The 72089-nt window shown below is 40.7% G+C and overlaps 1 protein-coding gene and 1 pseudogene across 1 annotated transcript; one reads left to right on the top strand and one right to left on the bottom strand.

Moving 5' to 3' along the window:
- Positions 1-24434: 24434 nt before the first annotated feature.
- Positions 24435-52913, bottom strand: LOC127204259 (uncharacterized; annotated as a pseudogene).
- Positions 52914-53068: 155 nt separating this feature from the next.
- Lox (lysyl oxidase) lies at positions 53069-60351 on the top strand. The gene is made up of 6 exons (XM_051163166.1): positions 53069-54049; positions 54353-54461; positions 55605-55742; positions 57310-57466; positions 59770-59865; positions 60232-60351. Exons 1-6 carry the CDS (start codon positions 53437-53439, stop codon positions 60349-60351), a joined length of 1233 nt encoding a protein of 410 aa, XP_051019123.1. The 5' UTR covers positions 53069-53436.
- Positions 60352-72089: the final 11738 nt, after the last annotated feature.

Genomic DNA, 72089 nt, shown 5'->3' with positions numbered 1-72089 from the left:
AGTTCTCACACTTCCCAACGTGTGTATGTTGGCCCTATTAGGGGATAAAGGCTATCTCTAAAAGAACTACATGGCAAATAAGCACACACACTTCCAAATAAACACAAACACTCAGTACCACGGTTGTTTGCCCCAGATGACTAAATGACAAGCAACGTGAGGTTTAGGACATTAGGACACCAACCCACAGCTAAAATGGGGCAAATTCTGTGTCTGGACTGGACAGAATGGATACTCTTAGGGAAACAGGAAGGTCAGGCTGGAGCAGATGTTAGCTGGGAGCTAAAGTTTGTAGGCCTACTCTTTCCATCTCTACAGGGTATGGCCATCAAGTTGCCAGCTCTCTCTCTCTCTCTCTCTCTCTCTCTCTCTCTCTGTGTGTGTGTGTGTGTGTGTGTGTGTGTGTGTGTGTGTGTGTGTATGTTGTGGGAAAGATTAAGCTTTGTCACAAGTGGAAGCAGTCTTGGCGGGCTTTACCCTTGGGGCACCCCATGAATACCTTGTGACAGACTGAGTGGAGCCATCCTGGGCCTGGAATTCAGGAAGCAGACCTGGGAACCCCACCTGGGCTATTGTTTGTCTAAGGGGCCCTCAATGGGAGAAGGAGACCACCCTTCCCATGTGACTCAGGCGGGTGGGGAGGAGAGAACAACAGGTTCAGCCCAGGCTTGAGCACGCGTGGAGCAGCGAACAGGCTGGACCAGCACGCGGGCCAGAGAGACACCTAAGTACCTGTCCGGTGGAACAGATACGGGAAGGTTCACTCTTTTGTCCCTTTTACCTTTTTTCCTTGTTGTATAAGCTAGTTGGGTTGTATAATAAAGTTTAATTATTAAGAAACAGAACCAACAGTATGTGAATGTGTATGTGTATGAATGTATGTGTGGATTTGTAAATGTGTGTGTATGTGTGAGTGTGTGTGTGTGAATATGTGTGTGTGAATGTGTATGTGTTTGTGAGTGTGTGTGTAAATGTGTGTGTATGTGTGAATGTGTGTGTGTGTGCGTGCGTGCTTTTGAACATGATTGGAGAAGCACCTTTGTTTTCACTCATGTTCTGTTCATTTGAAATTCTTGGGTTTGCCATTTCTGCCTAAATTGAACTTTGTGGTACTTAAGATTATTTCATCTTGGCAAAACAGGCCTTGCTAGGTTATTCCCTCTTTCCTCCTCTCTCTTTCTCTTTGTTTTTTTTTTTTTAAAGGGACCAAACTACTTGTGTTTCTGGGAGTAGGGGAGGGTTAGCACGCTCAGAGACAGCTTGAACAGCAAGCAGCTCTTACGACATACAACCTTTTGATTATTTAAGTGTAAACGAGGCAGGAACATATGGATTCTATTTCACATAAATTACAGACAGTTCTTTTTTTAAGAAAAAAAGTGAGGGAGAATGTGCTTGAATGATGTGTTCTGTTTGGGTGAGCCCAAGACATCTGAAGAATATTTGGAGGCTGATGAGTCCAAAATATTTACGCATCCCTATTTATAACACTGAGAGAACGGCTGTGATTTACAGCAATGGCTAAACTACTCACACGTGTTGAGTGGGCAACCAGCTAGAGCTTCAATATAAACCTGCTGCTTCTACCCAGCCCCAAACAGTCAACCCAAGGTGCTCAACACCAGTGGAGAGAGCTGGGCACCCTTGCTGTTGCTTGGCATAATCTCACCCAAAAGCCTAGCTAGTTACCACAGCCTGTGTGATGCCTGAGCATGCTCTGTCAATGTGGGTGATGCCAGCCTCCACCCAGATCTGACCCCTTGTGGCAATGACCCTGCCACAAGGAATTCTGGCTCATTTTCCCCTCATAAACCACAGCTGGTGTGGCGTCCTAAGCTTTTTTTTATTAAAAGAATAAATCACAGTGATTCTTATAGAGCAGGAGAGACGCTTTCTTCTCCTTGCTGGTAGTTTTGACAATCATCATGTCTCCTCACTGATGAAAGCCTGGATTTTACCCTCAAAGCTGCTGATAATTCTTTTACATTTATTTAAAGTTGGCAGGAGCTTTATTCTGTGTGCACAGATCAGCCCCACACCATGCTTGCAGCAAAATGTAAATAAGATGTTTCTGAGGTCCGTTGAAATAAGTTCTGCCTAGAACCTTTCTCTACACCACTCTGCTATGGTCTTTCTATCCCCCACCCCTTCCTTCTCCCATCTCGTTCTCCCCCTCCTCCTTTCCTGCCTCTTTCTCTTCTCTTCCGCCTCCCCCTCTCCCTTTTCCTCCTTTCCCTTCTTTCTCTTCTTCTGAGCTATGGTCTTGATGTGCAGCCCAGGCTGGCCTTGAGTTCAGTTTGTAGCCTGGGCTGGCCTCCAACTCATGGCAAGCCTCCAGTTTACTCTAATATTTGCTTCATCTTTATTATCGAGCTCATAAACAGTGAGTGCCAGCCACTTTCCATCAATTACTTCAAATTCTGTAACCACTCCCAAGGTCTGGCTGTAGTATAATTCTTTGGTAGATAAAGACACTGGGCCTCGGGGTAATTAAGGGCAAGATTAAGTCAAAGGAAATCTCAAGGGAATGCTTTTCTCTCACCTAATGACTTAACTTTCACTCGGCAGCCTTCTCCTTTCTCCATCTGTTTCCTCGAAGCCTCTTTTCCCTCTCTGGGAGCTGACAGTTTTACTCTCCCAGAGTCCTCAGAATTCCGCTAACTCCAGCTGTCATAGACCATGCCCCACAGAAGGCAATCATCAGCTATGGACAAACTATGGCAGTCCCATATCCCACACTTGAGATGAAAACAAAAACATGGATAAATAGCATGACGGAGTTTGTAAAGAAACCAAAGCTTCTACTACATTACCCATTTTACCCCTTCCTATACCACTGAACTGATTCTTTCCAACAAGTTCCCTTTCTACTTTCATGTTTCTGAGTGTGTGCCCAACTACATTTAATTAGAATTGTTCACATGAACATGGTGGGTTACTTAAGCAAGGGAAATTAGCCACTCACCACTAGCTACACCACTCAGGAATGATTGCTTTTTTCTGAACAATCATTAACTGCCTATACTTCCTTGTGGAAGGGTGTGGTCTCATGAGCCCCTCCCATCTGTGATTGAATATTGATGAGCTCAGTCTTGTGCATATAACTGCTGTGGGTTCACAGGTGCAATAGCTGTGTCCTGTCAGAGAGGAAACATGTCATGTCATTCCACTCCATCCAGTCCTTACATATAAGATGCTCCCTGATCTTTGGGAAGGGTGCTATACTTGCTGTGTTTAGTGCTGAACACTCAGCAGTCACTCGTTCTCGGCACTGTTGACCAGTTATGAGTTGTAAGACATAGACAAATCAAGCTGAAACTGAGCTGTAAGCTTCCTTTCTGCTGGCTGGGTTTCACAGCACCTGAAGATATATTGCAGGCTATTTAACTCCCAGTGATAGCAGGCAGAAGCTTCTCAGACCAACGTTGAGAATAGCAGTAGTCTGTGAGTATAATCATAAACTTTGAGCTGTAGTCAGAGGGTGGAGGAGGTGGGTCCCCCTGTCAGAGGTCTAGGGGAGGGGAATAAGGTGGAAGAGGGGGGGGAGGGTGAAAACAAGACGTTACTAGTGCGGGGATAACAACCGGGATGTAATATGAATAAATTACAATAAATTTAAAAAATGAAATAAAAAGCAATTTGACACCATGTATATTTAGCAAAGCAACAGTAGTAAATTCCCCTCTAGGACCTAGGAACTACCTAGCTATGGGCTTTTAACCATTTTTCCCATGCCCAACATGAATTCCCTCATCGGAAAAGGACCTGAAGTCCAGTAAGAATTCATGTGGTTATCCATTAACAGTCATGTCACTATTGCACCAGGGCACGCACATCTTGCTTATTGGTTGGTGTTGTAGCTTGAAGATTTCACAGCTAATAGATTTTTTATTAATTCTTTGAGAATTTCATACATTATATTTGATCATATTACCCTGATGTTTTCCAAAATCCATGCCCCTGTCCCCTACCCGCCTGACCTTGTATCCATACTTTACCGTTAACATGTTTTAAAATCACTTACACAGTAGTAGATTTTCATACAGCTTTTTTATACCTCCTTAGTTTTGGCTAACCTTCTTACCCCGTCTTTCCTCCCTTAGCCAGCACATTCCCACACCCACTTAAGCCTTTCTCTCACCTTATATAGAAGGATTGGCTCTTTCTTTCCATTGCCAGTTGGCTATTTCTTCAGTATTATGCTTAGTGTATGGTGATAATTATGTGCTTTGTATACATCGTGTTATAAAACCTAGTGTTTCAAGGAACAGCTATTCTAGGTTTTCAATGTTTGCTTTGAGTCTAAGCAATTCTGGCTTTCCTTTCATCCTGGCAATTATCGACTTAGCTCCCCCAGCCCTTTTCCAGCTCCCTTAAATCACAACCAAATACAACACTTGTACAAAATGAATACATGTATTTGTCCCTTAGCCAAATGTGCACGTTCTGGTACCAGTTTTTAAAGGTAATAATGACCAGTTGAAGATGACATAAAATATAAAATGTTAAGTCTTGGTCAGTACTTAATATAATATGGACTTTTTCAAATATTTTGCCTCTCTTCTGACATCTGGCATGTCTGAAGCATTATGGCATATAAACAGTGAAGGTTCAATATATACATATCTGTAAGTTTATTACCCAAAGATTTCAAAGCTGGTTTAAATTAGTATTCATGGTCGGTGACAATGTAATATCCTGACTTTTCAGTGGTATATTATGGACATTTCAGTTTTTTTCTTCTTTCCTTTCTAGCTAAGTGCAGTAGTGAGGAGGGAGAAAGCGTAGAACAGGGTCAATCTGTAACTGACTATGGACAATCAGTTGAGATCACTACCTACGGACCAGCCAGCTATATCAATTTCTTGTTGAAGACAGTGGGTTGTTAGACAATTCCATCTTGTGTCCATTTTCCAACTATTCTCAGAGAAAGAGATGTCTCATATCTCTGGTATTTATCCTCTGGAGCACTTTTAATTCTTCTTATTCTGCAACTCCTTCCTCTTTACCAGATTTGGGTGTCTCCTCTTGAAAAGTAAAATCCACACTGGGGCTGCATCTCTGCTTTCACTGACCTTGCTAGTTTTAAAGCACTGACTTTTAAGTAATTTTGTTCGTTATTTATTAACATTAATGGCCTTAGGCTGTTTCTGGAATTATGGCGTATGTAACATTATACTTTATATGTAATTTCAGAGATATTTCCTTTGGTGTATTTCTTACAAAACTTTTTATTATCAAAGAACAACAAAGACCTCTGCAATGAATACACGCTCCCATTGTCTTCCAAAGAAAGATTGGTCTAAGCTACTGTGTCCCACACCTCTGCTATTCCCTTCATTTTTATCCATCTCTCTACCATCATACGGTTTTTATTCCTTTCTCACACTGACACATTCTCTTATAACTTCATCAGTGGCCTCTTGAGTCAGTCAGTCCACTCCTGAGTTTACCCTATTCCTGCCCTGCAACAGGTTTCAGAATCTTCATATTGTCACCCCTTTACCCACTAAAAATCATTCTCTTCCATTCCAGCACATGGGGCTGGGGTGAGTCAAAATTCCTCAGATTTAACTCAGGGTGGGATCAGTGTGTTCCATCTGAGAAGTAAGATAGCCAACCCCTAGCTTGCAGTCACAGATCCTGGTGTCATCATTTCGGAGAGTAGAGGAGAGAGTGGCAGTAGGTTAGTGGTGGCAGTCACACACCAGGCAGTGTGTGACTAAGACCTCCATTTGCCAGGGGTTTTCGTTCTCTCTCTCTCTCCACTTCCTGGTTTCTCAAATTTCTATGATAAGATGCCAAATAGGTTCCAAGAATCACATAGGAAAGCTTTAAGAGGCAGAGTGTTTGTATTAGCAAGAATAAGCTTGGTTCCAATATATATATAGATGCCATGTTGGACTCCTCTAACACCGTAAGTTAACTTATGTGGAGACCTGTACTGTGTGCTCCTGGCTCAAGCCAGCTGCTTAATGCAGCCAGATGGGGAATCTTGTCACTTACAGGGACGAGGATGCCAGAAAAAGCTAATGTTGCCCAAACACCCACAAAGCTTTATGTGAGCCTAAGTGAAATTTTATAGGAAAATCATTCTTCATCAGTTTTGACCTAGTGGCGATGATTCCTCTACCTCTGGGGACGCTTGGTAATGTCTAGCCCTAGAGATATTTTGTATTGTTACATTTAGCATGGGGAGTGTTTCTCATGGCTAGAAACCAGAGGTACTGCCAAATATCTTAAAAAGTTCACTTCAGTCCTGAGCAAAAAGATTTATCTAGTCTAAAAGTGGTAATAGTGCCAGTATTGAGCATTGTGCTCTGGACTACCCGTGAAGTGGGCTGTAAGCAAGAATGATTTGTTTCTAAAATATGATGAGCCAACGGGCTCTTTCCAAACACAGAGCAAGAGGCTAAGGGCTTTCGCTGCATATGAAACAGCAGGCACAGAGAGTTTGCACAGTTCACGCTTATTTCTACCTCTGAGGACACCTTGACATATGAATGATGTCCCAGGAGGCTCGGTTTTTGCCCCATATTCTTTTTAACATCATCTGCCTCAAGCATATGAGCTACAGGCATAGAAGTGTAGGTGACTAAGAGTGTGACTACCAGGAAAATCACTTTTGAAACACACTGGACAGTTTGAGAAAGTATAGGCCACAAAACAGAAGCCACTCGTTCCCACGGCAGCTGCAATGGAATCATTAGAGCAGGTATCAGCAAGAGGCAGGGGTTGGCTGCAACTTAAGACTGTGAGATGCAAGACCAGAGCTAAAGTTCAGAAAAGAGGGATGATAAGGTCAGCTGGGTTCATTGAGGCAACCTCACCCAAGTCAGTTAGCATCCAGTTAAAGCAGAACATAACAGGGGCTTCTTACAAGGTGATGATCCCAGCCAGACGAACCTCATCTTCACTGATTCTGCTCTAGCATATGCCCTATTTATTACACTCTCCTGGCCTGAACAACCCATCTCTCCCATCTTCTACAGCTTCTACGCACTTCTACAGACTTCTCTTCCTCTTTTCTTTCAATGTGAGATTTTTAACTTTTTTTTTTTTTTTTTTTTTTTGGCTAGAGAGGTATGGCTGATATTTTACATTACCATTGGTATATTCTCTCTCTCCAGCCTTCACTAAAAAGATGTCTTTCTACAATTATGGAGTTACTATTTTAAGAAATATTAGATGTTTTGCACTTTCTTTGCCTTATTTTAGAAAAAAGACAACTAAAATCTAGAGGGAGAAAATTATACACCTAGTTGAAAACAGACGAACAAAAATGTGGGTTTTGTTCTCTGTCTTGATATTATTTCTTCTGGGGTGTATTATTTATCCATATCTGCATATTCATCCACCCAGCAAGGCATCCATACATTCATGTTGCAAACTTTAAAATAAAAACAGTAAGTTTCCTTTCACTTTTATTCACTAGCTCCTGCCTCCATTTCAATAGTCAGTTCTTCTGTGGCTTTCCAGACAAATTTATGAAGTTATGGGTAAATCTCTATGTATAATTATTGTCCCATATCCTGAGGAACAGCTCCTGCCCACCTCCACCCCCCAGTGGTGGATACCACAGCTTCTGTTGCTCAAGACCAGACATGACAAAACACATGACACATTTGTGCTGTTGAAGGAACATTCGGTGACTCAGAGAGACAGAAATTGTTCCATGTACCTTGCATCCTCATTACCAGGTACCTGTGCCAGAATTGAGTGGTGACATCCTGATTTAGGACTAGACTGAACCAACACAATGAGACTCTTAAATGCAAACACCAAAAAGAAAAAAAAAAAAGGGAACCATATTGAGTTAAGGTTTATAGTCCAATCTGCTTCCTGCTTTTCTGTAAATATTATTTTTTGTTAGTCCAATAAGCATTATCTAAAATATACAAATGGGACTCCTTCCAAATCACCAATTAATGACCGGGTCTTTACATTTACGATCAGCTTTCTCCAAATCTATGAAATCTCAAGGTAGGATCTCAAAAAAAAGGGCCAAGGACTCTCCCTGTTTCTACTGGCCAGATCAAGCTGAGCTCAATCCAGGTTGTAGGTATGAATCGCAAATTGGCTCATTGTGGCTTTGCCATTTACAAGAACCAGTACCCAAATAAACCAGGGGTACATTTCACTTGGCTTTTAAAAAGGCCTTTAAATAGTGACTCTAGCCCTCCTAAGGTTTTGTCCGGGTTGCCTGAAAGTGGGCAATTTTCACAAATTTGCTTTGGCTCGCATGGCATGAGCTTTTATTGAAAGCCACAGTTGTTTTAGTGGGCACTACAGTCTGCCAGCAGATCTCAGCAGGGGCCTCCTAGTCAATTCCATGGGAACTATGTGCACCCAAAACATGACGAGCAGTGTAAAGGGTGTCTTGTCCCCTGCTGTGTGGTTCTCCTGCAAACTGCCACTCTATCTACATGTTCGACTTAGGAACACACGTCGTGTATGTTAGCAGTGTTTCTGAAGATAAGTATATTTTGATATTGAAGGCTTTTCTGATCCTGCCACTGCCCCCCCCCCGTAAATATGACAGTGTCTTTTGGCCTCCCACCCACTCGGTAAGGCAACAATTGGTTTCATGTCACATTGGTATGGCTATAATGAGGTAGGTATATTGAGAAGACATATTTTCCAGAGGCGAAAGAAAATGGAGGCCAAATTTGATCTTCAAAGTACCTTTGACTAGCTGGTAGAACTGACCATGTCCTAGGAGTACACTAAGTACATTTACGGATGTAACTGCGAGTCAGTCATCAGGTCAACTAAACAGACTCAAACTGGAGCTTAAAATCTCATTGGCCCAAGATCAGGTACTACGCATTTTTCCCTCTTCATTATTTTTCATCCCATTTACCATTATGTTTTATTGCTCTATATAATTGGAAAGCTTGTCACAATTTTACTTTATGAAACCCTCAAGACTTAGTTTATTAATGGCCGCACTGTGAATCAGTGCAATTCTCACTTTAAAAGTCAGTCTAAACTCCTCTGCCGCAGTTATTTCATATGTCTTACTAAGCTTTTCCCATCAATCCCTAGAACTAATGCATAACAAAAGGGAAAAAATGTACATGAGAATAAATTGTATTAGCTATTCCAGTGTAGGAAAAAAAAAATCATACCAACCGGAACTAAAAAGAGACCTGCTATTTTACAAGCTTCACCTTCTCTTCAATTCCTGCCAGCTTTAATGTTTTTCCTTTGAATTCCCCTGAGTCAGACAGCACTCTTAAACCTCAAGATTATAAAATTGAGAAACCTTTCCAAAACCACAAGACTAAAGTCTCAAACTTCTCTTGAAAATATTGCTCCTAAGACCAGGCTTCATTCTCCGGGTAGCATGAAAGGCACAGAGTCACAGCAGGCAAGATCCAAGTGCAGGGAGCGTGCTGTGTGATACAACTCTGTCCATGGAAAAATACCGCGTCAGACTCTGTAAACAACTTACCCAAGAGCCACTCCATCTTGTGTGCTCTTTCCGGTTTCCATTGAAGAGGCCAAGAAAGATTACTTTCCCATCTTCTCTTCCATTTCAGGGTAGTCCCGTCTCCAGTGCCTAACTAAAGTACCTAGAAAAAATATAAATATAGTGAGTATTTCCAAACTTTACTTAGTTTTGTTAAGATGCAAAATATGACTGGTCAATTGGGCTCAGGCCTAGAACGTTGCATTGTCATAAGATTACAGGTGATAGTGGGTTCTGAGATCTTCGAGGTCACAGCTTGAGTAATGGCATATTAAGACTCCAGCAAACACGCTGTATAGAAACATGGGGGATAAATCTGCTTTTCATCCTCCTCTCCAGCTTCTGTCTTTGGAACAGGGTTGAAGAAGGACTTGAGCAGGGGTCTGTATCAGTGTGAGTCATAGTGGAAGCAGGAACAGTGATGTCATCGGAGAACAGCAAGTCCCTCGGTCTTTGCTGATGCTATCCTGTCGTTGAAGTCATAATCTTGTAACTGTTTCTAGACCTCTTGTTTCATTTTTTAAGGGAATCGTTTTATTCTAATTTTTGTTTTAATTGCATAATAGAATAGAATATTTAATAGTATATAATTTAACAGAATGTTGTTTAGTAGAATAGAATAAATTTAATATACTTTAAATCACCAGTTGCCACATTACCAGCAGTTCTTATTTATTACAAGAACTAAGTAGATCAGATCAAAACTAAGTTTGTAATCAGCTGATCAGGTAGCAAATGTTATGGACACCTCTTACTGGGCCTGAGGAATAGCAATTCTGTGTCTTGGGGCCTAACAGGATCAGAAAACATTCATGTGTTTCTGGAGAAAGATTTCTTGAGAACATAGCAATCTAGTGAAAGTTATTGACACCCAAAGGATATCTTTTGATATTTAATATTGAAGACATGGGCTACAGAATTGCAAATTCTGTGAGACAACAAGTTAGCTAATATGCATTTTAAGTACAGCATTTGTTTCTTCCAATACTGAGCAAACACTAGGGGATGTAACTTTGTCAAAAATACACTTAAAATCTTTCTACATTGTCTTGAATGTATTTTACCCACAAAGAATGAATATACACTTCTGTCCAAATTTTGGGTAGTTTTAGGTCTACTTTCTCAATTTTCTCAGTTTCATGAGTTAGGCTACAACTTTATCATCTGCAAAAATAAATATCAGTAGCTTAAATTAGAAGCATATCTAAACTTCAATAGATGGAGTGCAAACAGTTCAGGATGGAGATGTAGTTACATAGGATTAGACTCTTAAGCTTTATATCTTTCATCTTGTTGCTCCGCCATCACATGGCTTCTTCCTAGGGTCACCATAGGCACTCAAGCTCCCACCATTCTATTATGAGCATCCAAACGGATAAAAGAATAGATGACGATAAAGACAAATGAAAAATGCACTGGGGACACAGGAGCTCCATCATATTCACTAGTCAGTCAGCTGCGTCTGGAAGATTGCATAATCATGATTTTTTAAAAACTGATTATGTTTTAGCAACAGCTTCAGGTGTTTAGTTTCCACTAGGATATAATTCTCCCACTTTATAATGATGCTAATTCCCCCAATAGAATATAGCATTGTACAGAAACTCTATACTGACTCCACAGCAGAAGTCTTTTCTCTTCTTCCCACTCAGTCTGGCTCTGTTCTATTTAGTTCAGCACCTTCTTTCATTCTGGTCAACAGATTCTGGTTAGTCAAATTCTACTAGGAATAACCTAATAGTAGTAATAGCAAAGCCTTCTAGAACTCTTCAAAAGTATTTTGTAGAGGAGCACCCAACAATGGCTTGAGTAACGATCATCCCAAGAAGATGCATCTAGTGAAATGTTATTCTGAGTCCATTCATTTGTGCACAAGAAGCCTAAGAAAACACTTCATAGGTGAGCGATCTGAAGGGAAGAAAGACTCTTCTGGTTGTGTGGGTTTATTGGGCACACTGGAGATCAAGACAAAGGAAAGATTATTGACCATAGGCCCATTTCTGCAGGCACTCTGACCTAGCTGCCATGACATTATACTTGAGCTCAGTGGAGAGAGGGGAAGACAATGAACATAATAATTAAAATAAAGTGAAGGAGGTCTGTGAAATTACACAGCACTGCTATATTCATGCTAAATTCTTCCATGGCGATATAAATGGATATTTTTATTAAAAGTGTCAGAATAACTTTTTGTCTAGATACCATTGCCCTTGGTATATGGTATTGCTATTTTGTCTTAGGAGTAGCAAGTGTGATGGCGTGGACAACTCCGGGCTATATTACTGAAAGAGCATCTGCTTTGTTCATTATCATGGCAACAGTGATTTTTGAGGGGAAAAATTGGCTGCAAAAGACAGCGAGCGATTCCTGGGAACTCTAGGGACTACTTTGGCAGATGTTGAAGATTTCTGGCTTATCTACAAAGCAGATGGAATGCACCCAGATGAGCGCTTATTTGTGATTGTCTGTTTTCCTCTGGCTGTGACTACTCGAAGATGTTATTTTTATTTAGTCAGTAGTCCAGATGGTTCTGTATTTCCCAATGGTTGCTGAATGGGTTCAGGTCAAAGTGAGTCCATCTCATTGCAGTTCCTGGTACCTGGTGCTTCACACTTTCCTTCTGGTTTTGTCCAAATCAAGCCACAGGTTAAGGAAGGAGTGGAAGTAGAGTGCGTATGATATATTCGGCAGAAGGAGAAGCAGAGTATTTCTCCAGAGACAAGCAGCAGCTACAGAACTGAATTAACCAGCCGTAAATGTCACATGATCAGCCTGCAAATACTGGTTAACATGATTTCTAGAGTCAAATAGAAGTTAAAATGTCCACCTCGTTTTGGTGCTGGCAACCACATTAATTGCTTTCTTTCCTATCCGGAGCAGCTCTTCATGACCTCCTCAAGAACTGAGTGAGTCTGTTAATGCTAATAGCCAAAGAGCATACGGGGAAGCACAGCCATGTTGGCTTACCCAACAGCAATAGAAAACATTTGATGTTCGGCAAGAATATCTTCTCATAGGTGTTTTCTGTTTTCCTCTAGAACAACTATTTATTGGCAGAAAAACACATACACATAATATTCCAAGCCACTCATCAGCTTTTTTTGAGGCTATACATTCTATAAGAATACATATTTAATTTCCATCTGCTCTGATTTCTTTTTGTATGCTTTTTAAGTTAAAAATTTTCAGAGAGATTTTTAATAATATTATTTCGCTTCCCCAAACTCCTTCCAGACCTTTCCCACATCCCTGCCCACCCAGCTTCATGTTCTTTCTCTCTCTCAAAAACAAAGCAAAAATGTAAATCAAAACAAAAAAGACAAAAATACCACAAATGAGCTCCATTCTCCAACTTTTGTAAGCAATACCTCTTTTCTATGGTACCTTTCCATTTTTCCATTCTTCATCGGCCTAGCACCATGCTTTGCTTTCTAAGTAGAAACTTTAGTAGGGACCATATCCGCGTCAGACTTTATCATCCAGGAAACTCCAGTGAGATCCATCCTCTAAGGAACAGCTTTCACATGTGTTCATGAATGAGACGTGTTTAGCACATTACCCTTTTCAATGTCAAATTCACAGACTGTCAAGGGTTTTCTATACCCTAAGCCAAAGAAGCAACCATGGCAATTTTAGCCTTCAAAAAAGAATTCTGAGAGATCTCTTGAGTATTTTTCTAAAATCATTGCATATGGCCTAAAAAGTAGTTACAAACATAAATGCCTTCTTCTTAAATCCCTGGCTATTAAAATAGCCTAAGTTGTATCATTTTGTATTGGGAATATATACTTAAACCTGTCACTAATGCACTGCTGTGTATTGAAGTGAGCTGACTTTTGGTGGAAAGGAAACTTATTCAATAAACTTAACCATCCATCAGCCGACCAAGGATGACTAACAAATGATGGTTACTGATGAATGTTAAAGCACAAGAAAGCGTCACATTTCCTATACACAGTCTCCTCCCTAGCACACTCTTCCTCTAAACCCTTGTACATAGATTTGCTTCCTTTTCTTCCTAACCCACCTTTCTCTCCCATGCCCTATGGTTCTGCTAACTCCTCCTTTGTGAGGACATTGATTAGATGCTGTCAAGGCAGAGGCAGTGCCTCTTCTGGTGATGTCTGTACCCTCACCCACTTCAGGCGGTGAAGTCTTAACCCAAGGAACAGAGGGGTGGGGCACCTTGGGCAAGCAGAGTTCTCACTCAGTGGACTCAGTGCCATTATGAATAGGCCTAGGGCTGGGAAAGGCAGCCCAACAACTATGAACACTTCCTACTTTTCTAGAATACCTAAGTTTTGATCCAAACACCCAAGTGCAGCAGTTCACAATTGACGGCAACTCCACTTCCAGGGCGCTCTGACCTTGTCTTCTGGGCTCTGTGAGTACCTGAATACACAGGCACCATACTAACATGCAGGCACATGCACACATAAACACACATAATTAAAAAAAAAAAAAAGAAGAAGAAGCCTAAAGGCATTTACTTCTGCTTTCCACCACTCGAAGTGGCAAGACAGTACTTCAGAAAGGCCTTATCAGAAACAAACCATGAATGCTGAAAATAGGAGATAGAAACTGCTTAGGCAGTTTGGAGCGAGGGACCTTGATTTTTGTCCTTGGCCAAAAGCCAGAGGCAAGAAACGCCAGAAGTCGGTTCTGGTTTCTGCTCTGGGTTCTTATCTTTATTTTTCTTTTCTACTGGGTGGATGAGCACAGCTGCCTGCAAAGTTATATGGGAAAATATAATCAAAACTAAGAAGCTTCTGGACACCTCGTGGGTGGGCTGAATGCATAGCTTGTGGCATGACCAGCCCAACACCCTCATCTCAACCCACAAATGCCTCAGTAACTCCAAGAAGGGGGTACATCTATGAGTTCATGTAGTTTATCTACAATAAAAAAACAGCTCCTGGTATATCCGGGCTCTGCTTGCTTGCTTTGTCTTAAACTCTCATCTAAAACCCTATAAACTCCTCCCTAAAACCACCCCTTCCCCATGGTGCATGAAAATCCTTTTTCGAATTCTTGAAATGAGGACCTCTGACTTAGTGGAAGTTTTGTGTGAGTGTAAGTTTCTGGAGCCTAACTCCTTAATAAGTCCCCCTGAGATGAAGCAGCCCCTGTCTTCCTCAAGAGGCCTACTGTAATAGTTACTTTTTTCTGTTGATGTGATAAAAGGCAACATAAGAGGAGAAAGTGTATTTGTGCTTCTGGTCCCAGAGGGATAAGAATGAGCTTCTGGGTTCCAGGGGATAAGCGTCTGTCACAGTGGAAAAGCATGACAGCAAGAGGCAGGCATGCCAGCTGGAGCGGGACACCAGAGCTCATGTGCTTTGCCCCAAGCACAAAGCAGAGAGAAGGTGAAAATAGCACAAAACTTTGCAACCTCAAAGGCTACCCTCAATGAAGTACTTCCCTCAACAGGGCATGGCCTCTTAGACTAGTCCAACTGGGGACCAAGTGTTCAAAACATGAGCCCAGGGAGGACACTCTCATGCAGACCACCATATTTGCTCTTCCCAATTTCAGAATTATTCCCTAACTGGGAAAATGGTAGTTACAAGAAAGGAAAGTTGTGAAAACTCTGGCACACTGTATGAAAAAAAAAATCTTGTAATAAAAAGTTGATTCTAAAGAAAGACCCTAAAATGTGTGGCTATCATTACTATAACACTGGGCTAACATGCCCATAAAAAGAAAGTATGACTTCATTAGAGTCATGGATTTTTTTTGTATTTTTATTCATTTGATTGTGCCACTTTCAAATTTTAAGTCTGTAATAAATATATTTGTGACTTCAGGAGCTAAGTATGACACATCATGGATGAACAAATTGGAACTTTCTGCAGCATTGTAATTGAGAGTTTTCAAGATAGAGGTGCTAAGGACAGAAACCAGCATAGACTGAGACTCTACTGAGAATGAAGGACTAAAATGAAGTTAATTGCTAGCCAGTCGGATAAAGAATGCTTTTTTTTTTCAGAATTCTTTTTGCCTAATAGAATTCAGAGTGCAGCATGGCCTCACAAGTGGAAGAAGACACACATACAGCAGAACTGCTGTGCCCAGCAATGAATGCATACACATATCAACATGTGAATCCAAGAACTACATTTTCATGTAGAAAACCAAGAGGACTGGAGCCAAACATGGGAGAAATGTAAATGGAAAACAAGCAAACAGCTATACAAAGGAGTGTTTGAGAGAGGAAATATTGTGTCAGGCCTTGGCTCAAAGAAACAGACTTTTGGTTAAGGGGAGTGTTCCTAGAATCGATTAAATGCCCTCGCCACAAAAATAAAGTCCAGCTGTTGAAGATTAGCATTTGTAATAAACATTTGAGAGGAAGTGAGAGGAAGGAATGTAGAAGGTAAATATACATTGTGAAACAAAGCCTATGCTCTGAGGATGAGAAAAGTCGTCCTGAGAGAATGGGAGCAAGGGTTGGGGGTTGCTCTTTGTACCACAGGGGACAGTGAGAACCATGAGACCCCAATGACATAAGCATAATCTACTTGAGAAAAGAAACCCTGCCATCTCACAGATAAAACATTCAGCTGAATAAAACTGACTGATGAAATTATATACCTATGGTGGAGTACCCTAAAATTTAGTAATCAAAATTATTTCAAAAGCATGACTTAGGTCAGTGGTTCCCCACCTGTGGGTTCTACCCCTTTAGGGGGGCATATATCAGATATCTTATTTACAAGATAATTACATTATGATTCATATCAGTAGCAAAATTACAGTTATGAACCAGCAACGAAATAATTTTATGGTTGGGGGGTCACCACAACATGAGGAATTGTATTAAAGGGTGGCAGCATTAGGAAGACTGAGAACCAGTGCTTTAGATAAACTGAATTTTTTGACTACTTTACAAGGTCATCAATGCTTCAACATGAGATTCGCTAATTTATAGTCAATGTTGGCATTTAATGAATGCATATGCTTAAATAAATGTAAAAGAAAATGGTTGAGAAATAGCCTGGCAGGCTTAGTTTATATGATAAGACTCATGCATGTGGACACATAGTATATTAGACATAAAGAAGTAGGAATTTTGTTTTAGCTGCCAGTGAAAGAAATCTGTATCTGTGATAAGCACATATGAACAGGTCAGTCAACTCTATTTTTGGAAGCTATGCTACCCAATATAACATAAGCATCAGCCACACCCAGCTATTTCAAAATAAATGTAAACTAATTAAATGAAATGTGACACTTCATTTCAAATGCTCAATACTCACACATGACTAATGGTTACTGTATTATTCGGTGTGTTGTAGGGCGTTTCCGTTTTCATGGCAAGTTCTACTACATAGGACTAATGTGAGACAAGTTTGGGAAATAGAGACACTACAGTTATCCTGGATTCCAGGAGCACTAAACCTGTAATGTGGTAGCAAGAGCTGAATGCAGAGCGACAAGCTACAGAATGCAGAGGAACTGCAGCAAGGGTAGGTTGCTACAAGAGTGTTGAGAATGTTTTCCTGTGCACGGGTACCTGCTCCACTCTGTCTACCTGCTCTGCACCCTTGTTTGTCACACAGTTTTCCTCTGGGAACACCTAGGGTAGCAAATGTCATTGTCACACACTCAGCAGGCAGAAGGATGTGCATTGATTAGGATTTCAACAGGAGGTAGCTAGGACTAGAATCTGAGAGTCACTCCATTGGCCCCATCACTCCCTCAGATCCACTAGAAGGAGCCCTCAGTCAGTCAGTCACTCCTAACATTCTTTCAGTTTCCGAGCGACACAGATTTCATGTATACGGAAAAGCAAAACAAACAGCCAAGCGGTTTATATTTCATTGTCCTGAGTTTTCTGAGAGAGAGCTACTTCCTCAGGCAAGAGGAATAAAGAAAGAACCCAGCCATCCTCTCCTGTATTTACCCATCTCTGAAAAGGCTTCATTTTAAGAGACCCAGTGATAGTTTTTATGAGGTAGGAAGGTCTTGATTGCCACAGAGAGACAGATTGTGAAATGTCCCTTAGTAATATTTGGTCACTGCCAAGTCTTTGCTACCACTTCAAGCATGTAAAGAGTTGAAGGGACCTTCCCGCAGACTCAACGTTTGGAAGTAGACATTCCACCAAGGACAGGATAGACGTGGTCTGTGTTAAACTTGTTGATACCGGAAAGGTCTCAAAGCTGCAGGGTGCGAACAAGAATGACCTGCCTGTTCTTTTATTTTTTTCAAAGGCCAATAACATTCGACATATTAAACAGGAATGTGATGTTTATTTGTGGATTTAAAAAAAAGCATTTGGTCAGCTTTGCAAATAATAAAAAATTTCCAACATTAATGGAATACCAAAATAACGATGGCATTTCCTCAGTGGAGCATAACAGTTTCTTCAGAACAGATTCACTGCATAAACCCTGAGCGCTTTCTTCCCCTGCAGCCACATCTGTGAACTAGTTCGCCGCTTGGAAAAATGAGGAGCCAATAACCGTGTCCAGTCATGGGTGGGCACAGGTGCTTTACCAGCTCCACAAACACATCCCAGTTCCAGCAAGTGGGCCGTCCTAACTCACCCCTTGAGACTACTGGTCACAGTGTGTGTTTGGCCTGGGAAAAGAAACTCATTGGCAGAGGAGCCAGCATCATCGTCCGCAGGGACTGACGTTACTGGCAGAACGCATTCCGTGAACATATTGACTCTCTGAACCCAGAACATGGGCCCACAGTTTATTAAAAGCAATCGTGTGTCTCCTCTGTCTAGCCAAACATTTGGTGTGTTACACAACTCTCCGGGACCGAGCTTCAGGCATGCTACTCTTCAGCAAAGCTGCAGCCCACCAGCCCAATTTGTAAGGAGCCTCGAGTATCCCACAGCTATCCTTTTCTGGAATGTTCACTCGTGTTTCTGCATGTTCACTCATGCATCACTTTGTGAAAAGTACTTTTACCATTTGCAATGAGTACATATGTAAGCTTTCTCCCTCCTTAATAATGTTGTATCATTCACCTATAACTGCTTTTTTTTTTTTTATACTTTCTGAGGGCACAAACTGCTGTTTCCTAATTAGCTAATTTTCAAAGCAGAATTGGAGCTTATTAAGAAAAGGTTTAATATGGTTTTAAGCACAGGCATGGGGGAAGGGCAGGAAAAGGACAGCTGTACACACTTAAGAAGGGTGTGTTAGGTTTTTCAAGAAATGCCTTTTAAGTGTCTTAATAGCTGTATATGCATGCTTTAGGTGGCTTCCAAGTCCCATGGTTCAAAAGATTTAAACGATTAAGTAAAAAGTGCCTAAGGAAGTTTCTTCAGTAAGCATGAGTAGAAAATGGTTTGTGAGGTGTGAGGTGTACTGTCTAAAGCTGCAGGCTGATTAACACAAAACCATATAGGTCAAAAGAGGTCAAAAGCAAGCCGAGGTACTGTTTTAACCATCACTTTCTTCATCAGATTGTAAGATTCTTTCAGAAACGCAACTGTGACCCTTTGCAGGAGTTTTGGTCTCAGGCAGCCAGAGGCTGGGGCAGGCAGTGGGTTGGGGTGGAAATTGTTTCCCTCCTCATATCTCCTTAAGTGTCCCTGCTGTTTGGAGGTTTGCTGGTGGAGGCAGGGGCCTCATTTGGTCTCTCTGAGACTTCCATCCTTTCAGTGTGACAGGAAGCCTCAAGGCACCAGGGCTAGTGAGGACTGAAGTTCTATTTCCTGAAAGCAAGGTTGAACAGGGACTTGCATCCTGCCTATCCAGGGATGGTAGTCTCAACTTGCACGATCTCAGGCTCACAGGAGAAAGTCTGGCCCTGGAGAAAGAAAGATCATTCTTTGGCAGACACCACTACTTCCTGCATCACATCATAAAAAACAAACAGACGAACAACCAAAACATACAGCAGACTCTGATATCTAATCCGAAGATAAGAACCTCAGAACAGAGTAACAATTTTTTTTTTAAACCTGAGATACTTGAGAGCCATAGGGCTGAGAACTCATTAAACCTTAAGGTTGAATCTGACATTGGCTTAATTTGGGTATGCAGATCTTGGTCAACTCGAGAGGCATTGCCCAAGTCCTCAAGGGTATGCACTGGGTATTTTATTTTAATACAGGCTCAGCTTCCTCCTTCTGATGCTGTCAAATGTGAAACATGAGCTATCTAATTTTATAGAATGGCTGAAGGCCCAATTTATTTCTTGTTTGTATGAAGTGGGCTTATTATATTTTTATTAATGTCAAGCTTTTAAATGTGGCGATTTATATATAAGGCACTATGAAGGCTGCCGAGGAAGACGAGGCATCGGGAGTGTTACCCAGCTGTGAACTCTGTAAAGTATGATAGCCACTGACCAGCAAGATATATGCCCACTGTTGCAATACTGTTATAGGGCAACCAACCACTTCTAATTGGATTGAAGTGTGCTTCCAGGGAGAGGTTTTAAGCCTGGCAATACACAGATGGTCAAAACTTCAAGGATAGGGAGGCCATAGGCCCTAGCAGGGAACTTACCTCTCATTGTCCAGGCAAATGGACATTGCATCAAATTGCTTTCTCAGCACCTACATTTACACTCCATAGACAAACTCTCCTCTCTGCCCTAATTAGAAAACGTCTCTTTTTATGAGGTGAGGTGAATGCAGAGGCTGTTGCCTGCTGAAGGGGCTGAGAGAAGAGGACACTTGAGTGCTTGGTCCTAAAGAAGATAGCTATACTACTTCCTCGACGGCTCAGGAATGTTGCAGAAGGGCTGGGAAGGATTTTAAGAGGCAGAAGGTGGAGAGAGGGGCTGTGAAATGTCTTCTTGCTTGCTACAAACCTTGCAACATGAACTTGCTGCAGATCTGACTGCCTGTTTAGGGTCTGTGTAAGACTGAACATCAGGCCGGGCGTGGTGGCACATGCCTTGAATCCCAGCACTTGGGAGGCAGAGGCAGGTGGATCTCTGTGAGTTTGAGGCCAGCCTGGTTTACAAAGTGAATCCAGGACAGTCAAGGCTATACAGAGAAACCCTGTCTTGAAAAACAAACAAACAAACAAAAAACAAAACAAAACAACAACAACAAAGACTGAACATCAAAACAGCCAGTCACGGATTGGGCAGGGGCTCCTGGGCTCCTGGGTCTCAGTGATGAACTATTATCTACAAGGGCTTTTGGATGGTGAGGAGGAGTCATTACCTTGAGATGATGAAACCATCAGACTCCACTGGAAAATTCATAGCCATTGTACTCAGAGAGCCCTGGCTAAACTCAGTGGGTCACAAAACAAAGCAAGACAACATAGGAAAGGAACTTGTTGGAAATAGGGCACTGACATCAGCTTGAGGGAGATAAGACAGGGTGGAGGATGAGAGAAATCCAAATGTAGTGTGTGTGTGTGTGTGTGTGTGTGTAAAATTACCAAAGAATATACTTTTAAGGAAAATAAGCATAATGTCTAGCCTCTTATAAGATGCTTTTGGTAATAAAGGACCACTTGATTATAATTCTTGTATAAATCTAGTAGAGAATAAGTAAGAATTCTATTGTACTGAATTTGGGGGATTGGTAGATGTGTGATGTACAGGCAGATCATATTCAGATGTCAGAAATTTCAGATCAGTGACACACCAGCTGAAGGAAGTCTACAGACCCAATGACGTTCTCAGTGACATACCAGCAACCTTTTGTATCACACAGATAAAAATCAGATCCTCTCCCTGCAATATTTGGAGGCTGGTTATTGTTTAATAATGATGATTCTGGTCATTAGGCACACAATATATGAGTTTCCCCAATAAATTACATTTTGTATGTTTCTATATTAGATACATAAGCTAAAAATGTGTCCAATATTTCATAAGTCATGGCTGTTGAATGGCAAACAAGCTGTTTTACAAATATTGAACACTGTGTGTGTGTGTCTGTCTGTGTGTGTGTGTGTGTGTCTGTGTGTGTGTATGTATGAAACCAGCACCATAATGAAGACACTAAGCATGCCCATCATCTCCACAAGCTTTCTTGGCTTTGTTATCCTGCCTTTTCAACCTCAACCCACCAGCCTGGGTCAACCTTGATAACTTCTCACATTATATTCTCTAGAATTTCCCACAATTAGAACCACACAGTACTTTTTACCCCTTCAAGAAAGAGTTTCTCTGTGTAGCAGCCCTGGCTGTTCTGGAACTTACTTTGTAGAACAATCTAGCCTGGAACACACAGAGATCTGCCTCCCTGCTGGTTTTAAAGCCATGTGCTACCATTGCCCAGGGTATCACTTGGAAAAAATAGTTTTGTTTCATCCACATTGCTGTGTCCACTGATTGCCACCTTCTTGGTGAGTGGTGTGTTGAAATGTGTTACTATCAGCTCATATTGATGGGCACATGGATCATTTCCAGCTTCTGGCTATTACTAATAAAGCTGCCCTGAGCATATGCATCTTAGTCTTATAGTGGATGTAGTTTTCACCTCCTGTGAATGTCTAGGGAGGATGGCTGGACCATCTGGCAGGTATCTACTCATCTTTGTAAGAAATCACCCAATTGCTTTTTAAAGTAGTGGTATTGTTTTATGTAGTCAGCAGCAGTACACCAGAGTTAGGAATCCTCTCTGCCTTTGCCAAGGACTGATATGATGGTGTCTTGAATTTTGGGTATCCTAGTAGATATTTTGCCATTTTCCACTGTGATGTGGCTAATGATGATGAATTTTAAACATCATCTCAGTTACACACTTGTTATTCTTAGTAGATCCTTGGTTAGCAGATAACTAACACCTTTTTCCCACTTATAACACTTTAGTGGTTTACATGTTGTTGAACTCTGAGTGTCCTTTCAAATGTGGGCACAGTCACTGTAGTGTCGATAACATTCAAGAGTCTTTTAAAGACATTTTTTCTGTGTCTTCATTCTCCCTAAAACGTCCTTTAAAATGGAAAATTTTAATTTCAATGCAGTACACTTTAATGTGAGTTTTTGCTGTGTTTGTTTTCTAAAACCTTTTTCTAAAATTAAAAAAAAAATCTATTTTTTTCTTGGGTCTTTTTTAGTTGTAGGTTTTAAATTTCAATTAATGTTTGTATATTTTGTTCTAAGATAGGATCAAAATTTACTTGTTCTAGCACCATCGGTTGAGTAGACTATCCTTTCTCCGTTGACTTGTCCTTAACCTTGTGGAAAATCAACTAAATTTATAGATGCAGATATGTTATTTCTATCTTCTATTCAATGTGTCTATCTTTAAATCAATATTGTTTGCTTTGTTTCTCTTTTTCAAAATTGTTGTGGCTGTGTTCTTTTTAACTTCTCACTTTTGTTTTAGAATTAGCCTCTTGGTGCTTAAAATGAGATGGAATGGAATCTATAAAAAAACAAGGACTGGTAGATTTTTGTTAGGGAGTGGGAATAGAGAAAGGAGAAACAGAGACATATGGAGACACAGAGACAGTGGAGAGACAGATTCAGATGGAAACACAGGGACAGATGGAGACACAGAGACAGAGAATAACTCATGTGTAGCACAGACAGGGTTATATCTTGTTATATAGCCGAGGTTGGCCTCTTATTCAAGGTTGTTCTGCTTCAGCCTTGCAAGTGCTAGTGTTAAAGATGAGAACTGCCTTCTTCATACTTTCTTTTTTAATGTCTCCTGGCTTCGAGCAGACTTTTTCTCCCACCATGTTTATACCCTCTTTTTCTCACCATTTTGTGGCTTTCAATGTACAGATCTTTGTACCTGCTGTCTGTCTCTAAATATTTCTTATTTTTCAAATATCTTGTGAGTTACATTGACTTTACTTTCAAAGACTGGCGGGTCATCGTTAGTGTATAGAAACACAGTTGAGTTCTTATAATAACTCAAAATTCTGCAGTGTCACTAAACACACATAATAGTTCTGCTTTTGTGAAGATTCTACTGTATATTATACAAAGATGGCTATTTTATTTATGATAAAGATGACTTTTCCCCTTCTGGATGTCTTTATTTTTCTTGTTAAATGATTAGACTCTCAAGTCTAGCAGTGAATAAACGCGAGAAAAGCAGACATTTCCCTCTTACTCTTCATCTTCAAGGAAAAACTCAACATTTTACCATGAGCTGCACTGTCAGTTGTGCCTTTCCTGACACTATTAAGTTAACATATGCTAGCTGTTTCATAAATGATCATTTCCCCTTTAAAGAGTTGAATATTTTTTTGATTCTATGTGGAGTTTCCTCTTGTTTATCTTGCTGTTCTGGTGGTTTTGGGAAGGTGTATGGAATAAATGATGTTATATCATTTCTTTTTCATTGAAAATAGATTCCTTTCTTATTCATTATATCCCGTCTCTAGTTTCCTTCCTATTATTCCTCCCAGTTCGGCCCCACCTCCCCTCCTCTCCAGATCCACCCCCTTTCTGTCTCCCATTAGAAAAAAAAACAGGCTTCTAAGAGATAACAACCAAGCATGTCAAAAATAAAACACACTAAGATAAGACAAAAACCAACACATCAGGGCAAGATAAACAAAAGCAATTAAAGTTTTGCTCTCTTTGATACTGATCACTAAATTCTTTTGAGGAAGTCTTCATATTCAGTTGCTATTCCTATTAAAAAAGAGCCAGCTAAAACAAGAATGTTTGTTCTGATGGATAGGACTGATACCACCACAGAAGAGAGTCTGGCCTTCACACCATCAGAAATACACACACACACACACACACACACACACACACACACACACACACACACACACACGTACAGATTGTAGATCCTGCGAGTACCAGGTAAGAGGAAGTGCATTGAGGAATTTTATGTATTTGTGTTTCAATATAAGTTTTATTTACTTCTTACCCTGTTACCTTCACACACACACACACACACATACACACACACACACACACACACACACACACAAAACTTTGTTTTCCTTTGTATTTGAATCATGTACCCAAATGCACACTTGGAGAAGAAAACATTCCTGCCTTATTTTAAATATGTTTTTTGTTTTCTTCACATTTATTTTTGTGTTTATGTGTACACGTAAGCTATAGCACGTCTACAAAGGCCAGACACCAGCTTACAGATCTGTTTCTGTCCTTCCACCGTGGTGTTCGAAGTCAGGTCACCAAGCCTGATGGCAAGTGCCTTTATCTCCTTTGCTATCTTGCAGGCCCTAAGTTGCATCTTTAACAGTGAATATGTGGCACCAGTGGCCATAAGGTCCAGGAAGGATTCAAACTGTGAAGCAATACACAAGAAAACAGAAAAATACAATTATGTGATAAGAGCCATGACTGTTAGTTCAGGTATTGTGTGCATGGAAGTCACTCACCATCCTGTGGGATTGTGGTTCTGCAGTTACACCCGTGATCCTGTCATTCCATCTTTAGTAAGGACACTAATAAATACTAGTGTATGAGGAAGCACCTGTCTGTGGAGGCCAAAGGGGTTATGCAGGTAGGAGAGATGTACAGGACTAGAAGAGGATGTGGTAAGAGTTGAGGGCCGTATTCCTCTGTCTTTGCAGTCTTAGACAAGAGCGCTTTTGTGAATGCTGTTCCTTTCAGACCTTACCAGCTGCACAAAATATTGAGTAGGCCCCACTTTTCTTATTTGTTTAACCAAATTGTCAGTCCTGGTTCATCCCATTTAGGAACCCCCTTTCTGGGGATCTTTTGTTGTTATGATTTGGATCACAAAAAGGTGCGCCAATGGGCAGGTAGATAAAACAGACAGACATAACTGGGCTTGAAGTAACCGTGGGTTGTAGTTCATCAAGATGAATATAGATAATGGGGTTTCGGGTGTTTAAAGTGTTACGATATGGTTATCCTGGTTCCTCCTTTTCTCTATGCTCTTCAGAATTAAAGCTACTTCTAGACTTTCATTTTCCCAGAGGAAAGTGGTTAATAGGTAGTCTGGTGATAAATAATGTAATTGCTCAGGTTTGGATGTAACAGTCGTCCTTTTAAATTTTCCTTGTGAAACTCAGAGCTCATCAAAGTCTACCTTACCTTGCTATGTGTGTTAAGAATGAACAGGGTCTGAATATAACGTAAAATGTTAGAAGCTACAGCAAGGAGAGGGATGGTGGTACCGCGGATGGTTCAGTGGCTGAGAGTGCTTTGCCACACTTGTGTGAGAGCCTGAACTCCAATCCCCAGTACCCAAGAATGCCCAGGTGCTTGCAATCTCAGCACTGTAGCGAGGCAGACAGGAGAATGCCTGAGGCTTACTGTCAGAGAGAGATCCTGTCCAAGGGAATAAGGTGAAGATTATAGAACAAAATACCCAACATCCTCCTATGATCTCCACATGTGCACACAGGGGAGGAAACACACACACACACACACACACACACACACACACACACACACACACACACACAGAGAGAGAGAGAGAGAGAGAGAGAGAGAGAGAGAGAGAGAGAGAGGAAGAGGCATACATTATATAACAACAAAAGGAGGTCATGAACTTGAAGAGTGCAAATGGGTATATGGGAGGATTTAGAGGGAAGAAAGAAAAGTGGGAAATAATGTAATTATATTATAATCTTAAGGAATAATTTTTATCTATGTCACTTTTCTTGGACTGCTCTTATACACATGGTAGAAGCATTTTAAAGGTTGAAATGCCTCAGTTTCCATCATTTGCCTGGATCTAGTGAAATTATCAAATTTTCTAAATCTAGCGATACAGATACCAACAGGGTGCTTATCTTTCTTATTCAACTTTTAAAAGAGAAAATAACAAATAAAATAACCGAAACAGTATGACTTCAATGAAAATAAAACCAATCTTAAATAATGATCTCTCTCTCTCTCTCTCTCTCCCTTTTTTTTTAACCCCTGTTACATACCCACAGTTATCCACTTTCTGAGGACTTGGCAAGCACTGTTGGGCTTTCGATCAAAAAGTTAATAGAATTTCCGTTGATTCGCTTTTAAAAACATAAACAATATTAACTCCTGAGTATTGAAACAATGGTGTGGTAAGGGCTGTCTGTGTTGCTTGAATTCATTCCCTTGATCTTAGTGGGGGCAAGAGCAAGGCATCAAGTCAATGGTGAGATTGCGCTATTTTGTTGTTTAAAACATGAAGGCATAAACATTTGTGAAATTGTTTTTGAATTTTGATTTCTGACAAGAAATATATCGTTTATGTGTTTACATGTTCTGAGTATTCTAAATGTACTGATATCTATAGACAATCTATTATCAACTTGGAATAGGATGTTAATTAGCTGCTGAATTTGGTCTAGTATCTTACTCATAAGGAAGGTAAGTAGATACTTATAGACTACAGGGAAAACTATAACGTAGTGGGAGGCTATGCCAGGTCTGGGTTTTGATTGTGTGCTATTATAAACTTGTAAGCCAGCCCATTACTGTTTCCTTGACCAAAGACATAGATTCCTGAAGACAAAGACATAGGAGCCTGAGGACCGGCACAGTTACACATTCACTCCCCTTGTCATGACTCAATATGTGTTGATGGATTTAACACAGAGATTTGCACCAGAGCTATAGAACACTGAATAATTCATAGCAAACAGTAAGCAAGCCTAGTGGTAGTGATGGCTGTTTGCCTGGTTGGTGGTTGGTTGGTTGGTCATGGTTGTGGAAGATATACGTACTGTATCTCTCAGAACAAGTTGGCAAGTTGATGTATATCCTGGATTGGAAATTGATCTAGAGACATTACAGCCACTCCTACTCTGAAGGCCTATAGCTTATAAGCTAAAGTTATCTTGTCCCTTCAAAGCTGTCTCTCCTGAGAACCCTTCTATGATCATAGTTTCTAGGCAGATATACAAGCATAATTTCAGTAATGGGCTTCTGGCTCTGAGTGCTCCATTCGTCATTGATTTCACTGAAAAATATGGTAAAGTGAGTTAGCCAGTGGCTTCAGCTTAGATACTCAGTTTCTATGGATACTCTGTTCCCTGGGCATGAGAGCGCTGCAGTGCACAAAGCAGGCTGACTTGGGGGTGACCTTGGGAAGATGTTCGCTTTTGGGCCTGCTCACGTTGGAGATGGCTCTTGGGTACCACAGTTCTGTCGCCTTCCGTTGTATAAACAGGCCATACGTGTGGGCTGAAAGTAAAGCCAAAGGGGTCAGTAAGTTCTCCAGTTCACAGAAGGCCACCTCTGCCACGTACTGCACTGCCCGGTTAACAAAAGTGCTGGACTGACTCGGGCGAGTGAGTCCAAATGCAATAAGTTAAATGCCCTCTATTTTTAGAAGGTGAAGCCCAGCACAGAGGGCATGTGCAATTGTACAGGCATGCTTCTTCATGGAAAGACAGAGTAAGCTGGTAAATGTTACTCACAGTGACCAGAAGAGGGCATCTAGCACAAGTGAATGAGGCAACCCCCACCACCAGCTCCAAAGCCTCCTCTGCCTGTACTCATTACACCTTACTAACTAATTTAGTTTCTGTGTGCTCTGTAAAAAACAAAACAAACAAACAAAAAAGAACAACAACAACAAAAAAAACCAACTCTTTTTGGTCTAAGAATAACTTCATTACTTAGTCTTCATAATGAGAACTCCCCGATGTCCCAGCCACATTCAATGATGATTTTTCTCGTATGAAATAATCGCAGAATTAATTTTATAAAGTTTGCCAAAAGTCAACACATTAAGGTGTGGGAAAGAATAGGCCTTGTCACAGGTGGGAGCAATCTTGGCGGGCTTTACCCTTGGGGCACCCCATGAATACCTTGTGACAGGCTGAGTGGAGCCATCCTGGGTCTGGAATTCAGGAAGCAGACCTGGGAACCCCACCTGGACTATTGTCTTTCTAATGGATCCTCACCAGGAGAAGGAGACGGTCCTTCCCACGAGACTCAGGCAGTTGGGGAAGAGAGAATAACAAAGTCAGCTGGGCGAGAGAGCGTGAGAGCAGTGGATCAGCTGGACCAGCACGGGGGCCAGAGAGAAACCTAAGGACCCGTCCTGTGGAATGGCTACCGGAAGGTTCACTCTTTTGTCCCTTTAACCTTTTTTCTTCTTGTATAAGCTAGTTGGGTTGTATAATAAAGTTTAATTGCTAAGAAACAGAGTCAATATTAAGGGGGTCAAAATATACTTAAATAATTTAAACATCGTTTCCTTTTTAAGGATTTTCAAATTTTCTTTTGTTTATTTTATTTCTTCGTAAATCTGGTTTGGTTTAATTTCTAATCCCATGCTCAGAGAAGTCACACTTAAGTATCACTAAATAAGGAGAATAATACTATACCATTATAAAATAAAATGAGGCATATTTTATATTTTCCAGAAAACAGTGAATTCAAATCCTATGTATTTCCTTGCAAGCCCAGGGTAGACATAAACAATACATTGGCCAACCATGCTCTTCAGGCATATAATTTTCTTTCTTCCTAAAGTGGACACTCCCTGGGAAAATACAAATAACTCCTCATTTCAAAGCCCTTCAACACAAAAAGAAAGTAGGCCACTTTGACCAGAGCAAAAAATAACCTTTTCCAAGCAAGCTGACTGAGCACCTCATCATCCAAGGGAAAAATACATACCGAGAGGTTTTACCACTTGATTTTCTTTCATTTCCAAATACTTATTATAGCCGCGGCAGGAAAATATTGATGAATAATGCTCCAAAACAAAAACATCACATCTCTTATTTCAGCCCAAAGTGGCTTCCCAGCCCCAGTCTTTTAGAAATATTGAAACTGTAGCAGAGAGTGTCTGTGGCACCCGCTGGAGGGCGTTGGAGGGCACTGACCGCGTTCACACCTGGCATCCTTATCTCATTCCTGGGACACTAGCTTTACACTGAGACGTGGGCTTCAGACTTTTGTCTTTCTGTTCCACTAAATATGAAAAAAATCCCTATATTCTGAGTAAATTGTGCCTTTGTTTGCATCACAGTAACTAGCCAGCTTAAGTCCTAGAATCAATTTCACATTCGAAGAAAATGCAATTTACATTCTTCACCACAATCAATAATAACCAATATAGTTCTTAAGGGGTTTATTATATTAAATAGTCACCATGACTACTTTCCTGGTTTGCTTGCTTGCTTGTTTGTTTTTCAATATGGAGCAGAAAGGGACTACAGAGAAATTAACTTTTTTTTTTTTTTTTACTGCTCCTAAGAATTAACAAGTCTAAATGACAAGGTATATTAATGTATACTAGGCTGAGTATACACTATAGCATATGGTTTTTTTTTTTTTTTTTTTTTTTGTAGAATTTGTTATGGATAAATATTAAGACATTTCCCTCTATTTATGTATTTTGTTTTAAGTAAAAACCTCACTGCTGGTTAGGACACTTGATCCTAAAACAATAATATACATTTACCTATCATAAAACACAGATTACAGAAAGTTGGCATTATATTTTGTCTAAAAAATTTATGTGCTGTAGTCAGATTCCCTCCCACACAATTTTTAGTCTGTTCCCTAAACTTTAAGTTCAAAGTTACACAAAATACTTGAGAGTTTATTTTAAAAGGATTAGGTATCCAAAATCTCAGAAACTCATACAATTCTTTTTGACCACTTGCCAATTTTCTGAGAGCCATCACTGCCACAATAACAGAGAAGGTTTTTCCATGTGGTCACTGGCTGTCTGAGCCATGCCTGGCAGGCTTCAAGACCGGATGAACTTTGGGGGAAACACCTAGAAAATGAACGGATACGAGACCAAGGTCTGGAGTCCCACAGCCGGTCAGAGCAGCCCCCCCTGGATTCTTTCCTCTTTCCTGTTTGCAGCAGGCAGTTCCAGCCTCAGCAGGGGCAGCTATGTAGGCACTGTGTGCACATGCACCAGGCAGATGTAGAGGGCAGGCATTCCCTGCATATCTTCTTACCTGCTTGTCAACCTAGATGCCAGTATGCCAGGAAAATGCAGAGGGTAATCATTCCTGGGGTGTGTCTTCATCTCCATGTCACCTGGATGAAGCCTTGATCTTCTAGCCATGACCTGGTCCAAGAGTGGTCCAGCTGTTAGGAATGGTGAGATATTGTACTCCCTTTAATCAGTTTCTCCACTTGTTCCCAAGTGACCAAGCCATGTGCCTTCAGAGAGGACGCTACTACATCTTGTTCTGCCATAGCCAACCCAGAAGTGGCAGTGAGGGAGTGGGCTATGGAGAAATCTTTCCTAGGAAGACGCAGTCCAGGTCACTTCAGGGGCAGGGTCCCCTTGCCCTATTATTTTCCTTGCTTCCCAGCATGCTTAGCTCCCATGCCCCAGACCTCTGAGGCCCCCACCCTTCAAACATTCTTTTGCTCTAATTGGTAGGGTTGTCACAGCCTGACATTAGCATTTTCTGGGTGTGTAATTGAAAATCATTTCACTTTTCTGAGGCCAATTTTTTTATTTACATAAGATAACAATAGATTTTGGTTGTTTTTGGTTTTTGGGGTTTTTTGTTGTTGTTGTTGTTGTTGTTGTTGAGGTTTTTGTTTTTGTTTTTCCATTATTTCAAGGAGCAGTGTGTAGCACTTAGCATGTGGCTGGGGTTTTTGGTTGAACCAGTTCCTATTATTTCCTTTTTTAATTTTTTAGAGGTCCACATCGATTTTTCCCAGTGACCACCTATACATGGTCTTATGATCATGGATGTTGTATCATGCAGATTCACTGCAGCCATCACACAAAAACCACTAAGATTTTAACCCTCAGGGGGTATTGGTAAAGAGTTGATACATACAGCTAGAACTAATGTTTCAGATTGTTTCAAGAAAACGCTTAAACGGTTTCATAAAGTGGCCTGGTTTTATTGACTTGGTGACATTTGCCTGTGTGTATGTGCGTGCGTGTGTGTGCGTGTGTGTATGTGCGTGTGCGTGTGTACCTCTGTGCACATGTGTACATGTGCATATAAAAGCCAGGGGTAAACCTCAAGTGTCATTCTTCAGGTGCTGTCCACCTTGATTTCTGAGACTGAATGTCTTCTGACCTAGAGATTCCAAGTAGGCTAGGCTGGTTGTCCAGCGATCTCCCATTTTGGGGGATCTACTGGCCTTTGCTTCCCTGGTACTGTGATTATGAACTCATGGCACATGACTGGCTTAAAAAAAAATGGTTTTAAAAGAGGTCTGACTTGTGGTATGGCCTTTCTCTTGATCCCTCCCCCCACTCCCAATACAGGATTAATTTATCCGTGATCAGTGCTTTCCACTCACCATACCTCCTAGAGGTCCTGTTACTTCCACATTGTCTTCCAGCCCATAACCCCTTGGGGGACACCGCTTATTGCAGATCTGAAAAACAAGGCAGCAAAACCAACCTCTGTTCCACACAATCTTAACGGAATCGGTACCTTGCAAACACAAGCGGCCCTGCTGTCTACTGTCTCAGCAACGGAAGACTTGGGTAATATAATCTCTTGGTGGCTTGTCTGTGTCTGCTTGCTGTGCACAGATTATTTCTTTTCAATTATAACAACAACAACAACAACAAAAACCCAAATAAACAAAACAAAAAACAAACAAACAAAAAACACGACACGGACCTTGCTGTAAAGAAACAGTTTGAATGGCCCTGATGAGTTACTGAGCCCCAAGAGATACATGGCAGGTGGAGTGTCAGCTGGTCATTTCTGCTAATCTTAAGGAGACAACATCCAATAGTATGGTGGTTTAAATGAGAAGTGTCCTCCAAAAGCTCATGTACTTAGTCCCTAGTTGTTAGTACTTCTCAGAGAAGTGAAGCCTTCCTGGAGGAAGTAGAGCACTGAAGAGGCCTTGGAAGGCCTCAGCCCTCACACTCACTCCTCTCTCTCCTAGCCCCTCTTCCCTCTTTCTTTCCTGAATGTGGATTTAAAAAAAAAAAAAAATGATCAGCTTCCTGCTTCTGCTGCTAAGATATCTCCCTTGACTGTTGACCTTGTTTATTTGACCTTTCCCACCATGATAGACTCTATTCCTCTAGAACCCTAAGTCAAAATAAATGTCATTTCCTCTAAGTCGCTTTTGCTCATGGAACTTTAATCACAGTCTCAAAAAGGTATAGCCGTTAAAGGAGCCTTCTAATCTAGAAGGGAGGAAAAAGTCTCAGTTTTCTCTTCATATTGAAAAGAATGCCAGATTTTTGATGCAGCAAGGAAAACCAACACATACTGAAAAGAAATTAGGGAAGAAAAAAAATTTTACTTTCAAAATAGCAATGGCTTTCTGAAGCCTGTAAGCAAAGTAAAGAATTTCTTAAAAGATAAAGTTACTCACTAAAAGCAGATGAACAAAATTTAATTTCTGCTCAGAACAAAGTACAATAAACAAACAAAACGAAAAAGCCTGATCCACACAACAAAACCTTTGCTCCCTTAAATCAAATTGAAAGGGCCAAATAGTTCAGGAGACAGCGGCTTGTGAACACTTAGGATAGAGAAAACAGATTACGTGTGTGTGTGTGTGTGTGTGTGTGTGTGTGTGTGTGTGTGAAAACATGCCCACAATAAAGTCCCCTTTATCAGACTGAGAGATTAAAATACCTGGGGACAGGCTGGGACAAGGAACATTCAGAAAGCAGGAGCATTTGATGGGAACAGGAGCCAGAAATTATCCTTGTGGAGGGCAGTTTGAAAGCAGCTAGCTCAGACTCAACAAGACAGGAAAGATGTTTTCTTCAAGGCTGTCAAATACAAATAGCCAAAACACTAAGAATGTAACATTTATATAATTCCTGATTGTGTCATGGTTCTTCTTGCTATAGGTAGTTTATTGTATATACATGTAATAATATAAATGTATATGTAAAAATTAAAAATTAAAAAAATAATATATCTTTTAAAAAGATGATAGATGATAAATAGATGATAGATAAAATAATTGCAAGTTCAACATATGTGCTATTTATATTATTTTATCATTTGAGAATTTCATATGTATATACAATGTATCTGGATCATATTCATCCATAATTCACCTCTATTTCCCACTAGAAATTAAATATTTCTGCCAACTTTAAGTCACTTCCAAGTTCCCCATGTCCCAGTGGATGGTCAAATACCCAAGGGCATATGGGCAGCCCTAATGGGACTTGTATTAAAGACTGTATTAAGTAATTAAAATGATTATTTTACTTACATTTTAGAAGAAGCAAAAGAGAATAGTAGTACCATGTAACATGCTGTGTAAGAATATTCATATTATTTAGAAGTAACTAAATGCAATGTCATTGTTTGTTACAATTATTTGTACTAATGAATATCATTTGACAAATAACAGTTATTAACAGATTAAAGGAGATTATAAAAACAGGAAATAAACCAAAGTAGCTAGTAAATTTTAAATGTATGTATATGTTTACTAAAATGCTATTTCTAGGAATTTATCCTGCATATTTGAGCAAGGGGTCAAAGCTATAGGAGCAAGGATACACATTGAAGAGTTGCCTGAAAAACATTTGGAAGAACTTGGGGCTATGGGTTTTGTTATACAGATGGAGCTTAATATACAGATGGAGCTTAATAATGGACACTGTAGGAGTTAGCAAAAACTGCTCTGTAGTTGAAGTTTTGGTTATGTTATGTAAATATGTTTTTGTTTTGATCCCAAGTGTGAGATGTGAAACTGCTTTTACTTTATCCAGAGCTGATAACAGCCTCATGAGAGGGTTCATGGTCTTTGTCAGCTGGAAACTGCCTCTAGTGAGGGTGAGGGGCATGGTCTTTGCCAGTGGAAAAATCCTTTTGCAGACACTGAGAGAGAGGGAGAGAGGGAGGGAGGGAGGGAGGGAGGGAGGGAGGGGGAGGGAGGAGGAGGGAGGGGAGAAGAGAGAGGAGGGAGGGGAGGGAGGGAGGAGGAGGGAGGGAGGGAGGGAGGGAGAAAGAGAGAGAGGAGAGAGAGAGAGGGGGGGGAGAGAGAGAGAGAGGGAGGAGGGGGAGAGAGGTAGGAGAGAGAGAGAGAGAGGAGGAGAGAGAGAGAGGAGAGAGAGAGAGAGAGAGAGAGAGAGAGAGAGAGAGAGAGAGAGAGAGAGAGAGAGAGAGAGAGGAAGGCTGCTGCAGAATTGTTCCTCTGTTGCTCTTTGCTTCTGCTGTTTGCTGTTTAGCTCAGCTGCTGGAATCCTGACTATGAAGAGTGGAATCGCCCCAAGGAATTGAGTCTAAAAAGATCTGCATCCTTGCCCCTACTAACCTTCTTTCTCTCCTACATCAGGTCTGTGAGTTGAAAAGAAGGTTGAAGCATTCAGAAACCCCCAATAAAATAGGTTTTATGCATGCCTGTAATCCCAGCACTCAGGAGGCAGAGTCAGGCAGATCGCTGTGAGTTTGAGGCCAGCCTGGTCTACAAAGTGAGTTCAGGACAGCCAAGGCTACACGGAGAAACCCTGTCTCGAAAAACCAAAACCAAAACCAAAAAAAAAAACCCAAAACAAAACAAAACAAAAAAACAGAGCCTACACTGCTTGGCTTTCACTAACATGTAATGATTATGAAGATTAGTAGTAGATGAATATATTAATAAAAAAGAGACACTGACACACCAAGTCCTAACTGTATTTTTAGGATAATTATATGTGGTTGTGTGTGTTGTATATACATATGTAGAAAGATATACAGGATACTGGTAACAGCTTTCTAGGGTTTCCTAGTACCTGAGTCTGATGGGCAGTGTGAGAAGGGAAACTCTTTTCACTATATATCCCTTTATTGTACCCTGTTGTGAAAAATATTTGGCTATTAGTGTTTACTATTAATAAGCAATAACTACTGCAGCAGTTATTATTAAACCCACTGTTAATCAATAAAAGACACAGACACCTGTTAGATTTTTAGTATGCCGATGCACTGGGCTGGGCAGAAACTAACCCCTTAAGCTATCTTATTATGTCTCCCAGGCTCACATCCCATGCCGTTAAACTACTTCACATCCACAACTCTCATCAGCACTTGCATGTCCTGTCCATCTGGGCTGCTTCTCACCAGACATGCTGATCCTCAGAGCACTCTTTTCCAAGCCATGTGCATCTTTCCATCCTAACTCATGTGGTTTTTAACAACTTGACACAGGCTACAGTCATTTTCAAAGAAGGAACTTCAGTTGTCCCCCTCAGATTGGACTGAGGGCAAGTCTGTGGGGCATTTTCTTGATTAATGATTGATGTGGAAGTATCCAGGCAATTATGAGTGATGTCATGCCTGGGCAGGCGGCTTGAGTTATATAAACAGTCAGGCTGAGCAAGCCACGAGGAGCAAGCCAGTAAGCAGTGTTCCTCTATGGCTTTTGATTCAATTCCTACCACTAGTCTCTTCCTTGTGTTCCTGCCCTGATCTCCACTAGTGATGGAGTGAGACCTGAGAATTACAAAATCAAATCATCCCTTTCTTCCCTGCATTGCTTTTGGTAATGATGTTTTATTACAACCATAGAAACCACGAGGCAGGATAATATCCTGAAAGAAAGGCATCTGCTCTTAGCCACGTCTTAACTGATGGTGATGGTTCGTGGTGAGTTTCCACACTCATGATAGTTGAATGCTTTAGATCAGTGGCTCTCAACCTGTGAGTCACAACCCCTTTGGGAGTTGAACGATGCTTTCACAGGGGCCACATATAAAATATTCTGTATATCAGATTCTTTACAATTCATAGCAGTGGCAAAATTATAGTTATGACGTAGCAACAAAAATAACTTTGTGGTTGAGGGTCACTACAACATGTGGAACTGTATTAAAGGGTCACAGCTTTAGACATGTTGAGTACCACTGGTATATATGATAGTTACCCATATGATATGACAGTTACTTTTTTTTTTTTTGCCACTTGGTGTTCCTTTTTCCTTCTTCTGGAAATCATAGTCAGAGGTTTGAGGGGAACTACCACCTTTCCAATTCTTGAGCTCTATTGGCTGTTCACATGGAACTATGATTTGAGGACTCAGTTTTATATCCTATGTCATATGGAACAGCAAGCATGAACTTGGACTGTCTTTTCCTGGTGACAGTGCTGAGTCCCATTACACCTCTCCCAGCCCAGTTCCATGTATATGCTGGTCACAGAGCAAGGCAAGATTTTGTTTCCTGTTAAGATATTAATTCACAGTATGGTGATTTGAATGAAACTTGGTCTCCACTCTGTGGTGTTATTTAGGTAGGTTTAGGGAGTGTGGCCTTGCTGGAGAGAGTATGTCACTGGATGCAGGCTTTGAGAGCTTAAAACAGTGGTTCTCAATCTTCCTACGCTGCAACCCTTTGATAAAATTCTTCATGTTGTGGTGACTCCCAACAAAAAAAACTATTTTCATTGCTCCTTCATACGTGTAATTTTGCTACTGTGGTAAATCATAATGTAACTATGTCATATGCAAGAAATCTGATATACAACCCCTATGAAAGGGTTGTTTGACCTCTAAAGAGGGCGTAACCCACAAGTTGAGAACCTCTGGCTGAAAATCTCACAACACTTCCACTTCATTCTTCCTCTTCATGCTTGTAGTTGAGGATGTGAGCTCTCGGCTTCCTGTTCTGGTCGCTATACCTGCTGATTGCTGCTAGGCTTTCCTGCCATGATGGACTCGTCTCTCTGGAAACATAAGTAAAAATAAACACTTTATTCTGTAAGTTGCTTTTGGTCACAGTGTTTTATCAGAGCAAAAGAAAAGTAGGTAATACATACAGAGAGTTGATGTGTACTAATCTCATAAATACCATCTTCAAGTCTGAGTAGACTGTGATGTGGTTCAGTGTTAGAACATTTGCCTAGCAGATATAAGGCTTTGGGTTTAATCTCAGCACTACTGAAATAAATGGACACAATGTGTGGTTGCACGTGTGCATACACACACATACACACACACACACACACACACACACACACACACACACGAGCCATTCCATTCTTCTTGGGCATAAGATGCTTCCACACAATGAGGCATGTGGTAGCATTTATAATCTACAGACTCTCACAGGAATTTCTTTTACAGTACAGCATATTTACTTCTTTTAGAAAACCTTCCATTTTTTTTCCAGCTGTGTCCCTAGAACTGTGACCCTCTGGCATCTGGGAAAAGATTTTACTTAAGAGTTTAGAAAAGTGCTGTGTAAGGTAAGACAAAAGGAAGCCAACACTGTATCAGGGAAGATCACCAAATAAAGAGCAATGAGTCCCGTCACACAGTGTGGACTCAGAAAGTCAACCTAGGCTGCAACTCAGAAAGTCAGATGACCAGGCCCTGACTTTTTGTTAAATGTCCTCAAACTGTGGCACGACACTGTTTTTTTTTTTTTTACCCGACCTTTATTTTCCATGAGCCTTTCATTCCAGGTAAATGCTAGTAACGGTTTGAGTGCTTCACCACCAGCTGGCAGTGATTACCACTATCCCATTGTTTAGTGGACCGTAGATGTTCAACTTCTTTCAAAACTTTGCTGTCAGTCTGGATTCGATTATAGGTAACAGAAAATAAAGTATTTTAAAACAGAAAATGATTTAAATCAGAGAATAAGATTCTTATAAGAGACGTTAAAAGACACACAGGATTGGAAGAGTCTAGCTTATACCCCAGACTAATTGCAGAGAGAGTTGCTAATGTTGGCCCACAGAGGAAGTTGCTACTTTGACCACAGGTAGAAGAGGGTGGGATCTTAAAGCTGTCTTTGAAGCTATTGGGATCTGAATGCTGTCTGTTGGACCCCATGGCCCAATCTGTCAGCCCTCTGAGGCCTGGAGAACAGAACCGAGCCTGGCTCGAGTTTCAACAACAGTCTCTGGTAAATACTTCCGCATAAGAATGACTCAGCATGGTCCATCCGGGCACATCCTGATGCAAACCCTGCCTGCCAACAGCCATGTAACAGGAACCGATTGGTCCCACAGTATACCCTGCCCACTCCCTATACTCTATATAAGAAAACCCTGCCATAATAAAATTGAGATCTTGCTCGAATGAGACTCCAAACTCAATATATTTTTCTTCCCGGCATCGTGGGAGGACGCTGGGTCGTTGATACTCACCACCCTGCTCAGCCACCAGGGTGAGGAAATGATGGGTCATCTCCCATTCCTGCCCTACCTGCTGGTGTAAGAAGCCCAGCAGCTGTCTTAGAAACTCTTGCTCCTGTTCTGTGTGTTTGCCTGCAGCCCAAATCTGTTAAGATGCATCCCTGAGCTCCCGAGTTAATCTCCAACTGGCTTTGCTCTATGGTTTAGATGCTCTGAACTACCAAATAGCTCCCCAAACACTGGAGCAAACCCCAGCACCTCCAGTGTATCAGCAAAGTCAGCAGAAACTGCAGGGAGCCTCTGCCTTACTTCATTTGTGGATCATGTGTACTTGATAGGATTACAGTGCACTGTCCTTGCGTTCTAGTGTCAGGCAAGGTCAAGAGGAATAGACTGTAGCATTCTTGCACTCTGTTATTTCCCGTGGTTCAGGAACTTAGGCATGGGTACCACATCTGCCCTAAAATCTCAAGATTTTCAAACAAGCTTGAAACAAATGACATCACTTACCCTTGGATTTTTAGTAAATGTGGTTTTTGGAAACTGCCAGTTTAAAAATTTGGGCCGAATTTTAAATGCTGTAGATGTAACAAGTATCTGCTTGATTAGTTCTTTAAATTTTTTATTTGCCTGATTATTTTAATTTGTATTAGCTGAAAAAAAAAGGCATTCTAGTTTGATACAATTATTCTCCAAAATAACAAATACTAAAATGTCTAATATGTGCAAGAAGGCAGCTGAGCAGTGAGATTCCAGACATGTTTGACCTATTTGCAAATGGAACAACATAACTATAAACACCAGATCAGATCTGTCCAGTTTCCTCTGACAGCTGATGAGCACTCAATGAAAGACCAGGAAAGGCACATCTCTAAACTACTTATGCTGAAGATTGCGGTTGAGAAAGAAAAAGAAAAAACAACAACAACAACAACAATTTGTCACATGACTATCAAATAGATTGTAGTAATAGGAGAGGAGAAACTAAATCTTTTGTGATCAAGTTTAGAATCGAATGAATGAACACTACAAAAATTTTAGTTAAAATTTCTTCTTAATAATTTCGCCTTTTTGCATTCGGGCATATGCACACTAGCAGAGAGATAAAACATTCACAAATTTTTTTTTTAATAATTTAACTTTTTCAGGTTTAGAAAACTGGCTTAGTGATAAAGAGTGCCAATTACTTTTATAGAGGACCAGAGGTTAATGACTTTGGTTACTAACGACTTTGTGTGTCCACTCGCAAATACCTGTAACTGTAACTGCAGAGGATCCACACCCCTCTCTGGCTTCCTTCAGCACCTGTGCATGCACAGTAACTAATTGGCTTATATCCAAGTCCTTTGTGTCTAAACACACAGCAACATCTTAGAAAGCATGGCGAGGGAAGTCAGTTTTAACTCAAATTCCTTGAAAGAGGAGTTTTGAACCCCAGATCTTGGCACTGTGGCTAAGAACGGAGAATGCTGTATTGCTCAGTGAGCCCTCGTCCTGTGGCCATCAGGGCTCTAAATTCACCCCCATCCCTCATGTCTTTGGGTTTTTTCTTTTTCATGACATGTGTTTTTTGTTTTGTTTTGTTTTTTGTTTTTGTTTTGTGTGTGTGTGTGTGTGTGTGTGTGTGTGTTTTGTTTGTTTTTGTTTGTTTTTCGAGACAGGGTTTCTCTGTGTAGTCCTGTACGGGGCTCATTTTGTAGATCTGGCTGGCCTTGAACTCACAGCAATCCACCTGCCTCTGCCTCCCCAGTGCTGGGATTAAAGGCGTGTGCCACCACGCCTGGCCCAGAACATGTGTTTTTTTTTTTAATAACCAACTCCCTTACAAATTTCTTGACATGATCTGAATGTGAATCTTGCATGTAACTACAAAATTTATGATTTAATTGCTGTTGCCACTGTGATTAAAACAGGAAAAACAAAGCTAGAAAAAAATGGTTAAAAGAAAAATAGTGCAAACATCAAACATGAAGGGAATTCAGTGTTCAGTTTGAACAACACACCCTGTGCTTTTTGGATCTGCCAAGTGGATCTATCAAGAAGTCTCTTGCAGCATATGGAGCTGAGCTATCACCAGTTTTCCAACAGACTGGTGCCTCTACCCAGATGCTCTTTCCAGAAATATAGCTATTGAGTCAAAAGCCTTGGCCATTCTAAGGAAATTCCACAAGTAACAATTACCGTACTTGGCAGGAAAACTATTCATAGTATGTTAAAACTTAGTGTTTTTGTTTTTTGTTTTTTGTTTTTTTTTGACTAAAAAGTAAATTCTTGATGCACTTTTTAGGTTTATTGATCCTTGGGACAATGTACTTCCGAGCTTAAAGTGAAGTAAGAGCTACAATCAGTAAGTTGGGCAAGTGGATAACTATATTACAGATCAATATGCTATGGAATTATAATTAAATGTGAGTGGGTCCTTGTACCCAAGTAGATTATTCTCAAGTAGTAAAGCCACTGGACCCTGGACAGGTCTTTTGGTAGAGGAAGATGCCTGAAATCACATAATGTACTCTGAATACAAGCCACACGACTTAGAATTATTTTTCTGCATACTTTTCTTATTCTTCATTTCTTTATAATAGCTAACACAATCCTTTCAAATGATTCTTCTCCTCTCCCTTTATGTCTCATCCTCTTGCTTCCAGACCTGTCTTCTTGCTAAGACTTACCCTTTGTGCGCTGTAGAGACGGGGTAGCAACTAAGAGCAAGTAATGCTCTTTAGAAGAACTGAGTTCGGTACCCATCACACATGTTTTGTGGCTCACAACAGCCTATAACTACAGTTCCCAGAAATCTGACACACTCGTTTAGACTCTGCTGTAGCTTGCACACATATATGCACACAGACATATATATATATATATATGATTTTACACATAAATCTTTCTTAAGAGAACACTTACTGTAGCTGCTCACAGTGACTTTTTTTTTTGCATGTGATCCTTTGTCAAGTTCATTCTCATCTTATGCTTTGATTTTTACAGAACTATTATCCCATCATTCAAAGCCTACATGGAAAGTCCAGCCAGTAAGAACTTTTCTTCCTGGAAAGAAACAGAGGTCAGAAAGACTATGGGTGTTTGAAAACTAATATTACTCCTTCACCAGAGATTTTTTTTTATACCTTTACTAAGAATATGGCATGTATCTTTGTACAACCTACACCAACACTTACCTCTCTCCATTTTCCCCCCTTTTGGCTTTTCTTCTTCACCTGAATCAGGCAAATTTCTTACCAGCTACATAGAAAGTACACTATTTCTACACTGGTCTCATTTTCTCCTAGAATAGCAGGAAGGTAAGACAACCTCATGAGAATTTTAACCCCACTCACTCAAGATTCTTATTTCTATATCAAGGAGGCAGAAAAAACATCTGCAGCGCTCTTTCAGTGACATGGGGGGCAGGTGGGAGGGTGACCACTAGCCGATCTTTCTACAGCAGCACAGCCCAGGAAGCACTGCACAATTCAGAGCACTAAAGTTTGAGGGACTCAGTAGCGGCTGACAAAACGTAGCCACCCATGCCAGGTGTGGCAAATGCAGAGGGCTGAACACTAGAAGATGGTGCTGGAGCTCAATAAGGGATTGCATTTAACATAAGGCCCTGGAAAGGGGACGGGGATTCCGCTACAAAGGGTTGTTTAAGTAGGGTTGACCTTACTATTTACTGGCCTTAGTCCTCAAGGCTTGCCCAGGCCTGAGGCTTGGATTCCATTCAGCTGCTTCTGAAGGGCAGATCTTGGTCCTTTTGTCCTCCTCAACCTCACTTACCATTACTACAAAGCACTAGATATTTTTGAATTCAGTGGAAGCTTGCCTGCTGTTCTCTTGAGTTTCAGACTGTTCCTTCGAGGTCAATCTCTCCCGGATTCCGGCAATCCGGAGCCTGAGTCACACTCTGTTGCCCCCTAGAGGATGACTCACTTTGGTGGTTTTTCCTGTAGAAATACTAAGTAGGTCTTCACCTACTCACTGTTAGAAACTAGACAAATGAATGCCAGAGAGCCTGCGTGCTGCCACACACTCATCCTAACGGTCGAAGGAACTCCACCACAGAAAGGAAAACATTTCCGTGTCTTTCATTCCACCCGACCTACAGAGAACATTTTTCTGTCTGCAAGTCATTCACTAACCACACCTAAAATAGCACAGATTTATCACTTAGTGGCAAGGAGCCCGAATCAGAAAACTCCAAAACTGGCTTGATTTCAAGTCTCCCAGTGAGAGCTAGGTGCTGAAGCCATTAAGCTTTTCAACGAGGAATAAAATACTACCTTGCAGGAACATGCAGCATGCTGCTCTTTCTTTCAGGAGTTATGATAGTAAGTTATGAAAGAGAAAAAAAAAAGTGGTCCTGTGAATGGGTTAAAAGTCAAGCGCTGTATTCAACATCATCAGGAACTTTTCCAGAGTTCTTTGACAGGCAGCCTCACACCATGTTGTGTAAACTTAGTCCTTCATGGTAGGCATTCTAGTCTCAAAATTGATATTTTGCTTTAATCTGTCTCTATAATATGAAGGAGAGATAAACCTGTTTCCTGAGTGTGGGATGGTGAACAGTTTTGTGAGAGAACAGGTGAGGTTAATCCACTAGAAGACCAACCACCTCATGCAGGAGCTTGACTGTTTTCAGCTGAAAAGATCCCCTGAAAGGACTCTGGGAGGAGATATATAAATGAGCCGAAAACTGGAGGCAGAACCTTTTGGAGACTTGGGATAGTTTTTGGCTGTTCATCGGTCCACTCTAAGATGCTCCTAGAGAGAACTGCTCGAGGGAAGGCTTTGGGGCTCCGGCTCCTACTGAGGCTCAGGGTTCTGGTTACTCCAGGTTCCAGCAGAAGAAATCCTGCTGATTACACCAGGAGAATCGTTCCTCAGAACTGATATCCTTATGGTTTTGTTATTGTGTTCTTTAACTCTCTTTTCCTGTTGTTTTGGTTAGTTGGGTTATAAGTGATTTATGTTCGGTTACTAAGCTGTTAATAAAACATATTGGTTAAGAAAACTGAGCCTACAATAATGCTTCATTGGCTTTGAGTATTGTTGTGAAAAATCATTGCCTTTTGTGTTGGGGCCATTTTCCCCTTAAAAGTATTGTAGTAATAATCTTGAAGATATGAAAGTATTTAGTTCTAGAGATTACTATGCTTTGATTCCCAGATCTCAAAAAGTAGTCCCTAACATGTAACTCAAATATAACTTCAAGGCATAGATGAGACAAGTGGGATGTTAATTCAGTAAAAATCTGTCAATCATCACAGAGGTAATTTATTAACAGAAACTATGAGCGCCTCAAGAATAATGTCAAATTAGAGAGCACATACTTATCACACGGCTCTTCTTCAAACTATGTCTCGACATGATTTTTGGGGTCATCCTCTATATAATGTGAAACAAACATTAAATGATTGGAAGAGACCTCCATTTGTGTTACAGTGCTATAGCCTAGCCTCTCAGAAATTAAGCTAAAGTGCCACATGGAAAACATATCTTCTTTGAGTAAAAATGAATATATATGTATGTATATATATATATAATTTGATGTGGATAGTTGTTTTGCTTGCATGTTTTCCTGTGTACCATATGTGTGCACCACCCAAAGAGGTCAGAAGAGGCCACCGGAACCCCTGGAATTGGAGTTACAGAAAGTTGTATGCTGCCATGTAAGTGCTAGGAATTGAACTCAGGTCTTCTGAAAGAGCCACAAATGCTCTGAACTGCTGAGCAATTTCTTCAGTCAAATTAGTATTTTATTTGATGATCCCTTAGTATTTGCAGAACTTATTTCTTCTAATGACCAACTTGGTATCGTCAATTTGATAGTAGCTACTACTAATAAAGAAATGAACAAAGTGTGTCAACGTTTTCACTATTCACTTCTTTGATTACTGATACAGAGTAATAGTAAAAATACATGGATTGGCTTATTAAAACTTCTTTTAGATTTATTTATTTTGTTGGTATGAGTGTTTTGCCTGCATGCATGTTTGTGTCTCGTGTACATGCCTGATGCCTATGGAAGTGAGATGAGCATCAGATCCCTTGGGACTGGAATTATGAGTGTTTGTGAGCCACCATGTAGGTGCTGGAAATTGATCCAGGTCCTCTGGAAGGGCAGAGCCATCTTTCTAGTCTCAGTAATTGACTTTCTGCTTAGTTTTTGTTTTTACGGCTAGTTATTGAAGTTTCTTTCACGTTTTCTTTGAAACACTTTAATGAGCACACATTGGAAAAAGTGCTCATTCAATTGACAAGACAGTTGTCAAAGTAAACAAAGTCTGAGGCAGACACTTGTGGATTTCCTCTGTGGTTTGCTAGAAAGATCAATAAATAATCACTCAGCATTTTACATATGAAAGCAGAGCATTCAAACAGCTGAGCTTATAGGGGATACTGTCATTCAAAACACCAGAGTGGGAGATTGCCTTGATTGCTAATAGAAGGGCTAAATTGTGGGCTGGATAGTCTTGAGCTATGTAAGAAAGTTAGCTAAGGTTCACCAAGTCACATACTTGAAAATTGTGCATCTTATTTTATGTGAAATATAGGTTAATAATGATTTGTACTTTAATTTTCTAGCTACGTAACAAAACAAACTGGTCTTAACTACCTTCAGAAAACTTTGTTTTGTAGTGGATGGAAGTTAATTCAGAGAGTCAAAAGTGGTTAAAGTGCTTATAATAAGTGACATAGGAGTATGTGTCACTGGACACCTATTTATCACGCCCCACCCCAAGTTTCAGAAGGCATGGAAGTGGAGGCAGAAGGAAGTACGAACCAAGGTTGGGGAGAAGGGCTGGGAAGCAGCATCATCTGGGGGTGACATGGCCATTGTACTCATGAATGCCCTGCTGATATGGTTATCTACACAAGGCCTCAAAAGACTGGCCCTATGCTGTGTTATCACCCATGAGGAAGGGTCAGAAAGCCAGTGCTAGGGGAGTGAAGGCTGCTTTTCTTTAATGGTATAGCCATTGATAAGTTGCCAATGCTGCCGTAGATAATTCCATTTGTGCTCATGCAAGCAACCATAATTAAACTCATTAGGACAAACACACACACACACACACACACACACACACACACACACACACACACACACACACACATTTAGAGTAGGAAGGACCTTGAACTTGAGAAAAAGAAAGGTTTCAACAGGAGAGAGAGAGAAGAAGAGGAGGGTAATGAAGGAGGTTGAAAATTACCCAAATTCAAAATATACCTATATAAAATTGTCAAAGAATAAACATATTTGAGAAAACAAATACTGACTCTTTTCCCCATGTTTATAGAAAATGCTTTTCAGCATGATTGTCTATGCACAAAGAATCTTTGTCTCCATCTAAATTCTACCATTCAAGTGCCAAGCAGTAATGCCAATTACCCTTTACTGGATGCCTAACAAGAGCTAGATTCTCTGACATGCACTTAATAAACATTTCATGTTAGCAACAGCCCTTCAAGCTTGGTTTTATTATCTTTATTTTTGGTGGAGAAATTCAAGATTCAGAATAGTTAAGTAATTTGTTCAAGGACTCACTGTTACACATCACAGGGACTGTGTCTTTCACCCATGTTCTCTCTACTCTTAGTCACTTTTCACCCAGTTTGCACCTCAGATCCCAAAGCCATAGCATGGAGGGTGATAGTCACTGCCAGTCTTGTAATTTAATTGGCCTGGTCACAAGCACACTGCCATGTAGCCTTTAGTGAATCACTCAGCTTATTTCTTCCAACAGTTAAACAAAAGAAATAAAATAAAAGAAGCAATTGTTTCCCTTCTTTCTACGCCCCACTCTAGGACTTCATATTGTGGTTTATGACGGCACAAACCTGGGTTCCAAAGTTAATGCTGCCGATATTTAGTAAGCATATTGCATAATCTTTTTAAAGCTTTGGTTTCTTACCCATAAAACGAAGATATAAATAAGCGTGTCACAAGTTTTCTATGAGGATAAAATGGGGTGATGCATTAAAATGCAATGCATGGTGCCACTGATGTAATACATGGCAAGGAGTAGAAATCATTCTTATTAATGAGAGCATAAGTACAGTCTCATAAGTGGACAATTAAATTGCTAAGTTCTTTTATTATTACTTGTTTTATGATTATTTTCTTCCTCCACTGAAAGGCCGCCAGCTCAATTATACAAGCATCAGAGATTTCTTACCTGCAATCATTTTGAGTGTGTAAGTTAAAATTTCATTCAATATTAATTTATAATCAATGTGCTCAATAGCTTCTAATACACCACTGTGTCACGGCCCCCTTATGCTACTGACGATCCGAAAAGGTACATAGAAAGCATTGAAAAGCAAGTTTAAATGATGCGTCTTACTCCCATACCTGTCTTAGAATAGTGACCCAGGTCTTCAGCTTTACGTTGTTTCTTGTTTTCCCCCTGAGCCTTCTAGAAGTGGTCACCACGATTCTTGACAACAACTGAAATGCGGAAGAAATAATAGGTAGCGGCCAGATGACCCCGTGCTTACTACCATCCAGTTACAGTGTTAATTGGCCTTCTTTGAAAGAGCTTCATTGGCTGAGGGTTTGCCTGAGAATGTGCAAGGTTCAGAGTTCAACCTGAAACACGCTTTCTCTCAAGCACAACTAGGAAATGGGTTTTCTCTTTTGCAGCTACATCAAACCTTTGCACTCTGCCTCCACCCCAAACACGCAGACCATGTTCAGGTGTTCTTAGAGCAGCATTGTGTATGACCAGTTCCATGTAATGGGAACATTGCAGTGTTTGTAATTTCTCACCATGACCCACTTGGACTGCAAAGGACAGCTGTGCACAACAGATGAATTTAAAGCAGAGAGATGCCCATTGGCGAAATCACCTGTGGTGATGGAGATGCCTGCAATCAGCGTAAACGTCTTCCTGAGACACTTCCTGCACAGCAGAAGGTCATGATTAGATAATGTAAGAATAAATAACTTTGGGGGTAATGAGCAGCAAGGAAGACTATAGGGAAAGTTGAGGGGCAAGGAAGCCAGGATGCAAACCTCCCTGCACATCTCCTGTCATAACCCTCACACACGCCACAGCACCTACAATTGCCCTCCCCTCCTTTTTTTTTGGTCACTGGACTCCAACGGCCCAATCAAATTACTTGGACTTCACTTAGGAGTGGTTTTGCCAACTGGCTGGCCCTTTATTTTTGTGGTTAATATAAACAAATTACTGTGACCGACTCGCTACGTTTCAAAGGTCTGTTCTCCTCTCCCGAGGACTGTCTTCCCGTGTTTCTGTTTTCCTGCACTGATTAACATTCTCTACTTAATCACAGATGGGTATCCATTAAAGGCATCAGATTAAAATACTTTTCTGTTCTCCAGCCTTAAACTCCTCTTTTTTTGTTCCTTAGGTGGCACAAGTGGATGGGTAACCAAGCCAGATATATTTAAAATTCATTATTTCTGGGCTATTTCTAGCTAGTTTGTTTACTTATTTTCTGTTTTAGTTCAGTCTTGACACACAGACAAATGTGTACCAACTGTCTACTTTTTATATTTGGCTGAATACCTGGAAGTGGCATGTGGCAAAAAGTAAGGGCGACACGGAAGGAGTGTAAACTCACTGTTCGCTTTCAATTGCACTTACTGATCTCCTTCTACTCCAACTGAAAAACGTTGGGGTTCTGTATCTCACTCTGTTACTTTTTTATTATTATTATCTTGAAGAGTATACTCAATACCTTCATTCTACTCTCAGCTCACTCCTCTTATGTTAGAAGCCATGCTTGGTTCTTTTTTCTAGATTCGTCTCTTTACACTTCAACTTCCCACTTCCTTTGCTTGATTCCCTTTGACATGTTAAAACTGCATGGTGACAACATACTCCACACAATCCATAAACTTTACTGAAGAACAAGATTCACATATACTTCCTGAGATGCATACTTTTCAATTTTTATTTACTTGTGTGTCGCGTTCACACGCACACATGTGCGTGCGTGCGTGCGTGTGTGCGTGTGTGCGTGCGTGTGTGTGTGTGTGTGTGTGTGCGTGTGTGTGAGTATGTCAATGTGTGTAGTTGTCCCTAGAGGCCAGAAGACAGACAGAGAGTCAGAATCCCTGGAGTGGGAGGTACAGGTCGTTATAAGCATTCTGATTAGTTGAGAAAACCAATTTACATTCCCTAGAAGAGTAGGATGTGTGCTAATCCTCTGAGCCATCTCTCCAGCCCCCAAATAAAAGGCTGATGCTCACGCTCTGGTTCTTTGACCATAGTGTTATTGCTCTGTTTCTGATAATTCAGGTATCCTGCTTTTACAGTTTTAGCTTTCTGAATAATTCTATATCCTGTGAATATAAAGTTATCTAGCAAATTCTGTAGGCACGGCTTTTTAACTTTTTTTTTTCTTTCTTTTCCACAAAGTGGACTTTTTATTTGTCACTATTAAAAGTCTGGGTTTTAAATAGATTCTTGGAGTGAGTTCATATCTATCAGCTCTTTCAATTTCAGCCTCTGTCTCATCATCGGTGGTTTCTGCAGATCTGCCACCTTCACCACAGAGCTGCGTGAGTTTTCTTAATTCAAACTCGGGTTTCTTCAGCATTTTTACTTTCCTAACGAAGACATCAGGAAAAAAAAAAGTAAATAGACTGGTAAGTCTTCTCCATGTCTTTCCCATTGCAGTCTGCAGTCAGTTGATTAAACCACCTCAAAGCTTCAGGCCGTTTATCTGCACTTCTCAGGTCATGACTGCCATCATTTTCTCCTGGGTCTGAAGAGCATGGTGCTGCAACACGGGATGCCTTGCATGTCTGGTTGATGCAGTCTTTTAGTGAAACCAATCCAGAGCAGACAGGGCAAAACACTATCAGTTGTCTTGACATCAATATGAGCTTGAATCATGGTCTGCCACTTTTTGACCATGGAACACATTTTGTCCTGGCTAAGAGTCATGCCATGGAAGTTAGTCAGACAGTAACAGTAAACAGATTGAATTTTCTAACTGCGATTTTTTGTCATTCTGTAGATCACCTCAAACACGCAACCCTTGAAGCCATCAGATGCAATTTTCGTTCCTTGAGTCTTTGCGATTAGTGGTTTCCCAGTGTTCCTAATATTGAACATAGCCTTAGCTTTCAGACCATACCAATCTTTCTTAGAAAATTGATCAACCACTTTCCTCTTAGCTCCCTTCTTGCTGCCTTTCACCAGGTGTTTGTTCTTGCCAACTGCCGTTGGTACCGCTCTGAGAGCCAAAAGTGTGCAAGTACATGCAACTTGAATGAGATCTTAGGTGAATGGGGAAAGACTAATTCTTATTTCTTCATAGAAATAGAAGCTTGCTTTAAAAGGGGGGAGGCATTTGGATGACTCCTTCTTTTAATGGTATATTCCATAGATTTGCCCGCAAAAAGCTGGTCTCATATTACAATCAGATGTGCATCTTACCAAAGTTAAATTAAAAAGATGAGGGCATCTTGATGCAGCTACAGTTGCTATTATCATAAAAAATCACTACTAGTATTGTTTTTATTAACTACAGTGGTGAGTGGGAAGAAACTGGTTTGTCTAATTTTGAAAATAGTGGTTTTGCCACTGAGAAAAGAGCCCAGTGTGCAGCTACATGGTCTCACCCTAGGGGGGCACTTTCTATTGTCCTCAATGTGGTGGCCACATGTTTTCTTTCTGTTTCTCCCAGCTAGCTAAGTCTTAAGCAAGAGAATTTGGAGGAAATGAAAGAGGGAGAAAATGATTTTTTTCTTTTATGGCATTTAGAGCATGTGCCAATGGGTTTCATATCCCCACCCCTGAAGTTGTGTGTACATGTGCATGTGTGTTTAATAAAGAAAACAAACAAAGCACTTTATCACCGTTCTGACCAGTTATTTCTGGTTTTCATTTAACAGTTTTAAATCCTTTGAAGCAAACTGGGAGAAAATGGCCATTCGCATCAACTATAAATGTCTAGTGCTCATGTGTATGACTCACCTATATAGTACACCTCTGCAAAGTATAAGTGTGTTTAAGAGAGGCTGTAAAATAAATAAATGTGTAATGGAATTTCACTGCTGGAAAACATTTAAAAAGCGAAAATTGTTTTCTGTAAGCTCCACTTTATACAGGCACAAAAAGTACCCAGTTTTTTGAAGTCAAACTCAAGGATTTATTTACTCAGTATTAACAGTCATAATGAAACACTGTAGGGAATGAATAGAATAAATTGGATACTCAAAATATCAGCTATTTTGAAACGTAGAAAAATAAGTTGAAGACATTTGGGTTAATTGTAAAATCTTAGCAATAACTAAGAACCAGAGAAAATAAAATACATATACAGAGAAATCTCCCCCTCCTCCTTCCCCTCCCTCTCCTGTTCCCTTTATCTCTCTCCTTCAGTTTTTCCCTCCTTAAGTATCAGAACTGGAAACAAAGGCACTTCAACTGAGATTCAGGACACCCTTTGTAAGCTGACCTCCACAGCAGATGTCATCCCTCCTGTGGTGGTGTAATAACTGTAGCGGCCTTTCTCTTCTGGAGAGAGACTGTTCATGGGTAGATGTAGAGCCTTTTTCTGATGAGAGATAATTATAATCAGTCTCTTTCTGTTTCCCCTTATAATTTCATCTGTCCATCTAAATTATATACACCTTTCTTCTTCTTCTTCTTCTTCTTCTTCTTCTTCTTCTTCTTCTTCTTCTTCTTCTTCTTCTTCTTCTTCTTCTTCTAAAACTCTGTCTCACTTACCAGGTCTAGAGAAATCCAGAAGTTAATTATAAGCCTTGTAGCCAGCCAGTAAAATGGTAACTAGTGTTATCTTAGTCATGGCTTTATTCAGAAAAGAATTCACTGTTGACTTGCCATGAGTGAATTTGCACTAAAGGGTTGTCTTTATTATATAAACAATAGATTTACCTCATGTGGGAAAGATTCCCTGTCAAGGAAGGTCATGCATAGGCTCCACCCAATTTGACTCAGAAAGCTAGCCTCTTTACCCCAGACTCTGTTATGAGATTCATCTAGCTGGGATAGCAGCTCCATACCCCTCTACGTCACTCAGGAGTCTACTATGGCAGAAGACAGAAACTGACCATGTTCATCCAGCAAAGAATGTACTAGAAAACCTGAAGGAAAAGATCAAGAACCAGGACATGTTACTAGCAGAGGGAGGAGTAATATTTTTGACCACATGACCACCTTGTCATTCAGGAGCTAGGTTAATTAGGACAAACCCAGCCCTCACGGCCAGTTCTTGAAGTGAAGAAGTCCCATGAATGTCCAGTCAGCCCAACCACACGACTAGGGGTCAGAGGTCCAGGGCAGAGTTTTCCAAAGAACAGAAAGTAGGGGGAAATGGACCTGAAGCGGTCAAACCAGAAGCTGTCCACCACACCATACCCCCTTGTGGGGTAATCAGTTATGCAAAGACAGAGACTAAGAAGCTAATATTAAAGTGTGTGTAGACAACAGCTCAAGGATAGGACCCATAGAATGGATACTAAAATCTGGTTTTACCTAGTAGTTTAAATCGGGCCACTTAGTAGCAGTTTTTCTTTGAATTCGGTCCAGAATTTCCCAGACCCCGAGTAGGATGTGAATCGCTGCTCTGTTAAGCATCTCCCTCCAGTTGCAGATTGTCCGCCTACCCATTCTCCTGGCCACACCTACTGCCTTCTTTGTACTAAACTCTGAACTCAAAGGCTTTTCTCTCACAACACCTTTATTTAGATCGGAAGATGAGTTAACAGCTGCTGAATGCTTTGTTGAGTTTCAACATTTAATATCGCTGGTTTGATTTAAAAATATGAAGTCAAACCTCCATATTAGAGACGAAGAGAAAGAGCAAGAAGTTAGAGGGGAAAGGTCTACTTGAAGGTGCCTCTGATCACTTGCCTTTCTTCTAGCTCTCTAATACACAGTAAGGATGAAAGAATTCTCTGTCACTTAAATTGCAAATTGGGCTTTTTAAAATTTTTATTTTTATTAATTTATTCTTGTTACATCTCAATGGTTATCCCATCCCTTGTATCCTCCCATTCTTCCCTCCCTCCCATTTCTCCCTTATTCCCCTCCCCGATGGCTATTCCTGAGGGGAACTCCCCCCCCCCCCCCCGTATATGCTCATAGGGTATCAAGTCTCTTATTGGTAACCTGCTATAAACTGGGCTTGTTTTAAGGCAAAAAAAAAAAAAAAAAGGGGGACGGGGGAGTCCGGTTTATCCACCGTTTAAACGTTGTGAGCTTTGTTCTCTGTAAATTTTCACTTTGGTTATTAAAATATTCACTGTAGGAAACAGATTTGTAACCCATTTCTCATATTACCTACAGTCAGAAAAACAAAATTTGATATCCTGGGGTTTATTTGCTGAGGGCGCTTCCCATAAAAGCGGGGTGAGTGTGCATTGGGAAATTTGTCTGGTTAACTCCTTTAAGGATAAGCGTTAGTCACAACCTCCCCCACCCCAACACACAAACTTTGGCCCCCATCACTCTCCCCACCTCCTGACTTCCCGCCTCTCCAGGGCTGGTGACCTAATAGCATTTTTCTTCATGCATACTTTGGCTTGGGCCCATGGCCTGGCTGCCTTCGTCTGTCTGAGTCTTTTGAAATTCCTGCATGTTCGGCCCAGATTAAGTCGAGTGTGTCTCAGGATGTGTGTTCCGTTTTGTTCTTTCCCCTTGACTCTCCCTGTGCAACGTGTCTGGGGAGGAGGGGAGGGGGCGGAGAGGGGAGGAGAGGGGAGGAGAGGGAGGAGCAGAGTGGAGGAGCTGTCCGCCTTGCACGTTTCCAATCGCATTACGTGAACAAATAGCGGAGGGACAGCGGGGGCCAGAACGGCTTGTGTAACTGCAAACTTGTCAGAAAGTTTAAAACCTCTCCCGGTTCTTTCACTCCAGACACTGTGCGTTCTCCTGGACCGTCGTGCGCCGCTCCCCGGTCGCCTTGCAGGACTGGAAAAGGGGAGAGAAGGACCCTGCCACGTCCGACGGCCGACTGGGCTGGGGGCTGGGTCTGCCATTCTGCCTTGGCACGACTCTCTCCGACCCATTCCCTCACCTCGCCCTCCTCCCTGCTCGAAGATCCTTCGCGAGATCGGAGCCCCCGTCTTCATTTTCTCCCAGTCACGTCCTCCCTCGAGCCATGCGCTTCGCCTGGACCGTGCTCCTTTTGGGGCCGCTGCAGCTCTGTCCGCTTCTACGCTGCGCCCCGCAGGCCCCGCGCGATCAACCCGCCGTCCCGGGCCCCTGGCGCCAGACGATCCAATGGGAGAATAATGGGCAGGTGTTCAGTCTGCTGAGCCTCGGGGCGCAGTACCAGCCTCAGCGGCGCCGTGATCCCAGCTCCACTGCCCCAAGACCCGACGGCGACTCCTCACAGCCGCGCACGCCCATTCTGCTGCTGCGTGACAACCGCACGGCCTCTGCCCGTTCGAGGACTCCAAGGCCCTCTGGGGTCGCCGCGGGCCGTCCCCGGCCAGCCGCCCGCCACTGGTTCCAAGCTGGTTTCTCGCCGTCGGGGGCCCGCAATGGAGCTTCACCGCGCACGGCAAACCGGACTGCCACGCCACAGCCTCCGCAGCTCAGTAATCTGAGACCTCCGAGCCACGTAGACCGCATGGTGGGCGACGACCCCTACAATCCCTACAAGTACTCCTCCGACGACAATCCCTATTATAACTACTATGACACTTATGAGAGGCCCAGGCCAGGGAGCAGGTACCGACCCGGATATGGCACTGGCTACTTCCAGTATGGTAAGCACCCCCAAGTCCACGGTACACACCGGGCCGCAGGTCAGTGCTGTCTAGACGTGGCTGTCTGGGCGCGGCGGCGGGCTCTGGTCCCGCAGACTCGACCCCCCTACTCCCCCTCCCTCCAGCCTGCCCCGCCAGCTCTGGAATCTGATGGAAACCGCGCTCCTGGCTCCAGCAGCTTCCTTTCCCCTTTCCTTCCTTGCTCTGGCATTCGCTGTTCTTCCACACACCCAGCCCCACCCTGCAGAGTTGGTGAATAGAGGGGACCTGGAGTAAGAGGTCATTGGCTTGTTTTATCTTTAGGTCTCCCGGACCTGGTGCCAGATCCCTATTACATCCAGGCATCCACATACGTGCAGAAGATGGCTATGTACAACTTGAGATGCGCTGCGGAAGAAAACTGCCTGGCCAGGTACGGATTTCCACAGCCAGGCTCCCAATTTTGATCCTGGGATCTCCCTGGTACCTAGTTCTGACTGCTGTTCTGTGCAGACAAGGGCTAGGGACTGGAGCAAGGGCTGGGAAGTGGGACGTGACCTCCTGGGCATGCTGACTTGGATAGAGAGTTAATTTGGAACGTTTTTATGGCTACTGCCTCAATGAGAGACACAAATCGGGGAGGGAGGGGGAAACCCTTATTCTGGAGACTGTGTCTCAGGTTCTTCCCTCCAATTTTTTTTAAAGGCACTGGCGCCAACTATTTACAATAACTTTATATAAAACAAATTCAACAACCAACAAACGGTGGCGGAGGGGGGGTTGGGTATAAGGAAAGCACTTGTTATTCTCTAATGGTCTGGGGGTGTATTCGTAACGGTGGCGCCCCCTCATTTGTAAAAAGCACATTCCACATGTATTTCAGGCTGTGATTAACAGGGTTGTTTTGGTATAAGACCATGAGCGAGAGTTTTGTTTTCCGTTAGTCTTAAAATAAAATAGCTATTCTGGACTTGCAATTCTCCGATATTGCTGCTTGCAACCAGCAGAGGGAGCACAAGATGTTGCATGGTGGTATGTTAAGAAAAATGGGTCACCAATGGTATTCCAACACAGATCTACACAAAATAAGGTAGCGTCCCAGAGGTGTTTATATGAACCTTTATTCCACGTTGACTTTTTACAGCCATCGAGCTAAGGGAAGAAATTCAAGCTCGTTTTCCTTCCTGAGGCGTGCAAGATCCACACCAGTGAACGCTGAAAGATATTAAGAAGCGCCCTCAGTCTGTTAATAGTGAAGTATAAAGTTATCTAAATCTAAAGCTAGGTGTCTAATATTATTTTTCCACTTCCTATCTTAGATATATCAACTTATTAATATATACCTGTGCATCTTTTTGGCGTATGATCACGCTCTGTGGGCTTTTACTGTTGTCCTTTGTTCACTCATTCAGCAGATAATCACTATGCTTTTAATCTTCCAGGAGCTCAAGGTCACCTCATTGAGTTGAAAGCTAGTTGGGGAAAGGGTGATTCCATTACCCCGTGATGGTGAGCTGTTCTTTCTAGTTTTGTTTTTCATCAGTATTCACTGAATCTAATGTTTTAAAACTTACAGTTCAGCATATAGGGCAGATGTCAGAGATTATGATCACCGGGTACTGCTACGGTTTCCCCAACGAGTGAAAAACCAAGGGACATCTGACTTCTTACCAAGCCGCCCTCGATATTCCTGGGAGTGGCACAGCTGCCACCAGTAAGTGGACAGCTCTCACAGTACTTCTGGGATGCACTTACATTGTTTAGATGACTATTCATGTCTTACCTAAAGCTAGAGATTTGCTCTTATTTATACTTAGAAGTTTTCCTATGCAGTTTGATGTCATCACAGGATGTTAAACCCTAAGATAGGTCCTTCACCACTAAATTCTATCCTCTTATTCAATTGGAAACTGTAAGTCCGGCTCATTAAAACTGTGGAAAGGACACAACAATGGCTGCCAGTAGAATTTACTCTTTTGTTAAAGTGTCTGCTATAGACAAGATCATCTTCAGTTGGTTAGCCTTAAAAAGCATCTTATAAAAGCAACACATCTCTGACCTAAAGGATGCAGAGACCATTCTTAATGAAAGATGGACTTCAGAACCCAGTCCTCTTCCATCTTTTGAAAGGCCCGTGTCAGCCCCAGAGGGGTTGCCATACACTGTTTAAACTTAAAGGTTTTAATTTTTAAGTTAGATGTGATTATGCCACCACTTGCCTAGGTAATGTGCTCAAGTGTTCAGTGCCAGGAAATCCTGATGTGTGGTCTACTTACCAAAACACAAACCCTTTCTCACTGTAGCCCCTCCCCCATGTGAAAATAGGAAGAACTCAGAAGACTTCTATTTAATGGAGAAAAGTAGACGTTAGCCACATAATTTACATATTGAAATAGGAATATCTTATTGTGCAATAAAAGTTTGTGCTATTTAAACAACAGTTGCAGAAAATAGTTTTCCCTTTGTATTTCTAAAAAGATTTTTTAAAAAATATTGCAACTCTAGTTTTTAAAATCTCATAGCAAGCCCTCCAGAATAAAGCTCCTGCTTGAAACCATCATCTCATCACCAACATTAGCAGTGAAAGGCAGAGAAACACTATAAACTCTGCAGGTTGCAAGAACAGATAATGAACTGTCTATACCCGATGCTCAAAGGTAAAACCCTGTATAAAGAAACAGACTCCCTGTCTTTACCAATTAGTAAAGTGAAAAGCTTGCATTGTCCTTGAAAAAATATTTGGCATGAAAATCTCTTCAGGAAGATAAACTTGGGAGCCAGGTATGATGAGACCTGCCTTTAGTTCTAGCACTTGCGTGGCAGAGGCAGGCAGATCTCTGGGTTCCAGGCCAATATGGTCTATAGGTAAGTTCTATAACAGCCAGAGCTGCATAGACAAACACTGTTTCAAGAAGGGGAAAAAAAAAAAAAAAAAGATTTGGGCTGGAGAGATGGTTCAGTGTTAAAAGAACTTGCTGTTCTCACAAAAGAGTGAGTTTGATTCCCAGCACCCACAGGGTGGTTCACAGCCATTCATATCTCTAGTTCCAAGGCATTTGAAACCCTCTTCTGACTTCCTCTGGCCCCAGTCACTTACATGGGTGCATACAACTTGTAGACAAAACAGTCACACACATAAAATTAAAAAAATGTTAAAAAATTTAAAAAGAAGATAAACTTGGCCTGTTTTAATTATTTATGAGATGAGGAAATCACTTAGTGTCCTCCCTGGTCTCTCTGTGTGCCACTGACTGCTGTGTCTTTCTTGTGTGGGACACTAGACATTACCACAGCATGGATGAATTCAGCCACTACGACCTGCTTGATGCCAACACTCAGAGGAGAGTGGCTGAAGGCCACAAAGCAAGCTTCTGTCTAGAGGACACAACCTGTGACTATGGGTACCACAGACGCTTTGCCTGCACCGCACACACACAGGTAGGCTGGTGGTACCCTGACATCAGGAGCCCACAGACCTGCAGATAATTTGAAAACAAATAACCTGGTGTTTCCTTTCCTCCTATCCTCTTTCTTTAAATACTTTGTTTCATTTTGAGGTTTCCTTATCAACATGGAAAGTAATTGGGAAAAGGCAAATGCCTGGGTGGTACAAATTGCCTTTGAAGTGGTTCCAGCTGTCCATGTAACTCCTGCTGGTGATCACACCAGGTGGATTCTTGCTACAGAAGACAATGAAAAGTAGTTTACTTTCTGAATACACGTGAAGGACTTACAGCATCTGCCTTCATTCCATGCTTATTCGCTGGCTATAAATAGCTGTTGGCCATATACATCTGTTTTTCTCACCTGCAAAAACCATTTTGTTTTCCACCTTCATGCTTAATACGCAATGCGACCTAAAGTTAGAACATGAAGTTGAAGCCAGTTTCTTAAAAATGCCTTAAACAGCATCACTTTTAATAATGCAAATAAGAACAGAGAGACACTTTTCTTACTCCATACATGTATATTTAAACCTACAGTGTAATTAATGTCAGATGTCCTTTGGGTGAATTTCTTCTTTATAGTGCTGAGTTAAGCACTATTGTATGTCTTAGAATTGGAAAATGTGTGTCAGTTAAAAGCCATGCCAGTATTCCCATCCAAAAACTCTAATTTGTAAAAGGACATTATAATTTTACTCCAGCCCAGCTCTTGGCAAGTAGTTCCTGAATGTATATTACCCAGGGCACAAAGACATCATCCGCTGCTGTCTTGGGGAACCGATTCCAGGACTGTGGCCGGAAGCGTTTTGGTGGCCCACATGTGGTGACCATACTTCTTTCTTCTGGCCTTAGCTCATCAAAGTGGTTAGAAAGGCAAACAGTTATATTTAACATAGGTTGGGAGGGGCAAGACATATGCTTTAAGGGAAAAGTGTAACACACCCATATATTAGGCATGTACCCATGCCTTCTCATTCTGTGGTCAGCCCCCCACCCCCCAACCCCACCCCCTGAGAGGCTCTGGAGCATTTATTTTCCCTACTCAGAAAATGACATAGGTTGATCATCTCACTTGGGTGGGAGATAGTGTATACTTCATGCAGACCAAAAATTCTTCCATTTGTATTTCCCGTTCAACAGATGAAATGAGAATGGGTCAAGGTAATTATGTCTCTCATTCCTGTGGCTCGAGTACTTTCTAGTTGGCCTGACGATGCTGTCCTGTGATGTGGGCAGCAAAACTTCTCACTCTTCCCAAATCCATCCGCAGCCAAACCCACATTGCTAAAGCACTTTGAGGGTCTTTCTCTATCTTTGTTGACCAAAATGACCTTAAGCACCAAGGAAATTTGAATGACGATTTTAAATGACACAGCTGAGTTTAAATAAATGTAAGATAAACTGTTTAATCAATTTTGGATCATTGGGATGAAAATACAACAGCTAAAAGTCCTTACAAGGAAATAAGGAGACGAGAAGATACCTGTCGCCCACAATAGAGGGACATTTCTTCAGCCTCAAGAGAGCATGGGGCACATGTTCGTGGTGTTTTCCTCCTGGCAGCCTGATGACCTATGGACTTGCTGATACATTTACCAGCTTAGGCTTAAACCCTTCCTTCTGACTCAACAAAAACTTGACAGATTACTTGAGAGAGGGAATGTGGTAGATGAGAAATGGTTTGTTTATATCACCTTGAAACCAACTCAGTTACTCCCCAGCTGTTTGCCCCTGAATCAGTTATTTGACCTTAGTGTGCCTCAGGTTCCTCATCTGTAAAATAGGGATAGCAAAACGCCTGGCTCATGTAATTGTGAGAACTGACTTTATATAAGGTTTGAAATGATTTTGGTTAATAATAGATATTAGCTATTCAAGGATGCAACTAGGCTCTACCTACTCCTGAGGAGTTTCTACAATATGATTACAATATAGAACAAAATGGGTAGTTCACTGAGAAGACGCTGGAAATAAATTACAAGATAGCTCTCCTGATGTGCTACTCTTGAACTGTGGCGGAGGCTTATTTTGTTGCTTACGACTATTTTCCACTGGTGACTTCAGAAATAAGACACTCTGCTTCATATTGGAGGCTTGCAGCTTTTAAAGAACTAGATATTATAAGGCTGGATACGATGTGCTATGGGTTTCGGGTCAAATTCTGGAAAGTACCAGCTCAAGGCTTTATTTACAAACAATATGAGTTTTTTTTTTTTTTTTGTTTGTTTGTTTGTTTTTTAAACATAGTCTGGCGACACAGTATATTTTGATTTTGACTGTTTTTGCTGCTTTCAGGGACTGAGCCCTGGGTGCTATGATACATATGCGGCAGACATAGACTGCCAGTGGATTGATATCACAGACGTACAGCCTGGGAACTACATTCTGAAGGTATGGGCTTTGAACACATGCGATTTGCCATTACAGTGCCATACACTACCCCTTTCTAGATTCCAATCTGAAATAGCCATGTGCTTGAAAGTAGTTAAACACCCTTCAGAACAATTTTTAAACAATCAAGAGTATGGGTTTTTTTTTTTTTTTTTTTAGAAAGAGCTTAGAGAAATTTACACAGAATGTTCTTTTGTAATGTACCCAGTGTGTTTAACTACCTGTTTTACTTAAACTCCTTTTCTTGCTTGATTTAGCTGAGGCCCTTGTTAGCAATTTAACCATAGCATCTGTGTAGAGATAGAAGGGAAAAACAGTGTGCAGCGAGTATGAAGTCTTTCACACCATGCTAACTTTGTTGGCCAGGTCAGTGTAAACCCCAGCTATCTGGTGCCTGAGTCAGACTACAGTAACAATGTTGTGCGCTGTGAGATTCGCTACACGGGACACCACGCCTACGCCTCAGGCTGCACAATTTCACCGTGAGTATTATCTGAAAAGCCAAGTAATTTCTTTAACAAGGAGCTTCATATTTAATATTAGCTAAAATGCTTGGGAGTGCTTAGAAATTTTGTCACCTGGCATTATAAAGCACAGGTGATCCTACCACCATAGCTTCCTTGTAAATAAAGCAAAGCAACAATTAAATATAGGATCCATGTTATTATTTTTACAACACCGGAGAATGAGGATGCAATCATGTTTTAATCATGCTATAGAGTTAGTTTTTAAGACAAGATATAGGATGCGGTGTTTACATGGAGAATTCTGTGGATGGCCAGTCCATCAAATTGCTTAATAGGCAGTGGGCTTGTAGGAGCCACAGCCATTGGCTTTCCCCTTCCTCCATCGTCCTCCATGACAAGGATGAAAAGAGATTCAAAGTATTCTTCAAGGTTCATTTTCATGTACTGGCTGCAAAGTGAATGAGTGTGTGTGTGTGTGTGTGTGTGTGTGTGTGTGTTCTATAATTTCCTTAGTCATGAAACTAGTGTTTGAACGTTAGAAAGACTCTCGGCACGGAAATATTAAGTAGAAGTTTTTGGATGAAAAGGAAAGGAGAGCATGTTTGCCTGGCCACTGCCTGTCTTGCCCCAGCCCTTTACAGCTTTGCCTGCTTCGCGTTGCCTATGTGGTTCCTTCCCAGCAGCTCGAAGACTAACTGACCATGGATCAGCTCTGCACTGAGACTGGAGGGACACTGGCAGCTTAAGGGCGCCATACTTTCCTCACAGAAAACCCTTTCCTTATTTACATAAAGGAACAGAGTCAGTCTGTACATAGCAAGCACTATCAGATTGTTAGAAACGAGGCTCATGAAAGGAAAGAGCTAATACTGGAAAAACAAACTCCTCTGAATATGTCCACTGACAGTCTGGCTAGACTATTGGTCCATTAAGCATGGAGTTAGTCTCAGTACAGATGGAGGCCCCATAATCTAAAATAATTTATACAATTAAGGGGTAGATGATTTTCTAAAGTTATCTATTGATTGTTAGCTCATTCTTCATTTACTTACTTATCCTCACTTTACACTGCATACTTACGGTCCTATCCCAGTACTGGGAAACAACATAATGATGCAAATAATGGCTACCAGGTGGACTTACTGTAACAGTTCCCCAGTATTCCACTTACATTTAAAAATGGCCAGGATCTAATTGCTTGTTCGCACTATACACAAATGGCCAAGTAGAGATTTGCCACCTCCACTCTTCCACTCAACACTTCAAACATGAATTAATTTGTCTCGCAAGAAATATAGAATTGAATAGAGAGAGTGAGAGAAGCTCAGACACAGATGTTACAGAGATGTAGTACAGAAAGCTGCAGAGGGTAAACACTGGGGCCCTCTGCTCTGTCCGGTGGACCCCAAGTACAGCTGCAGCCTTCCCACAAGGAACAGGCCTGGAGTGGTGGCTTTTGTTACATAGAATGTTATTTTGCTCAAATCATTTGAACCCATCCATTTGAGCCTATTACCTTAAAAGAGGAATTCCCATTTTGGCCAAGGATTGATTATTTTTAATTTATCAATTATCAACGACTGCAACTAAATGGTAAATGCTGTTGAAATGGAGTTTTAACAAGCAGGATTGGTCAGAAGGAAATATAAAGTTAACCATAGTTAATTATTCTTAATAAAATCAATATTGTACTTATTCTATGACTACAAAGTAAGAAATGCTCAGGAGAGGATAGCCTGTCATGTGGAGGACAGTCATAGTCACCTTTTATAGTCCGACTTTCACTTCTTAGAACAGAGAAAAGAGATTTCCTCAGACCAGGGTTGGCGAATGACTTTAGAACATCATTTGAGTTTTTGGCCTTGAGTTCTCAGAACTATAGAAACAGAGCTGAGGAAGAGCATGCCCATAGAAGTCAGTCATGGGCAACTGCAGGGCGGGAGCAAACTGCAGGCCATGTTTGCAAAGGCAGGTGACAGTTCACTTTGTCAGCTGTCATCTGACCAAAAGAACATCTGAAAATCAAGCTAGGAATTTTGAGCTTCTCTCTGGAGGTCCTGAAAAAACTGACATTTTTTGAATGGGGAATGAACCCTAAGCTATGTGGACTGTCTGATGGCTATGTGTGTGACCTCATGCTGTCCTTATTGGCTCCCCCGCCTCCCTTCTAACTCTAATAACATGCCACTGTTAGTTTAGTACTGGTTGTTTTTCATGTTAGTCAGATATTTCAAACCATTATAAAATGGCAAAAATCCACCCAATAGTTCGATATGTTCCATTCAGGTAGCTTCTTTCCCTCAGTCTTCCTGGGTGGCTTAGCCCTTTCTACTTCTACACTGCTATGACTGGCCTTTCTTCTCACAGAATTGATGTTTAGAAATTGGCAGTTTATGATTTGGACCCAAGTGCATTTTCCCTTATATGATGACCAAAGATCAATGTTTCAGCATAACAGTACATAATTCATGGTCGCAGCTCCTATCTCCGCTCACAAATGCATCATACTCAGAAGCCTGCAGATAAAGACAAATGCAAAATGGTGCAGAGGCCCTGACTATGCCTCCTGGTGACTTCATCACTCTTCCTTGTCCCATAGAATGAGCTCACCTGCTCTGGTGTTGGTTCCCTAAGTCCTGCTTGACTTTTCCTTGTTTAGGTGCTGCAATTTGTTTGTTTTGCCTTTTAAACATCTAGTCTGTGGACATCAGGCATGCACTTCATGCTATAGACAAATTCTTTTCCTCCAAATCACTGTTAAATCATGCTCTAGTAGAAATTTTACAAGGTGGCTGTTGCTGGGGCAGAGGGAAATTGCTGCACCGGGTTTTGAAAAGGCCAAAATGTTACCTGTTGTGTTCAGTCACATCATCCTGCTGATAACTTGCCTCCTTGTGTTCTCTTAATCCAGGTATTAGAAAGCAAGCCGAACTCCCAATGGATAAAGCAGAACCTGGTGTTTGGAAAAATGAAAAACATAGATTAGCTTAAGTAGGAAGGACTTACATATTTTAAAAGGCAAACGGAAAACAATGAAGGAAGTTTTGTTTGGACTCTTTGACAACAAATCACATAACTGGATTTTGAGCATTTAAATCAGCATTATTTTGGAATTTTTAAATACTTATGTCATTTTATGAACTAATGGTGTTTAAATTCTGTAGGTGCATACTTGGCTCTTTCAACGGACTCTGAATTTCTTATCTTCTTTCAAAACTATAGTGCAAAAGAGAAAATATTAGCGTAGTGAATGAGCCATAATTTGAACTAACATGCAGAAACCAGACACAGTGGTGAGCTTATATTTGCCTCAACATAGATTGGTGTTTCAAAATTTGTTCCTACTGTGTAAACAGAAACGGATACTTTTGGTGCTGAGGAAAGGTCAAATACATAACTATTGTTGTCACAGATATCACTCTAGAGCAGAGAGATGGCAATATATGTATTCCGATAGTTACAGCCATGTATAAAATTATGTTTACATTTTTAAATTACTAGATAATTTTCTTTCTCTTAAATGCTTAATTTCACTCTGACTTGAGTCAACTTCCGTTTTGGAATGAATTAGATAATTTCAAATTCCTGTCTGCTATTTGTTGACATTTCCCATCTACACTTAGTTTTTCTGTGGGCAGAAATGTCCGATGTGACAATCTTCACAGTACCATTGTGGGAATTAGCAGCCTGGGGGAAATCATTGTGATGGCAGGTGTGAGAAATGTAGAGCCAATAGCCCCGCAGTATTTTTTACTGCTAGCCAAATTAAGTCACTGCTGACACAGAAATTACACAGTGAATTTCTAACATCATAACCATCTTTCAAATACTGTAAAAAAAAATACTGGAAAATCTTTTTAGATTTTTTTCAACTCTGCCATACTTCTGAAATGTTCTGCTCTTAAGAGGAAGTCAAAAAAGAAAAGAAAGAAAAAAAGAAAACAACTACCCATAACAGATGACCTACTGTGTACAATGCAGGACCATCATCCTAGACTCTTCTTCAGGAATTGGATGTACATGTTTTTGTGTATTTACAATACACAGCCCAAATTAGAGGAGCACGTAGCATTGCATACTTGAGAGGTTGGTGAACAAGAGGGAAGCAGGTACTTTCTGCAGAAATAAGGACTGTGCACCACAACGAGACAGCTGTGACCTTACTTCAAACTGTGAAACTGTGTGCAGCAGTAGAATTTGGAGACTCTTAAATTCAGAAGGTGCAGAAAGGAATCTAGTTAGACTTTTGAGTTCCTGGTGCTTATGCTGAAGATTTCTTCATAAACCAGCATTAAAATCTCAAGTAAGGAATCTCTTGTGTCACTTTCTAAGAGAGCTGGAGTCCTGTCTTTAGAATTGTAAGGGCAACAGTTACTAATGAGCAGAGCCGGTCAGAGGGAGCACAGATGGGCAGTCGCCAGGGGCAGAAAGCATGGTACACATGACTCTTATCTGCTTGAACACTTACTTACCCATAAGCCAATAGAGAGAGAATTTTAATTGAGCTGATATCTGACTGATGGGATTGCTTCTTTGATGTACCTCTTTGCCTTTAATTTGATTTTCATTTTTAAGACTGTAGAATGATCTTTTCAAGTTATAATCATTCCGATAGAGATATTTTAATATACATGTTTTTAAAATCAAAACAAAAACTACTGTCAGTATTAATACTGAGCCAGACTGGCATCTATAGATTTAACATCTTGTCTTACTAAGATTCTTAACTCTATATACAAGAAAAGTAGGTTAATAATATGGCTTTTAGATATACAGGACAATCATTTCAATGGTTCCTTTATTTCTTTACTCATCATTGTGTGAAGGACAGCATAAGCCAAGAACTTACCTGTTAGACATTGGAAAGAAAATGACTGTCCCTACCCTTAGTAAGAATAAAAATTGGGCTCACCTTATTTCATTTTAAATTGCTCAAAGTATATCTATAGAATTTAAGATGTAAACACTACTATTTGCTATGGCCATATTTTATTTTTTAAAAATTAAGTTAAGAGTTATTAAATATATACATGTATGTATCTCTAATAATTAAAAAATGGTTCAAATTCATGAAATGTCTGCCTTTTAAATATAATTTGGGCTTTTTGGTTGGTGTTTTTCAATTAAGCAACTGTTTCTTTGTAAACATTTCTTTCCTCTCCATAATTTTGAAGCTTTCAAGTGACTTTAAGTGCTGACTTATCACTTCCTATCTTTGACCCTTGATAATTAGTTGGTGTAGAACAATGACAGCAATCACTAACTAGTCTAACCACACTCTAAGTGTTTAAAAGTAGCAACTGAGAATGTCACAAAAGCCATCAAAGACTGAACAGAAACTGGCTTTTATAGTAATAAAGGCTGGGAGAAAAATGGAAAACACCATAGTTAAATCTATTCCTTGCCTTCTATGTAGTGTCATACTATTGAGACCGCAGACTCTGTCTCCAGTGGAACCACGGCATATCTTCCCTACGTCCATTCTTCACGTTTTATATAATAATTTAACTTACAATTTCCATATAATTACTCTCTAGGAATTCTTTGTAACAGTAGTGTGTCATTCTTTAAAGTTTGAATGTTAGACACATGTGTAAACTTCATTTCTTATGCTCAGAATTTAAATGAAATGTAGTTCACTAAAATTTTCTTCTCACTAATCATTAATCTTCAGAAGATTTTATGAAATTACTGAATTTGTAGACAGGAAACATTTTAGAAACAATTTATCTAACAGTATATTAAGTAAGAGAACAATCCACTTCATACACATTTCATTTGTGCACTCACATACACAATATTTTAAAAATCAACAATTTAAATTTCACTCCCAGCTCCCTCAAATCTTTCCCACTTTTGAACACAGATTTTGTTAACCTTTAAGTTTAAATGGTGCTGAATTGTCTTAACTTGAATGTAAAATGCATTAAATCTTAGCTCATGGGATACAGACATTTAATATATAACTGCTTGGGCAAACTAGGTGACATGTCATTGGTGTTAAATTGTCTATAATGAAGTTTTAGTTTCTCCCAAGTTTTTTCTGAATTGTTATCTGTAAAAACATTTGTAACTTGTTTAAGAAACTTTTACTTTAAATGTCCAGACACAGGCTTGATATTTGCATTCTCACACTATTTTTATTATATTCTGTAACTTCATGAATACATAAAAAATACTTTGAGTAAATGATTTTAAGCATCTAAAGTGGTCATTTTCTGTTACCTACAAATAAATGATTTTAATTTCATTTTCGGTTAAAACATTAAAACCATGCATGTGGTTGATATTCTTGTTTATGTGCCTTTTTATAATAATTTATATTTTTGAAATTATAATCACATCTTTTGCCCTTCCCCTTTAGGCCCTCCAAACTATCTCTTGCCCTCTCTCAAATCCATGGGTTCTTTTTTTCCTTTAATGATTGTTAGTGTTACACACACAAACACACACTCACACAAACACACACACTCACAGTCACTCACTCACACTCACATGCATACATATTTCTAAACACAGAAATATAACCTTCTCAGTCCACATAATGCTTCCTGTATGCATATGATCTCAGAGCCGACCACTTGGTGTTGGATAACCAGCTGGGATGCTTTTCCTGTGGAAGAACAATTCTTCACTCTCAGCATCCCCAGCTGTTCTCTCTCTAGGATTCAGACCCTACAAGCTTTCCCTCTTCCGTGTCAGCATCTCCATTGTGGTCCACATTGCTCAGGTCTTGTTTAGGCAACCATATTGATGAGACACAATGGGTGTGGCATCTTTTACATTTCTAGGAGACTCAATCTTACAGGAAGCTCCGTGTTCCTCTGGCTCCTACAATCTTCCCAACCCTTCTTCCACAGTGATCCCTGAGCCTTAGGCATTGTAGGAATTGTGTTGTAGATGTGTCAGCTGTTGTGACTGGGCACCACAGAATCTCTTGTTCTCTGCTTTTGGACAGTTGTGGTTTTCTGTAATGGTCTCCATCTGATACAAAGAGAAGTTTCTTTGATGATGGACAAAAAATACACCTAGCTGTGGGTATAAGGATAAATATTTAGCATGTAGCTAGAAATTGTGCTGGTTTGGTAAAATGCTGTTGTAATTCTCTGAGATCCATAACTTTACTAGTCCCAAGTAGTCACTAGGTTTCCAGTATAGGAAATGATTTCCTTCTTCTTAAGTGGCAGCTAGTGGTTACTGCCAAGTAAGCTTAGTGTCACTGTGCCAGGATGGTTGTTGTGGTTTACAGCCATACCAGCTGGGTAGTACTTGGAGGCTTACAAGGTTCCATAAAGGCTTGTCCTCAGAGAGAGAGACATTCAGGTCAATTCGAAGTCTCCAGAGAGTTGAGGAAGCCACAGAAGAAAAGTGTGTAGCTACCAGAGGCTGGCTTAGGAGGTTTAAGAGTTGACAATGTCTCTAAAACACTAAGCACAAGTCCAAGCAGAAAGTCATGGTGTATAAGCAGCAGTAACTTTCGTGGGCCACACAAGGGACCTCATGTAAGTGGCTACATTAGCAAACAAAGAAAGAAACAAAGAGAGAAACAAAGAAAGAAGGCACCTTATACAGGAAGATGCCACCTACCCTTTAAGAGGCAGAGGGTAACTAAACAAGACTGGTTTAGAAACTCCAAAGAACAGATGATGTTCTTGCTATGGAGGTAATGCAGCTATTGACTTGAAATTGAAACATTTACCTATATGCATTTACCATGCTGAAAACCCTAGAGCCCTATACTCCATAAACAGATGAATAAACATCTGTCTTAAAGTATGACTTACCTAATATATTAAATACACCCAGTTCTCATAAATGAACATTTCTACAAAAATGCCACACCCCTACACCCATTGACAACACACCTGGCCACTTAAGAGTCACTCAGTACAATGAGATACATTGAGATTGTTTTTGTGGATGGGAGCACATTATTCATTCTGCAGCTCCTGAGTCAAGGAGACATTTTAACATTTAAGTCTCACTATTTAAGCAACATTTCTGAAGCTTTCATTACTATAGACATTGACTCATCTGAGAGCCCTGTACAAAAAGAAAATCTTCTGAAACATTTTGACCATCCTGGATACCATTAAGGACATTTTGAGGAGGAGGTCAAAATAACCCCAACCGAGGGTCATGAGAGGTCAGAATAACCTGATCAGGATTTTGGAAAAAGGTGACTGCAATCTTTATGAGTGTCTCCCAGAAGTTCAAGGCTTTAGCAAAAGGACCATCACAGGACCAGAATGAGAAGAGAAGCCTTGAGATGTGACTACATCACAGCAATTTTATTATGAGACATGACCAGATGAGGAGGGCGGATGATCAAAGATGGTAGCTCATTCCTGGGATAATATTTCCTGCTAGTGAAGACCCTGCTAACATTGTTGAGATGGCAACAAAGAGTAAATCGGTAGCAGATATAATTCCAATTTTGTGAGTGGTCTTAGATAAGATGCTATGAAATAGCATTGCCTATTACAGAGAAATTGCTCATAAAACCAAGTCAATGATATGTAAAATGTCACTCCTGTCTTATTTTAAGAAATTTCTACAAACAACTTCATCCTCAGCAATGTCCACCAGGATCAGTCAGCAATTATCAACACAGACTTTCTGCTACCAAAAGTATTTCTAACCCATTCAAGGCTAAAATAATTGTTAGAATATTTATGCAATAAAGTATTTTAAAATTTAAGTTATGTATACTCTAGACAGAATGTATATATATTCCATAGACTATAGCTTATAATAAAGAAACCAAAACACACGACTCACCTTATTGTGGAACTTGCCCTGCTGTACTAGTGGTCTGGAAGAAAAGCGCACCTCTTCTCAGGCATGCCTACAACACATAGTGCAATGCAAGTGCTATGCAAATAGAAGTTATGATGCATTATTTAGGGAATTATGATAAGAAAATGAAGTTGTAGAAATTCAGTACAGACTCAATTATTTTCCAAATATTTCCATCTGAATTCCGTTGAATGTGGGAATGCAAAGCATGCAAATATGGAAATTCCAGTTTTACAAGATGCCAACAAAAAGAACTTAACCAAGTCTGGCAAATGCTACCTCTCCAGTGGTGGTTTTAGTACATATTACTATATGGAAAATTCTGCAAAGCCGTGCAGTAAAGACACCACTTCAATCTTAGCATCATTTCTCAAATTTTTTTTGTTTGTTTTGTATTTTATAACACTTACCCTACTATACTGGTTTTGTTTAGAAGACTGTTGGGGTCTCCATGTTAAATAATTTTAATTTTATGTATAAAATCATTTATAAATTACTTAAAAATATAGTGATGTCAGCATTTGAGCTGTGGGTATGGGTTTCTGCAGCTTGTCAATTTGCAACTTGTCTTGTATCCTAAAGTTGTATAGATAAGTAGAATGTCTCCAATAAGAACTGCATTGTGTAAACTACCTTCCTTCTTAAGAACTATAAATCATTTCTATTTATTAGATGACTTGACTGCTTTGGTACCTCCTATTAAAATTTCTTTCTCTTCAAATCTTAGCTGTGTGTAGCATACATAGTGAACCAATTTTTTTCTTCACGGTTCCCTTCATTTTGCGCATTCACTAATTTACCTTGTACTCAATTGTACAATTTAATTGAATTTCAAGTAAAATTTAGTAGTAAATGACAGGACGTAAGGAAAAGAAAAATATTGGAGTGAGCGACTTAGAAGGAAGGGTGTGTGCGTTTATATCCATAGTTTTACTTTTTACAGTTTCAGTTACTTGTGGTCACTCATGATCCAAAAACATTAAAAGGGAAATTCCGTAGATAGACAATTCATGTGTTTTAAATTATACACCATTTTAAGAAGCACAGTAAAATGTCATGCATTCCTCCAGCATACTCACACTACATATGCTTGCTGCTCCCTAGTCACTTGAAAAGAGTGTTGATTACCAGCATTGGTTGCAGTATTTTTTTTTTTTTTTGACAGTAGAAGAAAAAGCACTCCTAAAAGCAATCTTTATTTTTTAATAATTGTCACCACTGAGTCAGCTTACCAACCACCCATGAGAAAAAGGTTTTTTTCACTATTTTGTAGTCAAACATACCTTTTTTTAACCCCAAACTTCATTTCAATTTTTTTAAATTAATTTATTCTTGTTACATCTCAATGTTTATCCCATTCCTTGTATCCTCCCATTCCCCCCCCCCCCCCATTTTCCCATTATTCCCCTCCCCTATGACTGTTCCTGAGGGGGATTACGTCCCCCTGTATATTCTCATAGGGTATCAAGTCTCTTCTTGGCTACTTGCTGTCCTTCCTCTGAGTGCCACCAGGTCTCCCCCTCCAGGGGACATGGTCAAATGTGAGTCATCTATCTGGTGCTATCTCAGAAAAATGGGAATAGGGCTTCCTCAAGACCCAGCTATCCCACTCCTTGGAATATACCCAGAAGATGCTCCAGCACACAACAAGAAAATTTGCTCAACCATGTTCATAGCAGCCTTATTCATAATAGCCAGAACATGGAAACAGCCTAAGTGTCCCTCAGTAGAAGAGTGGATAAAGAAACTGTGGTACATATACACTATGGAATACTACTCAGCTATTAAAAACAAGGAATTCCCGAAATTTGTGGATAAATGGATTGAGCTAGAAATGATCATAATGAGTGAGTTAACCCAGAAGCAGAAAGAATCAAATGGTATATACTCACTTATATCTGCATACTAGCCCAAGGGGCATGTCCCACGAAAGCCTTCACTTACCAGGAAACTGGGACAGAGGGGAAGGCATCCTATTGGGACTCTAAATGAGAGACGCATGGGTTGCAGTATTTATGTTCAAGTAACCCTTGTTTTAATACTGGAAGGTGCTATGCAAGCTTCCCACGGAGAGAAGCAAATAGTCCTACCCAGCTGTGAGCCTATGATCCAGAGCAATGACTAGCATGGCAAGATAACCCTAAAGGTACAATATGGCACACATATCTTGGTGGTACCCCAACAGATATCTAATGGGACTTAAGACCCACACAACAGGAAGGAAATCATATGTGGTATTAGAAACAGCTGACTACCCAGGGCTAGTGAGGTCATGGATCTCAGAGGAGCACCTACAACTGTCACTGTGCCAAACCAGCATATTTCCTAACCACATCCTAAATACCCACCCTTATACTCAGGGATGAGTGTAGCTCTCACCTCTCATCAAATAAACCTCTCTTTGCAACTGAAGGAGACCATTACAGAAACCTGCAGCTGATCACAACGGAGAGAATAATTGATCATGGGGTATCCAGCCCCAGTTGGAAGGTTAATCTGTGATGCCTTGATAATACAGCTGCCTAAATATGACTTGGACAAATACAACACCATGGTAACATGGAAAGGGAGAAATCTTATGGGATTCCAACCCTTGTCAAAGAACTATAGGCAACCAAGGTGTACTGAGAATGGGAGGAATAGTCTTCCTCAGGGGTGAACCAATTGGTTATCCAATACCAGTCAGCCCTGAGATCATATACATAAAAGTAACACTAAATAGACTAAACAAATTGTATTTGCATTTTATGTATATATGTATATATAAATATATACTTAACAATTAAAAAAAAAAAAAAAAAACAAACTGAGCCAAATAAATTTGGTGCCTGAAGGTCTTAGTATTGATCACCCAGCTTGTTAACCTGAAAGAAAATGCCATTAATCTGTGGCTTCAGTTCGAAAGGTCCAGGGAAGGCATTTAGTACATTTGGTCTGTTTCATGAAAACACCTGACAC

This window comes from Acomys russatus, chromosome 20 (assembly GCF_903995435.1).
Source record: "Acomys russatus chromosome 20, mAcoRus1.1, whole genome shotgun sequence".
Taxonomy (NCBI): Eukaryota; Metazoa; Chordata; class Mammalia; order Rodentia; family Muridae; genus Acomys; species Acomys russatus.
The sequence above is the reverse complement of the archived record's forward strand: the minus strand, read 5'-3'. Positions and strand labels throughout refer to the sequence as shown.

Bases quoted from the DNA above. Each gene is read 5' to 3' on its own strand.
- Lox (XM_051163166.1), top strand. From the start codon at position 53,437: ATGCGCTTCGCCTGGACCGTGCTCCTTTTGGGGCCGCTGCAGCTCTGT. The intron at 57,467-59,769 runs GTAGGCTGGTGG...TGCTGCTTTCAG, and splicing joins CCTGCACCGCACACACACAG to GGACTGAGCCCTGGGTGCTA. The intron at 59,866-60,231 runs GTATGGGCTTTG...TTTGTTGGCCAG, and splicing joins CTGGGAACTACATTCTGAAG to GTCAGTGTAAACCCCAGCTA.